Raw genomic sequence first — 72,089 nt, forward strand, 5'->3', positions numbered from 1 at the left:
CTACGAACGAACGACCCGCTGCTGCGGCGCATTCAAACTGCATTAAATGAAATCAATCATACCGCAAAGAAGCGGGCAGGTAATAGTGAACTAAAATTATTTCTTTCAGCTTTCGGAATTGCAGAGCAGAGCAGCAGATTTTATGATGTGTTTTACAGGTTGACGCGGGCTGCTGATAATATATTATTAAAGTGCAAAAAGGTAATTTACCGTCATAACATAAAAGAAATCTTGCTGTGCGAAGTTCTGGTCTGGCAAACCTTATAGTAAAAACATCTTTTTCTCTGATAATAGTCCCATGTTCTCGTGTTATTGGTGTTTTACTGTTAACAAAAATCCACTGCAAAATTTTGATGTTGAACAATCATTGCATACGGTAACATCAGTATTGATAACGAAGTAATTTTCATTAACCTTTTCAATAACTATAAAGTAAGGAAGATAAGTTGAACTTTATGGCGAGTTACAGTAACAAAAAAATGTTCCTTTAATAGAAAGCCAGATATAGAACAATAAGAACATAATCTATTTTGTTTTGTTGAAAATTAATGATCCAAAGAAAGTCACAGCACAGCATCACTAAAAGGTATTTCGGGGCTCTTTTCGTAGCAACATATTTTATCTCATATTTCAGTTGTTACGCGAGTAATAGTAAAACAAAGCAAATAGTAAAAAGCCAGCGAAACTGTCGCCCTAAAGCGTGGGGCCCGAATTTGCAGTGGCCACGAAAATATATATATATGAGAAAACGTACCACTGCAAGCGAGTCAGATGAAAAGACCCTGGTACTACTGAGAAACTGTAACAGCTACATAGTCCGGGGGCGGCCGAACCCCGAAATCAGATAAACTAAAGGTAAGACTACAGTGTAGTTGTCCTGTTCGTAGAAGCTTAACTCCAGTGAAATGATCTCGTATCGCTAGTGGTGTGCATAGTTTGACGTTAGTATGAGAGGGCCAAGTTGAGTGTAGATAGTAATTTTTAGTGTGCAGTGCATTGTAGATAAATTACCATATTTTATGTGCATGTGGCAAAACTTTAAGATCCTGTGTTCGAGTAGGTAATTTATGAATATGGTTAAATTGCGTAGTCAACGTCCCAGCAATATGAATACTGAGGGACAGCCATTAGTTAGTGCAGGAAATGTAGAAACGGGTGAATTAAGCAGTACAAGTACTCTGAGGATATACCATGTGAAAATGTGGGGGCAGGGGCACAGGAAGTGGTGCCACCGCCCACCAGTGCTCAAGGAGATGTAGATAAAGAAATTGCACCACCCCCAGTGGTAATCTGCCTGGTGGGGATTCACTTCAGGGGACATTAGAGCGTGTGCTGGATTACCAGTCAAAATTTGCGCAACAACAAGCTGAAAAGGACGAAAAAATTGAGAGCTTTCTCGCACAGCAAGCTGAGCGAGATCGCCAGCTAACAGAAAATTTCCTTGCCCAGCAAGTTGAGCGAGATCGCCAGCTAGAGGAAAAGTTTCTAGTCCAGCAGGCCGAGCGGGATCGCCAGCAAGCAGAACGGGATCAGCAACTTGTGCAATCGTTAGAAATTATGAAAAAAGTGATTGCCTGTATGAAACAGAATTATAGTCGATACCTAAGGCCCTGCAGGAGTTGACTGTACAGGTCAACAACCTGCAAGTAGCAAACACTAACACTGCAGACGAGATAGGTGTCTTGGCCAACCGATTAGAAAAGCTAGAAATAGATTCCACACAGCTTGTAGAGCAGAAGTGGAACGAACAAGCGACTAAAATTGAAACCGAATTCAACTCATTGCTAGAAGCGAAGGTACAAGCAGCCATGGCAGATAGAGATTCCGAATCGTTCAGTACCGCAGTAAATAGTCAAGTACAGAACGACGTGCAAACCATAAAACAAATACTCAGTGAGGATATTCCGCAGTGGCAAGTGAATATTACCAAACGGATATCCGAACTGGAAAAGGGTTTAGCATAGAGCAGCAAACATCTTGAACATGAAACTATGTCGCCAACAGCCAATGTTTTTGGCAACGCACAAGCTTATACGCGACGCAACAATGGTGAATCTTTAGGCGATAATGCGAAGAGCTGTAGCTTCGGTTCGGAGCACACAGCCCATGTCCCAGGAGCCAACCAGTATAGTCCAAAAATATTGGTTGAAGAAAGTTAGATTAAAAATAGGCAGTTTCAAACGTTTACTACTGAATGGAAGTCAGTACGTCCAGTAGTATTCATAAAAAGTTTTTAAAATATCTTGCCTAGTGTGTGGAACGAAGCACAGAAAATTCAATACGTAATGTCATACATTCAGGGTGATGCGGCGTTGTGGGCTACGGAAGTAGCTGCATGACGTATGAACTGTTCGAAAGGGCGTTTTTGTCGAAATACTGGTCGCCTTGTATACAAGAGCGGCTAAGAAAAGAAGTATACAATCCCGAACCGTACTCACCCCGTCCTGGGAATCTGAGACGGTATTTCGAGTAGTATATAAACAAGACACGCTACTGGGATGAGCCTATCTCACCAAGAGACATAATAAGACTCCTAAAATCACATTTACCCATTCATATTAAAGAGAAAGTAGTACACGTACCAGAGAACTACATGGAACATTTCCTGTCTGTTCTAGATTCAATGGACTTAATCCAGGAAGACGCAAAAGCAGCGTGTGATCACTCACGGAACAATGGATAAGGGTGTAAACATGACAGAAATAATAGTGCACAAAACCACAACCATGGAAATGGTGGGGGCGGTAACAAGCGGCAAGAGCACTCGCAAAATGGTAATAATGGTAGAAGTCAGAACGGCTATGGGCAGCGGTCCCATAGTAAAAAGCGTCGATTTGACGACCGGTACAATTCCGGACCGCCCGGGACCAACCGCTGGAAAAATGCGCGAGGTCAGTGGCATAGCAATTACAGCGACAGTAATAGCAATTGGAATCAGAATCAGCGACCAAGCCCAGAACGGCAAGGTAATGACCGGTACGATAACAACAGACCACCACTGCAAAACGCGCATATTGCGCAGTCGTGGCGGCCTACAAATGAAAACGTACACATAGTAGAGGACGCGGGCAATAGCCGTCCGAGTACCTCGCAAGCAAGCCATCTAACAAACTAGAATCGGCCACGATATGCTCTCCGTTGCTGGCCGAGGGGTGGAGTGAGAGCAACACGAATGACAATAATATGCCTGGAATACATATGCTGCGATACAACGACGGTATCAGTATGAATAAAGATCTACTGACCGAACCCCATGAATGTAATAAAGATAGCAACGAAAATGTGCAAGCCATAATAGAAGCGAAAATCAATGATGTTGCAGTGAATTTAATCATCGACACAGATGCCTCAGTGAGTGTAATGAGTACAGAATTGTTTAAAGCGCTGGGGAAGGGACGTAGCATACCGACTTTCCCGGTTAATAATTGCAAGGTGTCTGGAGCTATAAGTGCACAGAGCCAATTAGTTAAGCACCAGGTGCAGATGGAGATTTGTAAGGAGGGCGAAGCCATAGTGAGCTTGTTCCTCATTGTTAAAGGGTTAAAGGTGGCCTGCATTCTGGGAGCAGATTTTCTCCGTGAGAGGGACACAGTGATCGACCTCTCCTCGGGAAAACTAAGAAAAGTTAATAAAGGTAGGAGGATTGAGTTGTCTATGATGAAATCGAAGGAGGTACTTGTGCCATGTTGCAACCGAATTAATATCAAACGTAGGAACCCCTGAGTACTACACCTCGATGATTATTCACGTGTGACAGATCTCTATTTTCCTAGTATGGAAGATAGAAATTTTGAAACAAATGTTGGTGCATTTCAAACCAAAGTACAGGAATCTGAAAGTTTAAGCAACATACAAAAGCAACAGTTAATGCAACTGCTATCGTAATATACCATGGTATTTACCGACCGACCAGGAATAATCAAGGGGTACCAGTATCACATAGAGGTGATGCCCCACAAAACGTACTGTCGCGCATCTTACTCCATCCGTTGGTCGAGGAGGGAAGTAGTGGCTAAAGAGATTCGAAAGATTTTAGAGTGGGATAGTAAAATTATTTATTCAATGACCTGTCAGATGTAAACAGTAGCAGAAGATTTCAATTGTGTTTTAGAGTATAAGTATGTTAGCTTTAAGAAAGAATTTGTGTGTATTTAAAATTTTGAGAAAGCAAAACATTTAATAGATAAGCATAGCATGAAAGTAGAATCAATAGACTGAGCAATAGCAGGCAAACTGAAGATTTTGTTAACAGACAATTAGTGCCATTAAAATACTATATGCTCATCAAGCAATGAACAATCTTTTTGTTGACAAAGTAATGAATAATTTCTTGAATCATTTTTCATTTGTAGTAAGTAAGTACAATTAATGATGAGATTTCATATAGTAATGTAACAGGTGTAATTGTGTTAGAATTAAGGAACCCTGAGAGAGAATCACTACTGGACAAAAAATAACTATATAGTATAAAACAATTATGTGATATAACGTTACTGCTAATAGTGATCTGAGAACGACACTGGAGCAGAATTCAATCAAAGACAAACCCGTTCCGTGTAATCTACACTTTGAATGTATCGATGCTTCAATTGAAGCCCGTCTACTTGGTACACGTCCTTGAATATTAATTACGCGGTACGCGAATCGAGTCAATCTACGCGGAAACTACACTGTACTCCTGTAGGAAAGATCATTAAAAAAAATACTAATACTGAATTAAGTATTTATTGAGCAATATGCCCAAGTCCAGCTGTCATGCACATGGTAAAATCTGTTTGCTAGACGGGTGATAACCTGGCAAGCTACACCGAAAAAAGAAAAGAAAACTATGTACCAAAAATCACACACCTATAAATAATTACAAAAAAAGCCATATATGCCTAGAAACAATACTAAAAGTGTGTAATGACATGTTAAACACAATGGACTCAATAGAGATGAGAGTGATTATGCTAAGAACAGTTGATATGCATTAAAAATAAACTGTGTGCATAAACAATCTAGGAAAGGACGGAATATTGTGTGTAGCAGGGACAGAAAATGACTGTTGTATCTGTACCAATATATACGTCGGAATAAGTCAAGTGACTAACTGTCATAGTGCAGTGCTCAACGAACAATAAATTTACTGTGTGTAAAAACTGTAGTTAGTGATCCGTTCGGAGTCGATTCAAACATCGCTCGACGGAAACATCTAGTGCGCGTGATCCGAAACATTTTCGCGTGTTGAGAGACGCTCTGGCAGCGTATCGACCGTGAGAACAAATGAAAGTGTGTAGTACAACGTGCGTGTGACGATCCCTAAGTACCAGTGTCACAATACGATTCAGTTGTGAAGCCACAAGAAACCCGTTATCACGCCAAAACATCCTGTGCAGACCAGCGAAACGATGGCTTACTGAACAATAAACGCTTTTAACCAAGTTGCATTTTCTTCCACAGCTAATAATCTGTAACCTTAAGGACAGTACACCGTTGTGGAATATGTGTTTCATGCGTTGCGACGGGGAGCCATGCGGAGAAGCAGAGACGGGTGCCGTGCCGCCAGCCAGCCGGTCGCGGAAAACAACTGCAACACGCCGACCATGGAGGTAAGAATAAGGGGAGATGGCGCTATGTATCCCAGCCGTACTACGTTTTGAAGCCATGGGGGCGTGGCTCGCTGCTATGACACTCTGACCAAAACATTGCCAGTGTGCTATAGCGCTGCGTGTATTACAGTCGCTAATTGCACCATATACGCATGTAACGTCATCAGATTGGTTGTTTCAAAGTTTTTGTTTAAAATAAAATCTCGTAAAGGCGAAATTCCGCGTTTCTCCTGATTAAAAATAGTTCTTAATGTAATATTACGAACAGCTAGCCTTCAATGTAAACGATACAGTTAATTCAGTAATAAACGTGTATCACAAACTAAATAATAGAAACTGAAAACTAAGTTAGCTGTACCCTCCCTCCAAAGCCCCATAAATACATCTTGTTTGTAATACGTACTGGGACATTTCAGTTACGTTACACTACTGGGAAACACTGTTCATTACCACCAATATTTACTGAAATACGGTACATAGAATGGCAAATCTACACAGTGTCCTGTTTAGGCCTATACTTTACGCCAGTTAATGTAGTGTTAGCTTTTAATTTGGTACATGATGAAGACAAAGTGAGTTACTCAACACTTCGATTATCGACGATACGTACGTTATTATACCGAAACGTGAACTTTAAAACTAAGAATTTAATTCTTTGCATTAACATACCTTTTGCAAATGTTTTGGGTGTGTAGGGAAAACTGATGGTACAGCATTTTCTCGGAGCCTTACTGTTGAAAGGGAAGTTCGGTCTATGTCCTCTTCTCGGAAATTCTGAGAACATATAGTGCTCCATTTAGACGCACGCCAATTCTTCCTCCTCACGGCATTCTCCCACAGAGCTTTCCGACTTTCATTTTTAGGAAATCTAAAATCATACAGGAGAAAAACACGCTATAGTACAAGTACCGATGTAGCACACGTTCATTCACAGTGAAGTTGTAAAATCACACTTAACGAGACAACGTACACATGAAATGTTATTCCCTTCGATTTCGCATCACAATCAGAACGATTCGTACATCCGAACACCACACAAGTCACCATAATAGCGCAAAATCCTTCCAAAAGCGAGCGACAAGCCTATGCACACAAGCTTACAGCAGCAATGTTTTGGTCGGATTGAGATGGCTACCCTCGGCTTCACATAGCTTCACAGCTGTGACGTCACGGCGTCTCCCTCTATTCTTACCTCCATGACGCCGACATTGGTGAATGGTTCGGCGCAGTTCGCGACTGCGCGCGCGCCATCCCAACACTCCGTCGCTGTTACGAGTTGGTCGTCGACCCCAGCGGTCGTTGGCGGGCCGCGTTCCAGACGACGCTACGCAACAATTGCTTCGCGCCGCCCGCTCCGCACGAAATTGTCGACATTCAACCGAACATTACTAACTACGCTATTAATGTACTAATATGAAAATGAGTTATTGGACACGAAATTACGTGACAAACATTTTTTTTCTTTAGTTTACTGTGTATAAACTCAAAATATTCATTTCTTCACTGATATATGTTATATGTTTTCGTCATATTAGTGAAGCAAACTGACATGAATGCCATACCGTGGTAGAACATTTGTCGTGAATAAGTGTAGAGACAATCCATTACACTACTGTAAAATTATTTAATGATTGACTTTCATTATGACACAGAACACAAATATCATGGCGGGGTCAGGGATTTTCTCTGCCTCGTGATGACTGGGTGTTGTGTGATGTCCTTAGGTTAGTTAGGTTTAAGTAGTTCTAAGTTCTAGGGGACTGATGACCATAGATGTTAAGTCCCATAGTGCTCAGATCCACTAAGAGCCACAAATATTACCACGAATGTGAAAGAGTACAGAAGGTACATTTTCAACAAGGGGACTAAAAGTTTAACATTTTATCACAAATAACCTTCGTTATCGTTAACATTTGATAAATGCCAACCTTTTTTGATGAACAATCAGACTGCGTATTACGACAAACCAGGCGAGATGACTATGGCTCCGGCGCAGTTTTACCAGGTTTTCTGACCGCACGTAGCCTGAATGGGGGAGTCAGAAAACTGTAATGACCCTGTGACTAGGTTTACGGTCACCTCGCAAAGTGTGAGAAAACCATAAAGAGTGTAATTAAAACTATAGTGCAAAAGAGCAAACAAGTAAATAGTGAATATTCCAAATAAGGTGACAAACAATGACAAAACGGACGTTAGTGGCAGCATATTGCCGAACATTCTTGACGTTAGTCAACTGCTGCCAGGGGGCATTGTAACATCTCTTAGCAAAAGACATATTATGTAATAAAGAGAAAGCATTATGTGTCATGTTTTGTTCTTGTATAGAATTATGTACTGGCTTTTTTTATTTAGATAATATCTGTGTCGGCGAGTACTGAAACCGCCACAGACGATACTTATTAAATATCAAACAAAGATGAGAATATGTGACTAATATAAATAGTACAGAACGAACATTAATTTCTCTGTTGTCTTCTTGTAGTTACGTGAGTAGGAAGGGCCTGTGACGTTATATTGTACGCTTGCGTAACATTCTTTTGTCAAGATTGTGAGAAGGACGCCATTAGACATAGCTTTGGAAAGGTGTGTAATAACTTGATTTGTTTAAATGTTTTGAATAGAGTTACTTAGTGAAAGCTTACATTATGATTTTTAATAAGCTTGCCTGGTATTTTATCCCATCCCTTTAAGACATTTTCAGTTATTTAAATATTATTCGTGGCGCAGAGCTGCGCTACGAATGAACGAGCCGCTGCTGCGGCGCATTCAAACTGCATTAAATGAAATCAATCATACCGCAAAGAAGCGGGCAGGTAATAGTGAACTAAAATTATTTCTTTCAGTTTTCGGAATTGCAGAGCAGAGCAGCAGATTTTATGATGTGTTTTACAGGTTGACGCGGGCTGCTGATAATATATTATTAACAGTGCAAAAAGATAATTTACCTTCATAACATAAAAGAAATCTTGCTGTGCGTAGTTCTGGTCTGGCAAACCTTACAGTAAAAACATCTTTTTCTCTGATAATAGTCTCATGCTCTCGTGTTAGTCGTGGTACTTATTGGTGTTTTACTGTTAACAAAAATCCATGGCAAAATTTTGATGTTGAACAATCATTGCATATGGTAACATCAGTATTGATAACGAAGTAATTTTCATTAACCTTTTCAATAACTATAAAGTAAGGAATATATGTTGAACTTTATGGCGAGTTACAGAACAAAAAAATGTTCCTTTAATAGAAAGCCGGATATAGAACAATAAGAACATAATCTATTTTGTTTTGTTGAAAATTAATGACCCAAAGAAAGTCACAGCACAGCATCACTAAAAGGTATTTCGGGGCTCTTTTCGTAGCAACATATTTTATCTCATATTTTAGTTGTTACGCGAGTAAAACAAAGCAAATAACAGTAGAGCCAGCGAAAGTGGTGGGTAAACTGCCGCTGGTGGGGGAGGCAAAGCACTTCAGCGGTTGGAATTGTCAACCGTAGGGGTTCGTATTTTTGTTACAATTCTAATTTTTTGTGCGGATACATGCTCTCCGTAGTAATACACTGTAGAACACGATGGGAAAATATGACTTGCAGATGTGCGTTGATACTTCACGTTTCCGGAAATGTTCGCGAGCGCCTGCACGAGATATTTTATAGAGCAGCCAAAGAGTTTGCCGACCTCTGATTTAACCAATGCATGAACGCCGCAACAGCAACGGATATGGTAGACACTCATCTTACGCAAACCAAAATCTATCTTTATAGTTCCTAAAAGGGTGCTAAACTTAGACGAAAGTCGGAAAATACTCTTCACACCCCGTTTCCGCAGGATGTGACCAACCCTGTTGGAAATGATTATGGCGCAAGGCAAAAATGCTGTGCGTTCCACCTCGTCATTTTCATCACTCACATGATTTATGTTTGGTCGATACTGCAACAACGCTCGCCTGATTTGTATTTCAGTATAATCATTCTGGCGAAAAGTGACACCGAGGTGGGCTAATAGCTCTGAGCACTGTGCGACTTAACTTCTGAGGTCATCAGTCGCCTAGAACTACTTAAACCTAACTAACCTAAGGACATCACACACACCTACGCCCGAGGCAGATTCGAACCTGCGACCGTAGGGGTCGCTCGGTTCCAGACTGTAGCTCCTAGAACCGCACGGCCACTCCGGCAGGCGAGGTGGGCTAACTCAGCCGACAAACTATCGGGGTCTGACAAGATGGGGCCCTATTGCATCAATGCACGAAGTACCCCTTCATGCTGAGATGGATGGTGGCAACTACCAGTCTGAAGATACAAATCAGTGTGAGTTGCCTTCCTATAAATTGTGTGTCTCAACGCAACACATACCTTCTTCCTGATCAACACAACAAGTAAGGGAAGGCAGCCATATACTCTACCTTCATCGTGAAGCGAATATTCGGGTGGATTAAATTCAGATTCTAAAAAACTTTGCGTCCTCAGTTCCATGAGGCCGTAACGGCAAGGGCTTATACAGAAGCGCAGGGTGCGGGTTCCAGTCAGCCGACTCAGCATTTCGTCATGACGTTATTCTGAATGTCTTGTCCGAAAATTATTTATAATATGTAGTTAGAGAACGAATTAATGAGGTAACGTCTTTGCCCTCCTAGCAACGAACAGACAGGGTCTTTTCGAATCAGTTAACGTAGAGGAGGATCTCAGTGTCCGTAAGGCAGTGATAGCATCTGTGTTTTAGACGTTTCTCCCACGAGAATCGTACTGGCTCGTGATCTTCAGCTTTGGAGTACGTTTCCAGTTGCCTCGTCATTTCACTCCCACACTGAGCTGCACCTGTTATCCATACTGTTGCAGAACTGTGTCTGCAGGGAAGCCAGAACATGCAGTCTCTCCAACAATGCGCCATTCTTGTTGAGCAATGATCGTAGCATGGGACGACATTTATGCATACTCTTTGAAGTCCTCTTGTACATGTTCACCGTCTATGTTTGGTTTACTTCTTTTAGCAGTCTCTTGGCCAACTACACAACTTACAATATTACATTGCTTTTGTAGAACTAAAATCTCTTTCATAAAAATCGACATGGATTCCGCAAACAGAGATCTTGCGTAACTCATCTCCTCTGTTCCTCTATGAAGTACGTAGTGTAGGAGACATCAGCGTTTAGACTGAAGTCGTGTCCCTAGACTTCAGGAAGCCATTTGACATGGTCTTCCACTGCCGTTTAGTGAAAAGAAGACGAGCTTACCGAGTATCGGACCAGATTTGGCCTGGATTCAAGCCTTCCTTGCAGAGAGAACACACTACGTCGTTCTTAACGGAAGAAGATCGACAAGTGTTAAGGTAACTTCGGAAGTGCTCTAAGGTAGCGTGATAGGACCGTTATTATTTGCAATATAGGGGTATATGTAAGTGTAAAGGTAATCTCAGGAGTGTTCAAAGGAAGTGCGACAGGACCGTTACTTTTTGCAACAAAAAAAAAACACACACACACACACACACACACACACACACACATTGCAAATAATGGCGTTCGTATTACACTTCCTTAGAGCACTTCCGAAATTACCTTTACACTTGTCGATCTTGTTCCGTTAAGAACGACGTAGTGAGTTCTCTCTGCAAGGAAGTCATGAATCCAGGCCCAAATCTGGTCCGATGCTCGGTAAGCTCGTCTTCTTTTCACTAAACGGCAGTGGAAGACCATGTCAAACGGCTTCCTGAAGTCTAGGGACACGGCATCAGTCTAAACGCTGACGTCTCCTACACTACGTACTTCATAGAGGAACAGAGGAGATGAGTTCCGCAAGATCTCTGTTTGCGGAATCCATATTGATTTGTATGAAAGAGATTTTAGTTCTACAAAAACAATGTGATATTGTGAGTTGTGTAGTTGGCCAAGAGACTGCTAAGAGAGGTAAACCCAACACAGACGGTGAACATGTACAAGAGGACTTCAGATAGTAAGAACACATGTCGTCCCATGCTACGACCATTGCGCAACATGAATGGCGCATTGTTGGAGAGGCTGCATGTTCTGGCTTTCCTGCAGACACAGTTCTGCTGCGGTATGGATAACAGGTGCAGCTCAGTGTTGGAGTGAAATGGCGAGGCAACTGGAAACGTACTCCAAAGCTGAAGATCACGAGCCATTACGATTCTCGTGGGCAAAATGTCTGAAACACAGATTCAGCGTGAAATTATGGAATTATATGGACCAAATGTAATCTCCATCTTAGTCATCAGCACAGAATATTTGATATTCGTATACATAGAAAAAAATTCACTGTCGTACAACTACACCATCAACAAAAAACGACTAGAAACATTATTTATCATAAAATATCTAGGGGTAAGCATACGGAGCGACTATAAGTGGAATAATCACATAAAAAAACATTAGGAAAATCAAATGGTGGAATAAGATTCTTAGGAATAATCTTAAGGAAATGTAGCCCACCCATAAAAAAAGTGGCACGGAAAACTCTTGTCCGACCGATTCTTGAGTATTCCTGGTCAGTGTAGGATCCATTCCGTGTAGGACTGACATAAGAGATAGAGAACATCCAACGAAGGGAAGCGCATTTCGTCACAGCGTCATTTAGTGGACGCGAGAGCGTTACAGAGATGCTCAACAAACACCAATGGCAGACGCTACAAGAGAGGCGTTGTGCACCACCGTTTGGTTTATTCTTAAAATTTCGCGAGAGTACGTTCCGGAAAGAGTCGGATACCATATTACTTCCTCCCACATATGTTTCCCGAACGAGAAAATTCAAGCTAATACAGAAGTTTAGCGACATCATTCTTCCCACGCACCATTCATGCATGGAACAGGGAAGGGATGATCATATCACACCATCAGGTGGCTTGCAGAGTACGCATGCAGATGCAGACAGAGAGCTTCCTCAATAGCAACCTTCACTAGGCGCCGACCAGCCGCTAGCAAGTTCGATAGCGCTGAAGTATGCGACAGCACTTGTCTTCCACACTAAGACGTCTACTTTGACTGTACAGATACTCTCGAGCAAGCTGAGTAGGTTATCGGCACGGGTGGCCTATGCGTCGACGTCTGTCATTTTTCAATCTCTGCTGTGAGATCGTCCACATTCTTTTGCCGCAGCTGTGCGAACCAATGACTGCTGCCTAACGGCCTGACCATTATGTCACCTTCACTCTGCCACCATCCACGAGACCATCAGCTGGGGACCCTGCCATTGCCTTCTGATCTGAGATACGAACTGAGGTCCCCCAGCTCGGCGGCACTGGAATAAGATGCCGCTAGATCCATCACCATAGTCATCGGTCCAGGGTTCGTCATCTGGACGTCATCACCGTCTCCCGCTTGGCTGGCCACTTTCCTGCTTCGCTGTGACAACGCGAGCCGGGAGACTGTCGCACCATATTCACTCAGCAACACTTGGGCGCTTAGAATGCCACCATATTCACTCAGCATCACTTGGCCGCTTAGAATGGACCGGTAGCCAAGACCACTCGGCAGTAGGCTACCTCTTCAAGAAGAGCTTACAGCAATGCATCTTGTCAGACTCGGTGTAGTGTTCTACGGCCGTCACACGTGGTCCGCTTTTTGCAGGCATGCTGCAGTACGTCTTTTATGGTTAACAATAAAAACTTTTGACCATATTTGGCTGCCTTTATCGTCTAACGTCCCATCCGCCCCATCCACGCCCATCCACCAACCAATCGCCCACTCCATTCTCCGCGACACCACTATACTTGGTGTCAGAAGAAGATATGCTAGAATGTTAAAGAGGATGACCAAGGGAGGGCTGCAGTAGTGGTTCAATGTGTGTGACAGCAGCCAACGTAAGTAGCAGCAAGTGGATGTCATACACATTTCGTAGAAGCCTTGTATCCTTGGGTTTAACCCCTTCCTGCCTTCCTGTTCCAATTACGTCACTGACAGACTCTTTTATTGTACCTGGGATAGAGCTGAAAAATGAATCATGACATAGGTTGTGTGTACCTCATGTAATTTAGCTGGGCATATAGCCCTATATACCAAATCGCACAATATAATATACTGGGTATGCCAAAGGCAGTGTAGAGAAAACACAAAGAAGGCGAAGAGTACCGAGAAAATTTAGGCCAATGTAGGATACGTTAGGATACGTTTATAGCATTTGGGGATTGAGGGAAAGCTATTCACGATGATAATTAGAATACACTGTTTGAAATGCTGAAGCTAACAGGAATAAAACACAGGGACCGTTGTATTAACTACATCTTGTGGAAAACCCAGACTGAAAGGCAAACAATAGTTGGGAAGCGAATTAGACAGTGTTATAGTCAATACCAGATATTATTCAATGTGTGTTTAGAGGGAGAAGAATAAGAACTTTGTTTGTCGAAGACACTGTAATTTCGTAAGAGACGGCAAAGACCTTGCAAGAGTAGTTGAACAGAACTGATAGTGATAGAGAAGAGGTTATAAGATGGACGTCGAGGGTGACAGAATGTAGTCGAACTAAATTAGGCATCAAAATAGGTGTTTATGTCCGAACTGGGGAGGATATAACATTCATTCTTTATTTATGTGTTCACGTCAGAGCATTTAAATACGGTACAAACCATTCAACATGTGTAGATCACCTAAAACAAGAACACCTTACACCAAGCAATATTGAAAAGAATATGAACATCATAAGAATCAGTAAAGACGGGCACCTCCTCGCTTTCCAAGTAAATTCCCGCATACACATCCGGAACCGCGCGGCTGCTACGGTCGCAGGTTCGAATCCTGCCTCGGGTATGGATGTGTGTGATGTCCTTAGGTTAGTTAGGTTTAAGTAGTTCTAAGTTCTAGGGGACTGATGACCACAGATGTTAAGTCCCATAGTGCTCAGAGCCATTTGAACCATTTGAACCTGCATACACAAAGCTCACATAAAATAAACAGTTCCTAAATGAACTAATAAATATTGGAAACTAGACTCTACACAAAATAATTGATGAGATTACATGAAAAAGAAAAGAGCCTTTTCCATGGTTCGCTCTCTCCCACTCTCCCACCCAACACCCTTCCCCATTCCCCTCCCAATTTCATTTCACATCTAGCTCCTCATTTTTTCCTCTAACCCACACTACATCACACTACTATACACTCATGTCCACTCATCATGGATTCTCCCTTCCCCACCCAACAAAACTCCATCGGCATTCCTTCCCTACTCTTACACAATACATATATACACAGCAAAATAATTAAATAGATTTACACAAATACAAGAAACTAAAAAAAGATGAGTATAGGTCAAAGACAAACTATTGGCCACGCTACAAAACACAAACCACAATACATACTGGGAAGTACAAAAACAAACAGAAAACAGTGGTGTGTGAAACAGTGTGCTGTGTAAAGAATAATGAAATGCATAGTGCTGTAGAACAACTAAAAATTAGACCACAACTATCAGTATCGAAAGAAGAAAAACATCACCGATGTGCTATCAGTCGGCATTTCCCAATGTAGGAGAAAAATAAAGCGAAAATCACCAAACGTGAAAACCAAGGCCGTCAACAAGAGACGCTTGTGTGTTAACTGAATAAGGATAAATGTAGTGGGAAAAGGAAACTGTGTGTTTTCCTTTCTTGTATGCAGGGAATGTGGAGCGGTGGTGGAGCCGGCGAGAAGGCGACAGTAAAAATGGTATTACATTCACTGGTCGTCCGGGAGTTACGAGTATTTGTGCCATGGTGCAGCAAGTGCCTGAATCCGAGAGCCACGGAGTTAACGACGCACCAACAAGGGCGTAATGTAGAGTCATAGTTGTTTTGCTGTTTTTTTTTCTCTCAGGTCCTACACCATGCATGTACGGACGTTTGAATGTACTCAAGGGATGGTATTACTGTAGCAATTGTTAGTTGTATTGTGAAAAGTTATAATGAAAATGGTCAAAATATACCCCTGTTTGTGAGAAGTGTGGCTATTTATTTAGTAGTGCAACAGAGACAACTTGCGGAAGCATTCCAGGGATCTTCACCGCAGTTGGATCGACAACCTCGGCTTTGGCTGTTCTACAACCAGCACACAGTTCACAGTTCCGCAGAAGGGTGAGCCGTGAACACTTAAAAAGTAGAAACAGTTTTGTGAGTATATGGTTTAATGTTAATATTGTCGATCGGTAATAAATAGTGCACGCCGATTACAAGAAAGATGGCAAGGCAAAACGAGGAGCTAAGATCGATACTAGAAGGTATAATTAAAGAACAAGCAGAGAACGATAAGGAAGGACGGAAAGCGGAACAAGTAGAAGTAATTAAGTCCTTTGAGGAACAAATTACTGAATCAACAGATGACATAACGAAAACGCAAACTCCGTCCACAGGCCCTAGCGCACCCAACGGTACCGAACGGCCGCCGTGTCATCCTCAGCCCACAGGCGTCACTGCCTGCTGATATGGAGGGGCATATGGTCAGCACACCGCTCTCCTGGCCGTATGCCAGTTACCAAGATCGGAGCCGCTGCTTCTCAGTCAAGTAGCTGCTTAGTTTGCCTCACAAGGGCTGAGTGCACCCCATTCGCCAACAGCTCTCGGCAGACCGGATGTGTGACCATCCAGGTGCTAGCCCAGCCCAACAGCGCTTAACTTCGGTGATCTGACGGGAACCGGTGTTACCACTGCGGCAAGGCAGTTGGCCAATAGATGACATACTAAGCCATAAAATACAAGATGTTAAAACTCACTTAGAATCTAACTTTAATGCTCAAATTAATAATCAAAACAATAAAATAATGGAAATAAACTCTAAAGTAAATGGATTACGAGAATCAGTGTCAGTAGAAGTACAACAAGTAGTCAAACAAGTGTCAACAGATGATTTACAAGAAGGTGTCACTGAATAACAACCCGACAATGGACGGGATATGTAGATAATATGAATTCGCGATTCCAAGCGGTACGAGCTAGTATTTCAGACGCAAATAAACGTATCACGGACCTACAGAAAAATGCTGTAATAGAGACACCTGAAGCTATAAAACATTTGGAAAAACGTTTACAGTTATTCGTAGAACAAGAAGTAAGAGACAAAACAGATAAGTAATGACAAAATCACTTCTCGGGAAGGAACATTGCCAGTAAACAAGAACTTGATAGAATATGGGAGGTAATTAGAAAATAGTAAACCTGAAACTACGACAGGAGTGACTAAAGATGTAATAGAAGATTTATATATAGGAAATGGGTTTAATTTAGCAAAGCAATTTCCAAAGTATAAACCAGACGGTGATGTACACTCAATTTATTTTTTACGAATGTTTGCCAGATCTTTACCTAAAAAGTGGGATAACTTAAAGAAAATAGATTTCACATTAGGATACTTGATGGGAGACACTGCGGAATGGGGAAATGCTCATGCAGAAGAATTAGTATCTTGGAAAGATTTTGAGGAAAGCTTTAAGAGGAAGTACTGGTAACCAAGTACCCAGGTAAAATTAATCTTAAGGTTATTAGATCCTATTCCATACAGTAATTAAGAAAGCACATATACAAAGTACATAGAACGGCATTTGACAAAATCGAGGTACATAGATGATACAATAGATGAAATGCACTTAGTAAAAGTACTCATTAGATGTTTACCATACCAGGCTCGACAAGGAATATTATTTAGAGGGTGGAAAACCGTGAACGAGTTATTGACGTTTATTGAAGGTTTAGACAAACCGAATACTGAAAGAAAGGAAAATTATTGAGTGAATGACCGAAATACGGGGACTAGGAATAACAAATCCTTTCCTAATTCCTTACCGCGGACGAAGGAATACAATTATTGTAGTAAGCAGTAATTCAACTGTTCACAGCCGGGATAACGGTCTAAATCACCAGACTGATAACATAAACTCGCAGGTGTTTACACCTCATAATCAGAAAATAAAAATGCAACGAAATAATTATGCAGAAGCAAATCAGCGTATAATTGAAGTAAGTCCCAACCGGTATCCGGTCATAGTGACGGGAAACGAGAACAACCCTGAGACAAGGGCCAGACTCCACGATGTCACAGAACAATGCTCGGCTCATATAGAAGTAAAATGATCGCTTATTCCTATATGACGGAAAGTCATACCAGTTTAAAGATTTACCATTTGGGTTAATCATATCAATATCAGAGTTCATAAGAGCATTAGATCAAGCATTAGGGAGAAAGTTGTTACAAGAGCTATTAATTTATGTAGATGATATACTTATTATTTCAGAATCCCGGGAGGAACATGGTGATTTACTTGCAAGTACACTAGAGAAATTTTATACCAAGGGATTAACTATGAAGCTCGATAAATCACATTTTGGGTGAGAGTAACTAAAATTCTTGGGACATCTCGTAGTAATAAGAGGAATTAAACCAGATCCAGAAGAACGCATTAGGGCTATTAAAGACTGTCCACATCCACGGAATGTGAAACAGTTACGTTCATTTTTAGGATCAGCGGGATTTTATAGACGGTATGTACAAGGGCAAGTCATGAATAATCCACATTCAAAACGAAAGGCGAAATAGGTATGGGACGAAAATGCAGAGTAGCCGAGCGGTTCTAGGCGCTTCAGTCTGGAACCGCGCGACCGCTACGGTTGCAGGTTCGAATCCTGGCTCGGGCATGGATGTGTGTGATATCCTTAAGTTAGTTAGGTTTAAGTAGTTCTAAGTTCTAGGGGACTGATGACCTCAGCTGTTAAGTCCCATAGCACTCAGAGCCATTTGAAAATGCAGAAAATGCATTCCAGGAAGTAAAGGATACCCTAGTAAATGCTCCTATTTTAAACCATCCGAGTCATCATGAACATTTGGCATCGCAACAGATGCACCAGAATATGGCACAGCAGCAGAAGTATTTCAAGGGAAATGGGACCCAGAAGAAGGAGAACATAAAGCCAGTGCTTTCGCTAGTCACAGCCTAGACAAACAAGGGCTGAACTATACAGCAACGGAGAAAGAATTACTTGCTGTGGTATGGAGATAAAAGAAATTTGAAACATTGATTTGGGGTTCAGAAACTGTTATTTATGCAGATCACCAAGCATTGATATTCTTACTGGAAAGTCGTTTATGACGTAGGAGGCTCATGAGATGGGTACTGTTTTTACAACAGTTTCAGACACAAATAGTATACATCAAGGGAACATTAAATTGGGTATCAAATCCATTATCACGATTGCCATTAGGAATGAGTGATTCTCAGAGAACTACTGGACCAGGAATGATTTTTAATATAAAGTTTATGAAAATAAACTATACGAAAGACGAAGTACGTGCATTAGCTAATAAAACCGGGCAAGGAATGAAAGACGAAGAGGAGGTAAATTTTAAAATGTTAAAGTATGAGAAAAATAAGTTACACAGAAGACAAACTTTGGACAAAGATCAAGCAAGTATTGTTTTGGAGAAAGCACACAATTAAGTGTACCTGAGAGTTCACAAAATGATTTAATTTGGTTTATACATGAAGGTTTTGGGCATTTTGGAATAAGGAAGTGTATAAAATATATGGCAAAGTCGTACCATTTTAAACACCTAAGCAAGAAAGTTGTAAGGTTACTACTAACCTGTCAAGTCTGTCAAAAGATGTAGGAAAATTACAAAGGAACATATTACACAACGTATTTTACAGTACCTAGAGCTTTACATGATTTAACAGCTTCGGATTTTTATGGGCCGTTACCAACAAGTCAAGGAGGCGTCAGATATATTTACGTTCTATTAGAGTGTTGGTCTAATATGTTACATTATATCCAACTAAACAAGCTAACACAGACACAGCTATAAACTGCACAAATATTTTGTAGAGGTAAGAAAACCTAAGAGATTATTAACGGATAACGGTTCACAGTTTGTGAGTTAATCATTTAAAGAGTTTCTAATTTGGGAGAATGTAAGACATTCACGATATCAAAATATAACCCAAACCCGAAAATGTGTGAAAGGGTTACGAAGGAGATAAGACGTTTATACAGATCTTACTGTTCACCGAGACATAGAACTTGGGCAAAATTAGTGCTAGAATTTCAGATTGTTTTGAATGAACTACCACATTCGTCTACTGGATTGTCGCCCGTGGAAATACTACGAAGAAAATTTATAGGGGAACCACTATTAAAATTCTTCAAACGGCCAGAGGTACAACAAGAAGAAAGTGCTAACTTAAGACAAAATAGTGGAAAATCAATTGCGTAAAACAGCTGATAAACGATTACGAAATTATAATACGTCAGCAATAAACCCAACATTTGAAATAAACAATCTTGAGTTGGTCAAAGAAGTACATCGTAGTTGTAATCTTAAAAAGGAAACGCAGAATTTTTTTCCGAAATATGCAGGACCATTTAAGATCATGGATAGTCCACACTCGAAAGCATACTATTTAATCGGCCCACATACTGGTCAGGAGAAAAGTTTATATAATACCGACAAACTAAAGAAATTAATCAATCTGTGCAATAAATAAACTTAAAAATTATATATTTTTGACGTGACTTTAATAATAGGATGGACAAATAGAAAGATAGGGTATAGGTATAGAAAATGGATTAATAGAATAGGGCAGTAGAAACAGTAATGTTTTGAATCGGTAATCTAGCTGGAGCTTGTGTTTTAAGAAAAGAGATAACAAAATAAAGAATAGAGTGCAATTAAGAATACTTACACATGTAGTGTCGTCAATAGATGAGTTGAAATATGAAGAAAGTAGTAAGCAAAAGACTTAACAACTGAAATAGAGTACAGACGCGGAAGTCAAAAGGGAACCTCAAAGTAATATGGAAGAAAGTAGAGGGAAAAGTAGTGGAAGATATAAATATATCTGAAATGTGGAGTGTACTCTCTAATTAGGAATGATGAATAAAAGGCAGATAGGCGGACCTAAGAAAGGTTGACCTGTACTGTGCGGGCAGGGGCACCAAGAAAAGGATTGACGGGTACCATAGCAGAATAGAAATAAGTATGGGGCACTACCACACTGAATGAAATAGAAATATTTTACAGTACTGAGACACAGAAGTGGTCTTTGGGGAAGTGAGGATAAGTATTGTTAAAAGGATAATACATTGATTATTCTTAAAATTAGTTAGAAATAACAAGTGGTTTCTCCCAATGGTTTATAGTAAAGTGGTGAAAGGATTTGAGTGCAGTGATGGAGACAATTTACAACTCAACATAATTGCGCTCAAAAGCTTTGGAATACAAGTCAGTAGTCTTGGAAGGTGGGATATTAAGGAAGTTAAGTTCTCTAAAAAGAGAAGAACGAGATGTCAATATGATGGAAAATCAGAAAGTCTATAATCAGTATAATAACGAAAGATGATCTACCTATCTAAAGAAGGTTAATATTGCGTTACCTATTTAAAGAGGAATAATATTATGATGTCTAAGTATATCAGAATAAATGTCTCACAAGTATCCAGTAGATAGGTAGTAAAATTGTCTTAAATCTGAAACAAAAATCGTTAATTGGTTATGAGGTCATGGATGATGAAGTCCTATACTCTGTGACAGAGCGTAGGGGAACGATGCAGGAGACCCGCACCGCCGTACTAGGCAAGGTCCTAATGGAGGTGGTTTGCCATTGCCCTCCTCCGACCGTTATGGGGATGAATGATGGCGATGAAGGCGACACAACACCACCCAGTCATCTCGGGGCAGGTGAAAATCCCTGACCCCGCCTGCAATCGAAACCGGGAAAGCGAGAACGATACCGCGAGACCACGAACAGCGGACTTATGAGGTTAACAAGATAACAAATAAAAGGAACTTAAGAATAACATTAATGACAACTAATATGTTTGTATTACTATGCACGTTCCTCAGATACTTCGGCCGATCTAGAAAAGATGGCCATACTGTTAAAGAAAGTAACAAGATATAAGAAATAATATTACAAGTATGAAGAAAATGGACGAATCCTGCCAAACAGGAACAAAGTAGTTAAGTAATTAAGTGAACATAATCACGAGAGATAATAACGATTATAAAAAGTTATGTGAGAGAGATTATGTAAAGGCAGCTTAAAAGTATAAGAGTAGGATAATAATAACAGAATTGTTAATAAAAGTGTTTATATAACTAGAGACATAAGCACGAGATCTTTTGTGAGAGTGGCGGGATATGTAGGTTTTCGGGATATTTGTAAACATCCCAACACATCTTTGGAAAGCCGTCAACAAGAGATGCTAGTGAGTAAATCGAATAAGGATAAATGTAGTAAAACTGTGTATTTTCCTTTCTTGTATGTAGTGAATGTGGAGCAGTGGTGGAGCCAGCAAGAAGGGGACCAGTAAAAATGGCATTACAATCACTGGTCGTCCAGGAGTCATTTGTGCCAAGGTGCAGCAAGTGCCTGTATCGGAGAGCCACGGAGTTGACGACGCACCAACAAGGGCGTAATGAACAATTGGAGGGTAGTAGTTGTTTTTCTGCTTTTTTTCTCTCAGATCCTACAGTATGCATGTACGGACGTTTGAAAGTACTGAAGGGAGGGTATTACCGTAGCAATTGCCAGTTGTGTTGTGAAAAGTTATAATGAAAATGTTGGGCAAAATATACCCATGTTTGTGAGAAGTGTGGCTACTTATTTAGTAGCACAACAGAGACAACTTGCAGAGGCATTCCAGGGATCTTCAACGCAGTTGGATCGACGGAAGGATTCAGACCACGAGGAGGATAAAGGTAATAATGCTTTCATCTGGTGGTGTGTTGGGATGGGCAAAATATTGCCTTGTTATATCGGCCAGGGAGGCAACTTCCCGTAGTGCTGGTATAAGACCCACCACATATCTTACAAAATAAACAACAGCAGGAAAAGAAGGAAAAATACACTTCAAGCGTCTGGTGAAAAACACGCATTTTTTGCAGTTGCAAGGACAGAACTAAAATACCCTCAAGAAATATAATATGTAGACTATCAATAGCAAGAAAATATTTCTTAAAAAGAGGAATTAATTAACCTCGGATGTAAATTTAACCTTTAGAAAGTTTTTATGTAGATTTTTGTCTGGAGAGTATGTAACCTTGTATGAATGTGAAACGTGAATGATAAACAATGTGATAAATCTAAATATCTTTCGCCAATTACTCGGGTAATGTCAGAGATTAATATGCTCATTCTTGTTGAATTTAAACCTCTGAGCTGTCCTGTAATCATTAAATGGTAACGATCTAGCTACACTAGAGGCAAATGTTGTATACCTTGCCTGTAAACTTATTTTTTCCTCATCATTGTGAAATACATCGTACAAATAATCTACGCAACACGGAATTAACTAACTAGCAATGACTTATTCCAAAGTAGATACAAGTGCGGAAGCTTCTGACATAATGTAGGATTACCTAGTCTGTAGACTTCTTGATCAGTTCTTACTAATAGTCGCTGGACACTGAAACAAGACTAAATACATGGTAATGTTCAACTTTAAGGCAAGATGAACACTTCTGACCTAGAAGCCTCTAATAAATATTTTTAAGCTGTTAGCTGCTTCCATTATTAAACTGTCCTGTTAACACCAGTGCTAATAATATGAGACAAAATGTTAGGGAAAGGATACATGCAGGAAACAGAGATTATTATGCAAACTTAAAGGTATTCAAGAATTCTCTAAGTACAAGATCAACTAAGTTAAGAGTATACTATTCCCCTGCACGAGCAGCGGTTACATATGGATCGGTAATGTGGACGATGATAGAAGCAGATATGAACAACCTAAAGGCATTTGAAACGGAAACCCTGCGAAAAATTTGTGTGCTCGTGAGGGAAGCAGAGTGTTGGAGAGTAAGGTAGAGAGCTTATACAAGCGAAAGACACAGTGATATTTGTTAAATCTCAAAAGAATACTCTCTTTAGGACATATGGAGAGAATGACAGGCGACAGGATGCCAGAAATGCATGATGAATGACAGACGGTATTTCACCAGAAGGAGGGGCCGACCAAGAGCCGGATGGCTGGACCGTGTGTTGGCCGACCTTACCAAGACGAAGATTCAAGGATGGAAGAGTAAAGTGGAGAACAGAGATGTTTAGAGGAAGATTGTTGAGGAGGACAAGGTCCATCAAGCGCTGTAGTGCCAAAGAAGAAGAATGAGTATATGAGACAATATGCTATTTTGTCTACAACGTTGGTAGCTTCCCAAAACCTATTACACGCTTGCTTATCTTCGACGCTCTACCTGCAGCGCAACTGTTAAAGGCAGTTTCTCACTCCATATCTAGCAGATGGGTGGGTAGTCTCATTAGTGTTCATGAAACATGGAAATCAGTTAAAATGCGAGCTGTGCAGTACAGATCGTTATCAAGCGAAATATATAAAGCTTAACTTGAATACCAGGTTACATTTGTTCGAAGGAAGCTATAAAGAAGAAAATAAAAGGTCTTGCGATATCTACGTAGCTGCCCGAGTAGTGGAAAATCAAAGTTTTCACATATTGGCTCGCCATGGAACGACACTGAAAACAAGATATACGGATGACGTAATGCAACGCTAACACAGTGGACATAGAATGAGAATCAACTTCCGGAAGTTCGTTTAACGAACAGATATACACATCACAAAATCAAATATATATATATATATATATATATATATATATATATATATATATATACTTATTTATGAAAATAGCGCTGCCTTTTGAGTACCTGGTGTCCCTCGATTGCCTTGGTTCAAGATTTCGAGTGTTTTTCTCTTCATATCTTCCTCATTTCTCCCATTACAAAGGAACATGGAACCTATGGAAGCTTCCAAAAGTACCTGTTTATTCTGCATATTTGACTTCCTCGTTTTAATCTTCGCGATGACAGAAATTCGAGAACTAGCTCGAAGCTAAGTTTGATGTTAATAAAATTTGGTTTTCGTTGTATTGGTACGTGGTGCCCAATAACGTAAATACGTCATCAATTTGATGTACGTAACAGTTTTGTACTTATGATTTTTAATGTCAACATGGTTTTTAATATTTATATCGATTAGATAAATTGAAATTACTTCGCAACATAAAATTATTTGTTTTGTTTTGTTTGTTTATGATGTTTTAAGTTTGTTTGAAAATTCATCTAAGGTTGGTGGAAGTCCGTAAGAAACTTGCTCCTTAATTTTCAACCGTTAAGAATTTGGTGGCTTAGTTCAGACGCGGTCATATTTTCTTGCAGATAATACACTTGAAACGTCTGTCACGACTGAGAAAGTGCATTAAATGGTATTGCCGACCAGCCGTTAAAGATTTTCGAAGTAGGCATTGTCATATCTCAAGAAAGGACGCATTGTAACACAAATAATTATTTACGAGAAAGTTTCCTGCAAGGTGAATGCCACATTTATTGAATGACAAACAAGAGTTCAAGTGGTTCAAATGGCTCTGAGCACTATGAGACTTAACTTCTGAGGTCATCAGTCCCCTAGAACTTACAACTACTTAAACCTAACTAACCTAAGGACGTCACACACATCCATGCCCGAGGCAAGATTCGAACCTGCGACCGTAGCGGTCGCCCGGTTCCAGACTGTAGCGCCTAGAACCGCTCGGTCACCCCGGCCGGCGAATGACAAACAAGAGTAAAATGTTCGAATGTGTGTGAAATCTTATGGGACTTAACTGCTAAGGTCATCAGTCCCTAAGCTTACACACTACTTAACCTAAATTATCCTACGAACAAACACACACATCCATGCCCGAGGGAGGACTCGAACCTCCGCCGGGACCAGCCGCACAGTCCATGACTGCAGCGCCTAAGACCGCTCGGCTAATCCCGCGCGGCAAACAAGAGTAAACGCGAACCAAATTTTAAATTCCGTTTCAGACAGTTCTAAGAATATCCCAACTGATTTTGTACACCGTCATGTCACTCTGTGTGAGGCGTGAATCCACCACTGAGCACTAAAAAATAAATATCAATCACTGCACAGAGGCGGCGTCGGCGGCTGTCCATCAAATAAAATGGAAAGTGCTTCCATTTTACAGGAAGTGCTTTTGAGAATACCTTCAACAGTAAAACAATAAGTTTCTAACACAACGCATGTCCCCTAAACTAACTGAATGAAAAACTAGTTGGAGAGAATTCTACATAGAAACAGTAAATAATCAAGGCAAGTCACTTGCAAATAACATAGCTATGAGATAACTGACTTACTAAATGTTAGAACTCCCACCTTAATCATCAGATTTGGCATATTTTCACTACTGCCTATCATACATTTTGAGTAATTGCTAGCTGGAAATTTTTGGAGTAAAAGAAAAGATTACAGTGGCCTCCACGAATCGCTCTGTATGGGTATACTCACAGCAAAAGCGGAGGATTGGGTGCATTGACATCAATCGACACTACGTCAAAATATATTTCTCAGCTAAAAAAAAAAAAAAAGGCGAGATAATATACTACAAGACAGTAAAATTATCTCATTTATTCTCTTCGCACAAATGTTAGGAGATGAAGACAATCGACACGATGCGTAACGTACATTTCGCGGTGCTCGCGAAGAGCTGTTTGCTTCTTCTCTTTGGTATATTACACAACCTGCACAGAAAAAACTTTCAAAATGTTTGACACTGAGTCAATGGATATAATGTAGTTTCATATAATGTGGTCTTCTGCTCCTCCAACATGAGAACGCGTACGCATACGTAGCAATGGGAAAAAAATCTACATTTTAAAGGGTAATTTCAAATTGTGGTGAAAGACAGAAGGAAAGGTGAATCGGAGACACTATTTCTGAATTACCAACTCGCATGTGAATAGATGCCAGAAGAAGCGTATTAAAAACTGACATATATCTCGTGTACGCATCGTATGAGCGACCCTAAAGCTATGGAACAAGGTAAGGTAGAGAAAGTGTAGTGGGAGCTTTTCTGAAAATGAAAAAAATGTTACAGTCAGGTAACAATTCGGCTGATAGGCGATGCGGTGGTCCAGTTGACTGAGCCTCTTGTTTAGCGATGTAAGGAGAGAAGATCTGAATTTAATTATCCGTCGACGTCTGCGTCATTGAAGATGGAGGATATTCTCCGGTTGTATAAATACAGTAAACACAGTAAAAGCCAGTCGACACTGATCTTTTTCCTGAAATCATTAGGCATTCACGTCAGGTGATAAAGAGAAACCATGAAAGTCGAACTCAGAGTGGTCGGAAGGATATTTCAGTCCTACACTCCCGAATATGTATCCACTGTCTAAATCAACCCACCTTTTCACTTTTAGCTAGTACAAATTATCTCATCTGCTTCATTGCCTATCACTACAAAACCAACATTTACAGAAATCATCATGCTAAATCGGAAGACCATTTCCGAGGATTGTTTTGAAATTCGTGAAGCAAAAGCGTGTTCTCTTCCACGTCGCCTCGTGTTATATAGCTTTTCTTTCAACAACCAGTGTTGTGCACACAGTTACTACTCTGTTTTAGGTTTAGATCCACAGCAGCATTACATTTCTCTCAAGAAATTCTCTGAATTACTTTAGACGAAAGCCTATACGTTTCCTTCTGCAATGCTCTTCATGTGAGAAGATATCGATCTACATTTATTTCGGCAGTGCTGAGACGATAAACTCTAACTTCGTTTCTTTTTTGCTGTCCTACACATACCTGCCACTACGAACTATACTGTATTTCTAAATATGTTAATACTGCTATAAAGAAGATGGTTTTCCACAAAATTTTCTTATACTTCTATTCCGTCATTATGTTCTTACAGTTAATCTAAATTTTTTATTTTATACTTTTCTCAAAGTAAGTTATGACTTCAAGAACAAAAAGACGGATCCAAGTTTGACGGCTTTGACAATCGGAAAATATGTATTAATTTTTAAAAGGCAACATCGATAATCACTTACATTGCTCTTAGTTATGAAGAGTTCTTTTGTCAGTCGTGTTATATCCGTCATTTTTATTTTTGAGAAACGAATTTTGTGAGTAATTTCTTGCTTACCGCATCATAATCTCGAATTAAGAGTGCGAAGTGAAAGTACTGTAAGTTTCATATGATGATCGGCCGAGAGGAAATCTCCTACAGCGAAGGTGATAACCCATCACCGCCTAACTCAAGGTCTCGCTCAGCTGAGAAACAAGTAAATGACTGCTCTGTTATTATGATGGGCGAGTAAAGAGTTCGTGTAGGTATATAAGCAGGAGCAGGACGGACAGAGGGCATACTTTGTCGTCCACTTCCAGAGGCAGCACAGCTCGTCACCACTCACCACTCACCATGAAGTGCATCGCTGTAAGTGTTCTCACTATTTGTTTTATCAATGTCCATCACCTCTTCACTTGTTAACTGTTAATGTCTCGCTATTATACTGATGCTACAGTAGAGCTATACTGGATTTTGGCCAGCATTTGCCCATTTTAATGAAGGGTCTCTTTTAATTAAAGTCTGAAATGTCAGATCCTCAAAATGAAACACTTAAAATTTCGGATCAATATTTATTGTATGGATATAATAAATTCTTCAACTTTTGATTATAATATTATAAGAAAAAAATTTGATATATGGATTGACATAAACGAAACGTTCCCTTCATCACGTAATGGGAGAATACTTGAATACTTGGGCTAGATGGCATAAGAAGAACCCCAATATTTGAATAGTTTGCCGAAAAACTTATCAGATATATACAGGCTAATGACACATAGTGTTATTATTTCTAAGGTCAGTTGCGAGTCCCTTTTAAAAATCTGATGGTTCCCAGGATAAGAATCACTACTGTATATAACTGTATTTCGCATCACTATTTTATCGTGGCTCCTCTTTGCTATTATCCAACTGCATGCTACAATTGTAAACCTTCAGTGCATGTCAGCAGGAAGTATATCCCTTTATCAGTAGGTCTTCTCTGTGTTATTTTGTGTCAGACTCATTTTCAGTGCGCTTTTTCTCCAAGCAATTTCACACCAAGAGCTTATATTGGGTTTTCGGATTTTGCAAAAGCGAAGAAAAATTCCAAGGAAAATTGTTGATAGAGATGCCCAACTTCTTAGAATATCGAGCAGGTAGGGAGGGTGGAGTTAAGTACTACATCAGTGTCCAGCCAATCTATAATAGCAAACGTCTCACCCGGTTCCAGGTGTACAGCCCCAATTGCATGTTGCGTATGTAAGGGCTTCTAGGAGCAACAAAAATGTAATTTTCAGTATTTCATATAATTACTGACCCAATTTAAAAATTTTAAATGCTGCCATGGTCAACTCATTAAGAGATATACTTTTATGTTGAACAGTTAATACAGCAAGATAGGTGTTGCAATTAAAAACTGTGTACATGTCTTGAAGCAATGCAACTCAAGGCGCACAAACACCCGGACTTTATTCATCCAGTCACTGAGAATGAGTGCACATAGCGACTTCCAACAAACTTTCCACATAATTCACAATCTTTACGAGTATTTTTCTCGGTCACACCCCCACAAAATGTACAAAGAAAAAATTTGTAGCTTACTACATGTTTGCTGTTCAGCATCAGACATGACGTTTTATCATTATCTATATTCGCAACACAGTTTACAAACCGTATCCACGTATAACACTGAATTTATCTGCAAAATTGTGTTACTGTACGATACACAGTTCAGGAGATATGACGTCATAGAGACTGTGATGCGTGAAAAACTAGCTCTCTGCTTAAAACTGAGAGCAAATTAACCAGACTGTACTCCTTCAGCTACTTGCAACAAACTTCCAACACTACTTCAAACCATTCCTAAACTTTTTCTCGCTTACATGCTTAACGTGAGATACTGAACACATTAACTCACTTGTAAAGCAATCAGACGTTGTTTTATACATGGGAGTTTAAAGGATCGGAGGTTTACTCGGAGACATCTAATATGAGAATGTCTACAGGCAGCAGCTCGGTTAGTTTACGGGAGTATTTATACTACTGTGCGTCCAAGTCTGACAAAGAGTTTAATTTTTCTGCATATAGTAAACGAAGACTGACACTTTCAGGCCATTTATAGAAGATTAATGGTAATAGGCTGACAAAAGAAGTCTTCAAGTATCTCTGGAAAAAGAAATTAAGAACAAGCTCGATCCCAGAAAATAAAAAAAGTTTTTGAAATACACAGCATAAAAGCAGAATAAACAAGAGAGAGAGAGATATCATCAGAAGAGATAAATTTACAGGAATTTCAAGACAGATGCAGTTTTAGAATAGGTGTGATGTGGTATGCATAAAGAAAAAAAGAAACGTGGTGAAAACATGAAAGCATGTTGGAGAAAAGAAGAAGAAACTAGAAAAAAGCTGAAAGTGGCGCGAATCCCTATTTGGCTAAAAGGCAAGGAAAAAAAACACAGCGTGTACACCTCAAAAGTGTTCTACCTCGCTTGTTGTATTGCTCAGACATTGAGACTAAATCACCGAAGTTCATTTCATTGCACTTCGGTTACTTCTTACTTTAAATGTCGCACAATACCTTCCATGGCAGTCTACCGATGAACAGTTAGCTCATGAATGAACTGAATTCTTTTTCAGTCTTAATAGGTAATTGAAAAAGGATAAACATAGGTTCTGATATCATCTGTTGTCTTTGACCAATGACGCCATAGCAAGCCCCAAAATGCAACGCAAACATGATTTAAAAATGAGGTCCAATGGCATTCCCGTGGCACCGAAATACGTATAATCCTCAAATACAGAATAGTGCGAATATTTCATAATAAATGCTGAAGATAATGGGAGAACGGCGGGGAATTGGAGGTTTTCCACAAGGGTAAATTAAAATAACAACCGCAAAATCACGGTAATGGAAAAGTACACAAACCAGAAAAACAAGATACAATGGTTGGTTTCAAAGATGCAAAAACCCAAAATTAGCACGAACCAACATTGACGGATATCGAAAACATCAATTGACCTATATAGCTTAATTTAACCGCCGGTTCGGACCTATAGCAGTACAAAAAACCAAATCCGATACCAATAAACGTACTTAAAATCGCTGTAGTCAACGAAACGCAGTATCGAAATAAATCAAAGCATTAATAATAGGTTAACATCACTATAACACACAAACTGTGCCTCGATCTCTCAAAGAAAGTAGTAAGTCAGGCAAGAATTTTATATTCGAAAGGCTAATGTATCCATAAATAGTTTCATGTTCACGTAAATTGTAATCACTGCTTCCGCTCGTTAGTAGAAAACTCAAAGCTAATGTTTAATCTCTGACTAATGAATGACGTCATCCTTCACAACAGTACTACGTGATGGATGAAACCTGACGTGCGGTATAACCAGTGAAAATGGTATTTGGTTTAAGTAATTTTATTTCTTTGGAATCAGTTGTCAATAAGCTATTAAAAAAGTAATGAACGATTTAAAACAGTGACTGTCGGTGTTGTGCAAGACTATCCTGCGACCTGCAGCGCGCCTACCTATTGAGGGAGAGCCCACTGTACTAGCGGCGGCCCTTGTGTTTCAGCTGTGCCTGGTCGTCGCCGTGTCCTACGTGCTGGCCGACACCAAACCCATCGAGGTGATCTCCCGCGAGGAGGTCCACGATGCTGCCGGGCAGTATTCGCTCTCGTGAGTTCTGTCTGTCTGCCCTGTTCTGTAGTGAGATCAGTGAAATCCGGTATGGGATTAAGAATTTTTAAAATTAATCGAGAATGATTTTTGATTCTCGAGTTGCTTTTGCTTCTGTTGATTATATTAACATTTAAATGCAAGGAAACGATTAGTGATTGTGGTAGGATTGCAATCGACTTTATCTTTTAGTGTTAATAGGAAGGAGCTACTCGAACGAAATGTATTGGCGTTTCATACAGAAAACTTATACAAATAGTTTGATAATTGAATAAATTAAATTCTTTTCTGTCATTAATCAGTTTTACGGTTACATCCGTTCATATTTCATTTCATAGAGAACAACTGTCACATTCGAATATGTAGCCTGATTAAATCAACGGATTCGTACATAGCATAATACTAAGATATGGATGAAAGACAAACGTCTTCGCCGTGGCTGGACGTACGAATAATCACACTCTCTCTTTCGTATTACACACATGACTATATACGCAACAGGAGGCACTAGTGCTGGAATGGAGCTTCCGATGTTTTCATAATACACTAAGCTGACATTTCCATTTTCATTTATATAAACGAACAGCAACTCATCTCTCGCTTGCATTAGCGGGTTCAGACGTTCTAATAAAAAAATATACTTCAATTTCTCTACTGTCAAGAGGATTTCTTTAGATACTTACTTCACTCACTCCACTTTTCATTTTCTTTGAAGTTGAATAATGGGTGCCTGTTGTTGTGGTCTTCAGTCCTGAGACTGGTTTGATGCAGCTCTCCATGCTACTCTATCCTGTGCAAGCTTCTTCATGTCCCAGTACTTACTGCAACCTACATCCTTCTGAATCTGCTTAGTGTATTCATCTCTTGGTCTCCCTCTACGATTTTTACCCTCCACACTGCCCTCCAATGCTAAATTTGTGATCCTCTGATGCCTCAGAACATGTCCTACCAACCGGTCCCTTCTTCTTGTCAAGTTGTGCCACAAACTCCTCTTCTCCCTAGGAGACACAAATATGCGTTAGTGGCTCTTGTGAATCAAAATAACAAGTATACGACTCTGATTATTACGCAGTCGGATACCTTACTAAAAGCTTCTTACCGCGACCATAGTCACAAAGTACGATATCCTAGGATATGTGTAGTTGTTCATCCCTCCAATAGTAACAAGTCGATTAATGCAGGCTGTGGGTCCGCAGGTACCAGACGGCCAACGGCATCACGGTGGTGGAGCACGGCGAGCTGAAGCCCACCCCTGACGGCAAGGACCACGTGCTGATCAAGAGCGGCCAGTACCAGTACACCAGCCCCGAGGGCAAGCCTGTCGACATCAAGTACAAGGCCGACGAGTTCGGCTTCGTCGCCACCGGAGACGCCATTCCAGTCGCACCCGTCGCCTAAGCACCGTCACTTCACCCCACCTATAACTGTACAAACTCATTAGCCCAGTCAATAAATTAATTTCGCCTTCAACGTTATGCTTTAAATATTTCAGTTATTTCTTGCAAAGTACCCCTGACTCGCCTCAAAACTCACCAATGTTGCTACAGCTCTGAGAGTCTGAACTACCATTTTCCTTAATAGGCACCATATTTCATCCATTATTTTTCACTTACTCTGAAATACAGCTAACCAAGTCCTTATGAGTAAATCTGGAAGTAGACGAACTGTTGTGAGCTTTTGGATGCATGAAGAATATTACATGTACAGACCAAAACCCACGTACACCTTCTATAGCTAACGAATTGTAGAACCATCTCGAGCGCAGTAAAATGCTATTTCATCAAGCTGCAGTGACCCAAGCAAAGCACAGTCGGCATGTCGTGAACATCAATTTTTTAGTATAGTGTTGATGCAGGAAATATTTCCGTGCTCGATTCAAGAGAAAAGATGGCTGATGTGAATCTAATATATCTTCGGCGACGAAATCTTTGTACGTGGAGCACAAACTCAAACACTAGGATAAAGAAGGAAATCGTCCAAGGAACCGCGCTGCTGCTACGGTCGCAGGTTCGAATCCTGCCTCGGGCATAGATGTTTGTGATGTCCTTAGATTAGTTAGGTTTAAGTAGTTCTAAGTCTAGGGGACTGATGACCTCAGATGTTAAGTCCCATAGTGGTTAGCACCATTTGAACCATTTTTTGATCTCGTCCAAGCTCTTTTCAGTGAATGATTCGAACACTGATCCACATCAGTTTAGAGATATCACATGAAACCTAAATCTTAAAGACGTTAGAATGATTTGAAAGTCATTGCCTCTGAACGTAGTACCGGTGTATTGACCAATGCTCAGACTTGCTTTGTTTTGTTCGATTCATTTAGAAAAAGTTTATAAAATTTTTGAATAAACACGTACTAATCTGCACATTCATGCCATACGTAGAAACCTCAGTTGTGAGACATGGAGTATCTGTTCAGTTTGAGAACGAAGGGCAAGGAGCTATACAGATCTTCAGTCCAATTGAAATAACGTAAAAGCAAAAATTCGTAATAATGGACGAGGATTTGAATCAGGGTAGATACTATTGCGTACTTTGTGCCTTGGTTCATTCGAACTGCTTCCTGGAAAGGGTTGGTTAAACAAGGCAGTTGATGAGCCACATGTCTTCTAATTAGGGTCGATAAACACCGACACCACAAGGCTTTGGGAGACACAGCCTTCAGTGACAACCCTTCACCTGTGACTAAACAGTTTCCCCGCACCAGACTGCGATGGAATGTTATGACATGCATCATGAAATATGGAGGAACGAATAAGTCACACACTTTTGAACTTGATACATCTCACCTCTTTACCACTGATCGTCTTCGTAGTGTGCTGGACTGCGTTGTTGGATGTTGACAAGGACTTCTCGGGTTCGACTTAATACCATCACCTTTTTTGTGCTGTAATATTTACAACGAGATGCAGTAAGCACATGGAGACACTTGATTAGTTGCTTAAACAACTGCCGGAGTGACAGAGAATGAAAAACTTTGTACTTCTCTTAAGGTAACATCCGCAATAAATCCGAGTTCAGAGTCTATAACATAAAAAGACCGCTCTACCTCTACTTGGTGTAAAAAAAAAGAAATAAAATAGTCTAGACAGATCTGTGCGTACGCTATTTGCTATCTGGTTTTTATATTTGGAAGCACCTTTAAATTACGACTGTCGAATAACTGTTTTAGAATCAATTTACAAGTTCCGTTTTTTTAATTTTCTTTGCAGTGTTTGTCTCTCAAAGGACACCCTTGCCTGTAGTCACGTTCTGTTCGCAATGAATTCATCTTTCCACTTCCATTAGGGCTTGATAACCTTGATACTGTGCATGAAACATGCAAACTTGTTGAACTGCGTGTTGTGTTGTGCAGATCATCTACGAATAAAATAGATAAGAAGAATTCGAATACCAGTTAAGCATTTGCTTAGACGAGTGTAGAATATGTCAAAAAAGTATAGTAAATCTAAATTGTTCGTGGAATCGTATTTGCACAATCACGTATTTATTCCCGATGTACTCACAGTACACAGGAGAGGTCACACTGCAAATGATGTGACGCAACCTTAACACAATGGACACGGAGCTACAATCAAATCTTGGACGTCCTCCTATTACTGAATCACACTGGGATGACTTTTTACGTAAGACCACAGACATCAAACACCTTACTTAATTTTGATGTCACTTTGATCACTTTCTTTAATAAACTTCCCATAGTTGGCTTCCTGATGAAGGAAGCTGTGGCTCCTGAAAATTGCCTTTTAAATCCATACATGTCTCTGTTCTTTGCTCCATTCCACCTTTTTTCCAGTACTGCAACTTAACATTTTTTGTAATATGAGCTATAGAACCAAAGGAAGTTCAAGATCGTCGCTAAATCGGTATTAAGGAATCGAAAGAATAAAGACAAGGGATGTTAAAGTTTCATACCACGCAGTCCTTAAAAGACAATTTCAAAATAAGCTGTAATAAAATAACCCATAACGGAATCTGATCCGATTTTTATACAGTACTGGGACCACATAAAATCGGAGGCATTATATACTGCACATTAGAAAAACAACAATTTTTCTTAATTGACTGCTGCTTTACATCAGAAGTCCGCCGCCGGTAGCTGAGTGGTCAGCGCGACGGACTGTTAATCCTAAAGGCCCGCATTCGATTCCCGGCTGGGTCGGAGATTTTCTCCGCTCACGGACTGGGTGTTGTGTTGTCCTAATCATCATCATTTCATCCCCACCGACGCGCAAGTCGCCGAAGTGGCGTCAAATCGAAAGACTTGCACCAGGCGAGCGATCTACCCGACGGGAGACCCTCGTCACACGACATTATTATTATTATTTACATCAGAAGCAACAAGAAGCAACTAAGTTTATAGCTGAGTACGCCACTGAGGATTTTGAGTTTAGGCAGCTGTCCGTACACAATTATAAATGGAATTTCTAAGCTTAATCTAACATCACCAAGTCGTGCAAGTGGTATATAAAACAGAGTAGTATTTGACTCGTTGATTTTATAGACTATTAACAGATACATGGAAATGAAATTTTCTACGTTTTATAGCACAAGAACACATCATCGAAATATCACGAGCATTTATGCAGATGAGTTAAAAAAGCAAACCTAGAAATCATATTTGTAACTTTGGATAAAAACTTCTCATCGATTAAGGCAGCAAACGCTTGCCCGTGAAAACCTGCTTGTTAACAGCTGTATACACTAAACTTTAATGAAATATTCTTCTTCAGTAACGGGAACAGCTTGATGCTTTACGGAAGACCTCAGACTATTGTTCATTAGATCTGGTCATTAACAACGTGACCTTAGCTCTCTGATCGCCACAAGATAACTGACCTGGTTATCGAACCCATATTAATAGTTGGGCTACTCAGAGGAGTGTCAGAACAACTGTACCGGTCGTGGTGATACATGCTGCCTTATTTTCCGTTACAAACAACACCGCTACCGTCACATACATACATGGCAAAACCAGATCCTGATATCCTGTCACACATAAGATCGTGACATTTCTGCATGCAGAGTTACAATAACTCACCATCTTAAGCAGTCATGCATATCATCATAGAAAACGTGTACACTTATAGCTCGACGTAATTGTTCAGGATGTCTTATACAGGCGCATTACATTGGTATATCGCGTAAAGGTGTTTTTATGTGTCACCAAAATCACTTGTATTGGTGAACGAATGTAACGGTGCAGCAAAAATAAGCGTTATGAAATCTAGGAAGATTTTCACAAAATGAGCGTTTGGGATGGCATTAGCAGATGTCCCTACATGTGGAAGTAGTGTAATACAAGCGAAGAAAAAAGAATGAAGCACTTTATGTAAGGCAAAAAAAAGGAATGAAGCCGGCCGGAGTGGCTGACCGGTTCTAGGCGCTACAGTCTGGAACCGCTCGACCGCTACGGTCGCAGGCTCGAATCCTGCCTCGGGCATGGATGTGTGTGACGTCCTTAGGTTAGTTAGGTTTAAGTAGTTCTAAATTCTAGGAGACTGATGACCTAAGAAGTTAGGTCCCATAGTGCTCAGAGCCATTTGAACCATTTAAAGGAATGAAGATTAGGGCCTAACGCCGTGTTGACAAAGAGGTCATTACGTAAGATACTCTGGATTGGAATGGACAGGGATAGGGAAGAAAATCAAGGAAATCCTAAGTAGTTATCTAGTCAGTTACATGATTGATTTGGGAAAACCTAAATCTGGTTCACCAGCCTAGGATCTGAATACTGATTTTACAGTAGAGCCACCTGGCGTGGTGCCTGAGTGAATAGTTACACTGGTTAGACAAAATGGACAAATGAGTTAGGTGTTCACCGAAATTAATATTGGATTGGACTTAATAGCATTTTTAAACCGTGGAGGAAGGTGGCCCTGAACGACAATTCATTTGTATTCAGTAGCTGGCTTAGGGCAGTTAAAACTGTGTAAGTGCAACTTTAGATTACATAAATATTTCTAGATTAGCATATGAATGAATAACTTATCATCATCATCATCATTTAAGACTGCTTATGCCTTTCAGCGTTCAGTCTGGAGCATAGCCCCCCTTATAAAATACCTCCATGATCCCCTATTCAGTGCTAACATTGGTGCCTCTTCTGACGTTAAACCTATTACTTCAAAATCATTCTTAACCGAATCCAGGTACCTTCTCCTTGGTCTGCCCCGACTCCTCCTACCCTCTACTGCTGAACCCATGAGTCTCTTGGGTAACCTTGCTTCTCCCATGCGTGTAACATGACCCCACCATCTAAGCCTGTTCGCCCTGACTGCTACATCTATAGAGTTCATTCCCAGTTTTTCTTTGATTTCCTCATTGTGGACACCCTCCTGCCATTGTTCCCATCTACTAGTACCTGCAATCATCCTAGCTACTTTCATATCCGTAACCTCAACCTTATTGATAAGGTAACCTGAATCCAACCAGCTTTCGCTCCCATACAACAAAGTTGGTCGAAGGATTGAACGGTGCACAGATAACTTAGTCTTGGTGCTGACTTCCTTCTTGCAGAACAGAGTAGATCGTAGCTGAGCGCTCACTGCATTAGCCTTGCTACACCTCGCTTCCAGTTCTTTCACTATGTTGCCATCCTGTGAGAATATGCATCCTAAGTACTTGAAACCATCCACCTGTTCTAACTTTGTTCCTCCTATTTGGCACTCAATCCGTTTATATTTCTTTCCCACTGACATTACTTTCGTTTTGGAGATGCTAATCTTCATACCATAGTCCTTACATTTCTGATCTAGCTCTGAAATATTACTCTGCAAACTTTCAATCGAATCTGCCATCACAACTAAGTCATCCGCATATGCAAGACTGCTTATTTTGTGTTCACATATCTTAATCTCACCCAGCCAGTCTATTGTTTTCAACATATGATCCATAAATAATATGAACAACAGTGGAGACAGGTTGCAGCCTTGTCTTACCCCTGAAACTACTCTGAACCATGAACTCAATTTACCGTCAACTCTAACTGCTGCCTGACTATCCATGTAAAGACCTTTAATTGCTTGCAAAAGTTTGCCTCCTATTCCATAATCTCGTAGAACAGACAATGACTTCCTCCTAGGAACCCGGTCATATGCCTTTTCTAGATCTATAAAGCATAGATACAATTCCCTGTTCCACTCATAACACTTCTCCATTATTTGTCGTAAGCTAAAGATCTGGTCCTGACAACCTCTATGAATAACTTAACATAAAATAATTAATTTACCCATAAATTCACAATTTTTGAATTGTGTTCACCTTATCACTTTTGGTTACCCAGTTAGCAAACGACACACTTTTTCTCTTAGCAGAGATATTCATTTTCTTACTAATAAATCATCATCAGCATAAACATAAATACATGATATCTCACTTAAAGATTAGAATTGTGATTCTAACAAAGTAACAATGTTCACTAAAAAAATGTAAAATTTCTTATGACACTACCCTGTATATCCAGTAATTCAAAAACTAACAACTCACATTCAAAATTCGCTAGTGTTCAGCTCCTGGGCAGTATTTTGGATTCACTGAATGTATTATCGATGCAACTTACAATTTTTTGTCACCCAACAGGAATGTCAAAGGGCGCTCAAGCCACGCCATCTTGCACTTTCTAACGACGGTGACAGCAGATTTCATGTAGCTTTCATTTCATGGCATTCTGACGCAGTCCGTGTGTATTTATTCAGCATTGCCTCTAAAAATATTTCAGGATTACGTAAAAATGATGTACGTATTTGCACGGAAAATGGACAGAAATTTTGTAGTTGCAGTTTTGATTTGTATATCTCTTTTTATAAGCATAAATGCCGTATTTATGAAATTCCAACATACTGACGAAGGATAGGAGCAGCAACTTGGGCTATTAAATATTAATTTTCTTTCAGTAAGCATCACGGTTGCAGTAATAGTCATTTCTTTGTGGTGACTGTTTCCGAACCATTACGTTGATTTTCAAACCATAGACTTAAGTTTAAGTGTAATCACACAGTTCCCATCAGTTTACATGAAAATAACTAAACATACATTATTCCTCACCGGTAACCATAACATACATACAAAATGATAAACTTCATATGAGCATACAATGTGATTTCTTTCCACCTGAACGCAGAAAATTGCTGAGTATTGTGTATGCATCTAGGCTCCTCATCGAGGAGGTACAGAACATAAAAAAAAAAACGGATTTACAGACAAGACTACGTGTGAAGTCGCATGAATGTGTTTCACCGTCAAGCATACGTTGAAACCTGTAGTTCATTTCATCCACTAGACAACAGATTCGTTAACAAAGTAAGTGAAAACAGGGAGAAAACATTATTTTTTCTCAGTGATGCCTTAACAGCTGGACGTAACGTTAGATTATCCGGCATCAGATTCGAAAAATCCCAATGTTATAAGCAGCGGACTTGACAAAACATTCTTCTAACCCGTCCTAACAATTTCCTCTGGAAATTGTTTGATGTAGATATTTCAGAAACTCACTGGTGAGGATTGTAAGCAATTAAATTAAGCAGTTCTATTGAGGGAGAGGGGCAAGCAGAGCGCTGCAGACAAGCTTCTGCTTGGATCAAATTTTATCTGATTTGATATAACGTTATGAGAGAAAGACGTTCTGTTGCTAATGCTATTTGATGTAGCAAGTTTGGTACAGGGTGATGTACACACCAGCAAGACTGGTCAGCGTACTGCGAGACCTGGGAGAGGACAGAACGCAACCGCATAACAGCGGCTAGGAGTGAGCTGAACTTTCGCCGCTGGTGCGTACGCCGTTATTATTCGCTTTGCTCACGTAATGCTGCCATCAATACATTCAAAACGGAGAGCGAGGATACTGGGTTACTCTGTAGTCTTCGTGATAGAACAAATGTGGTTACGTGTGTCACAGAAAATAAATTTATTCTTGCTGGTACTTAATAGCGCAGTACCTCGATGTTTCAACGTAAAATACTACACATGGTCATACTTATCTTTGTGCTATGATATTGCAAGCAAAGAGGTAGCTACGGAACTCTAGTATATGTAGGAACGGGGAAACAAAACGTCAGTACTACCTGGGGGTATATATTAACAAAAGTGCATTGGGTAATACAAAGCAACATACGGAATATATCAAAGCAGGAAAATAATTACTTCTGGTGTGACTAAAAAATTTCTAAGAACGATAAGTGAAGAGTGGGTAGGCTAAAGTTCCGAAGTGTCCAGTACTATGGATCACGCCGGCCGCCGTGGTCTCGCGGTTCTAGGCGCTCAGTCCGGAACCGCGCAACTGCTACGGTCGCAGGTTCGAATCCTGCCTCGGGCATGGATGTGTGTGACGTCCTTAGGTTAGTTAGGTTTAAGTAGTTCTAAGTTCTAGGGGACTGATGACCACGGAAGTTAAGTCCCATAGTGCTCAGAGCCATTTTACTATGGATCACAACAACGGATTTTAAATGCTGGTCTCAAAAGAAGACTAATAATTGTGGAAAAGTGTTATTTACGAAGGAGCGCCAGAGTATCAAGAATCGAGAAAAAACTAATGATGAAGTGAGCTAGAATGAAGATAAATGGATCAGTGATACATGGAACTGCAAGAAAATCGTTCTTGTTGAGGTGCCATATCAGCGGTGGGGATAATTTTTAAATTTACACCATCCAGCAGACGTTAACGCAACAGACCACGATGTTCGTGGAAGGACCACACCAGTGAAATAACGGAGCAATCTGGTGTAAGCAAGGAGGATGACTTGAATGTTATTAGTAAATGTTTGTGTTACTTAATCCTGTAATAATAATAATAATAAAATTCAGTTGATACTATGTATTTTTTATTTCAGTTTCCATCCAGTTTGCACCAATAGTTTATTTAATTCCAGTTACGGTACATAACATGTTTCGGCAAGTAGCCATTGTCAGATACGAACTGACAACTGTGTCCAATACACCGCTGTAAATAAAGTGGGCCTAACCTGCATCAGAAACGAGCGATAACAGGCACGGACTCTATCGTTCTGACATGAGACTGTGTATTGACTATTATCTTTGTTCCTATCTGATGCTAAAACATGCAATAGAACTTAAATTAAACAGGTTAAACGTGCGATCTAGACGAAAATTTGAATAATTAATTTCTTGACATGGTACTACATATCGAAAACAAGTGAGACCAGTCTCTACGTTACAGAAGCTGGTAATTGACAAAAACTGAATCCACGTTCGAACAATATTGCTTAGGAAATATACACGTAGATATTACAGCCCTAAGAACTCTACACTCAGGATAGGAACAAATGGTTATGTATTTTACAAATTAGCACATGCCTGTCTCCGACAGACTGAAACTAAATTTTAAGGGCGTATGTCTTCAAGTATAACATACTGGGTTCTATCAGTCATATATTCCCCGAGCTTGTCACGTATTTACGAAGAAACTCAGTATGATCGTGTCTTGATTTGTAGTCAACGCTGTGCTATAGCGTAGAATGCCTTTCGGAAATCTGGGAAGACGGATTCTACCCATGCACTTGCATTTATTGTTTACAAAATGCAGTGAATGAATAAAACAAGCTGTGTTCCAAGTGAGAGATGTTTTGCTGAATTGTGCTCAGTCTTTCAGAAAAGCTTGTTTTCCTCCAGGAACGTCATAATTTTTGAGCTTGTACTGTGCTTTAGAATTTTCTAACAGACGCACGTCAGCTGTATCGGCCTGTAGGCCTGTGTATCCAATCATTTGGGTTCTGGTCATTTCTGTCATTCAGACCGCTATTACTAAAACATTTAATCCGTATTTCGGAAACATGATACTAGACCATACAGACAGAGCGTTAATCTTATTGATATCTCAGTGATTGCAACCACAAAACAACACAGAGGAAAGTAGTTCAATTTTTTCGTATTGATACACAAGCAGCGAAGGGGAAAATGATGTAATAATGATAAGAATTACGAAGATTATGTCTCAATAAAATTCCCTTGGTTTTGCTGTGTAAATTCAGGACACCCTCTAACGTAAAAGTATTAACTGCAACGAAGGTCTTTACTGCAGACAAGAATATTTACAGCTGAAAATGGGAAATATGTTCAGTTGGAATCTCTGTGAAAAGTGCTTTTCTTGTATGAGCATTCCAGGAGTAAAACGCGAAAATTACATCTGATTTTACTCCGCCGCTTCAGATGGAGCCAGTTTCACGAACTCCTGAGATGCATAACAAAAGTCTTGAGAACGTGACTTAAAGTGTTATAAAATTATGTAATAAAATAAACTGAACAAGTACGGAAAAAATACAAAAGAATCCATGTAACAAAGTTTCTTTCTTTTCATCTCCTTCATTTTCTAACTTTCAACATCTACGTAATCTCCTAGATTAGATACAGTTTTAAGGATATATCTAAATAAACAAAATCTGCTTTTACGAGAACTCACGAAGTTAAAGTGGTTTAGAAGTGGTAGCGCAACTATTTGAAATTTATTCGACTCAAAGAACAGTTTTTGCTAGGATACTTTTACTTACTTTCTTTTCTCATTCTTCCGATAAATCGGGGGGCGTGTTTATATCATTTAATAGGGACAGTCAAGACCATCAATAAAAATTCCTACAAAAGCGTAAAGAACACTCCCTTATTTTCAAACAACATTTTCTTTTATCAATTGAATGACTGGACAAAGAACGTAAAAAAGAAACTAAAGGGATTTGCTTTCATAGATTCAACGGCCTTTAGAACAGTTTCCCAAAGCGTTAATGTGCTTCATGTGATTTTCTTTTCCCTCAAATTTCTTCTATGCGGACTAAACCGAAAATGTGCTTTAAGATTTCATGTCTTGTTTTTGTGTTTAATTAGCTAAATTACTCCAGTAATCATGGTTTCCGAAGCATAACCACAGTGTTGTAGTAGCCTGATTTTACTCATACACTGCCCAGAGCAAAATTAGTGTTGGAACATTCAGATTTTCATCTCGGACTTTTAATATTTTGTCATACTGGTTTCGAGTAATACTATAGCTCTTTTGTAACTCAGATGTTCTGTCTTTATTATTTTCACGTTTAATTGTGGATTTTCAATTGTCTTGCCAAACTGAATTGCTAAACGCTGCCCACCGTGGTTCTGCGGAGATCCTTCATTTTATTTGGTTGTTACGTATGAATTCTGGACATAGGAGTTCGCAAGCAGGAAGGGGGGGGGTCGCAAGAGGGGGCACTTCCTCCTCCCCCACCCTGGAATCTGGAGTACAGGAATATTATTTATATACTGAGCGAACTGTCATCAGTTTTCTGAGTTGCAACAAATTTTTCTGTGTCACCTATAGAAATTAGCTCTTGTGGCGTTACATGTCTCGAAACTGATCTGTTCTTTTATATAAAAAATTACAATTTTAGTATTTTACCCTCTTTCTTGGAAAAATTTCTGTGAACACCAATGATTTTGAGTTCTTTTTTGGCTGTAATTTGATACGATTCTTTAGCTGAGAGAATCGTTAGCTGTTGAGATCTGTAAATCACGTGCATAGGTCAAACAAAGTATATGAACTGTTGTTTTGTTCCACTTGCTTTACATCTACGTCCACACAAATACTTCGCAAGCCACCATACAGCGCATGGCAGAGGGTACATTGTACCACTACTTGTCATTTCACCTCCTGTTCCACTCGTAGGGCGAGGGAAAAACGACTATCTGTACGCCTCCGTATGGGCCCTAATTTCTCGTACCTTATCTTCGTGGTCCTTACGCGCGATGTATCTTGGCGGCAATGGAATCGTTCGGCAGTCAGCTTCAAATGCCGATTCTCTCAATTTCCTCAATAGTGTTTCTCGAAAAGAACGTCGCCTTCCCTCCAGGGTTTCCCATTTGCATCTCCGCAAGACTTACGTGTTGTTTGAACCTACCGGTTACAAATCTAGCAACCCACCTCTGAATTGCTTCGATGTCGTCCTTCAGTCCGAGCTCGTAAGGATCCCAAAAACTCGAGCAGTACTCAAGAATAGGTCCCGCCAGCTTCCTATAAGCGGTCTGCTTTACAGGTGAACTATTCTTTCCTAAAAGTCTCCCGATAAGCCGAAGTCGACCACTTGTCTTCCCTACCACAGTTTTCACATGCTCGCTCCACCTCATATCGCTTTGCAACGCTACACCCAGATATTTAAACAACTTGACTGTGTCAAACAGGACACTAGTAATACTCTATCAGAACATTACTAGTTTGTTCTTCCTACTCATCCGCGTTAACTTACATTTTTCCACATTTAGAGCCAGCTGCCATTCATCACACCAACTGGTAATTTTGTCTAAGTCGTCTTGCATCTTTCTACAGTCACTCAGCTTCGACACATTACCGTACACCACGGCATCATCAGCAAAGAACTGCAGATTGTTGTCCACTCTGTCCGCCAAATCATTTATGTCTATAGATAACAACAGCGGTCCTATCACGCTTCCCTGGAGACCTCCTGGCGATACCCTTGTCTCTGATGAACACGCGCCGTCGGGGACAACATACTGGGTTCTATTACTTAAGAAGTCTTCGATACACTCACATATCTGTGAGCTTATTCCATATGCTCGTACCTTCCTTAGCAGCCTGCAATCGGGCACCATGTCAAATGCTTTCCGGAAATATACAAATATAGAATATGCCTATTACCCGAATATTGTAATATAGAAGTAATAAAAATGATCTTGGAATTTGCTTTACATTTCCAGCTCCTGAAAACATCTGCGGAGAATCACTGTAGCAGACTAATTCTGATTTGACCTCAGAAATTACTATTCCCTTTGTTTATTTAAGTTTCTTGCAACAAAATAATTCACCCGACAGTGGCTGTCAATTTCAAGAATAAATGAAAGAAATTATGAAAATTCATTCTTCAAATCCGACCATAACGTTCCTACCTTGATATTGAGGCCTACACTGACAACTTAAACTACTTCCTAGTGGCACCGCTTGGCGACGGGACATGGGAGATTTTTTTCTAAACAGGAATTTCATTGTGCATATTGATGAAGACTATTCCCTCAATTCAGTGGGGTCACACAGGAGACCTGTGCTGAATTTTTTCTGTCTTCAAGACTTGTTTTCCACTTGCTGCAAATATTACCATGATAAAGTTACTGCAAAGCACGCTTGGCAGTCATTTTGGAAAGTAAATAAGAAATTTAAAAAAATTTACTGTCCTGGCGTAGTTAAAGACGAAGTTGTAGGGAAGGGAATTTGTTGAATAATCGTTCGTAGCAATAGATTGAAATTGTTAGGTGAAATAACCTGACTCATTCTGGAGCGAACGCCTCACCGCTAGACTCTGAACCGCATGTTCCTGCCTTGGTGTATTCCAAACAACTCATCTTATTTCGACGACTGGCAATGTAAATTCTGTAAGTCGTCCAAGTGCACAACATTTACTTCACATCGTGTAAATTTTTAGTAAACTCTCGAATACCTGCTTCGGCTATTTTTATCACTGATTGCGTCGAGGCAATAGTACCATATGAATAGAAAAAAACGATGCCCTCTGTATCAGAATGAGATCAGTGATGGTTGCATTCAAAGTTATCGTCGTGGTAAAATGTGTGAAAAATTTACCTACGCGCAACCGCATTTTTCAGGGATCTTGAATCTTTTGCAGCTACGTAGAGGAATGAAACTGTGCTCACTCGCAGATAATTTTCTACGGATCAAATCATGATCGATATCTCGGGGATGTGGAACAAGTCAACAGACAGAGATACAAGCAATATAAAGTGCTGCGGTGGGTTACATAACAACCAGCTATCTTTCATAAGGAGCGGTTATGCTGTCTATTAAGGGCCTTTTTCCAACCATGATATTATCTAAAGGCTACAAATCACTACATTCCATAATTAGTAATAGAGATAGTTTATCGAAGAAGGAAACAATATCTGCTTTTCTATACACTTTTTCCATCTGCTGTTCATATTTAATAATTACGTGAGGGTGATGGTAGCTTTTGAAGGACAACTTTTAGTATCTTCTGAATAAATATTGACCACAAAAAATATGTCTTTATACGCTAACGTGGATTTGCGAATTCAGAACCGAAGTAATGTTCTGTGGAAGCAAGTTTACGTTTCTTTTTATCTGGTGATGTGTAATGTAACATATGGTAAGTGACGTGTTCAGATAACTGGTATAGTAATAGCCACCAGTGGTAAGGCATTATTAGAGATGGGCGAGATGGCTGTAATGACATCTGCACCTGACGAGCTGCTATCATGATGGAAGTGTGTCTTACCTAACATGTGCGCCCGTCTCATGCTTTTCACCGCCGTTGACGCCCTTGGCTTGACACAGGAGGCTACAAAATGTTTCAAAGTTTCTCACTCAGGACAGTCTCTCGGAAACCCAAGTGAAATTCAGTGTGACATCTACAGCCCTCTTCACGCGAAGTTCACAAAACTAAAATCTTTCTCCGCTGCAGATTGTTTATCATCTTCTCTACATTTCCGTGGCTATTAAGCAAGTCTTCAGCAAAGCAGCCAGATGTTGCTAAGATTTTGTGGAGTTCTCTCTGTTTCTATAGCCTACAAACACCTAAATACCATCAACGGCAGTTCCCTATTCGACAGTCACCTCAGTGGTTTCAGGTGACGCTGTGTGGGGGTACAACCGGCCATAGAAAACTCAGATAATAATTATAATTGTAGTTGTGGGCTTCACTCCAGAGACTGGCTTGATGCAGCTCTCCATGCTACTCTATCCCGTGCAAGCCTCTTCATTTCTGAATAACTACTGCAACCTACATCATTCTGAATCTGTTTACTGTATTCATCTGTACGTCTCCCTCGACGAATTTTACCCTCCATGCTTCACTCCAATAGGAAATTGGTGATCTCTAGATACCTCAGAACGCGTCCTACCAACCAATCCCTTCTTCTAGCCAAGTTGTGCCACAAATTCCTCTTCTCCCCAATTCTGTTCAGTACCTCCTCATTAGTTATGTGATCTACCCAAATGATCTTCAGCATCCTTCTGTAGCACCACATTTCGAAAGCTTCTATTCTCTTCTTGTCTACATTGTTTGTCGTCCATGTTTCACTTCCATACATGGCTACACTCCATACAAACACTTTCAGAAAAGACTTAATGACACTTAAATCTATACTCGATGTTAACAAATTTCTCTTCTTCAGGAACGCATTCCGCGCCATAGCCAGTCTACAATTTATATCCTCTCTACTTCGACCATCATCAGTTACTTTGCTCCCCAAATAGCAAAACTCATTTACTACTTTAACTGTCTCATTTCCTAATCTAATTCCCTCCGCATCACCTGATGTAATTCGACTACATTCCATTATCCTCGTTTTGCTTTTGTTGGTGTTCATCTTATGTCCTCCTTTTAAGACACTGTCCATTCCGTTCAGCTGCTCCAGGTCCTTTTCTGTCTCTGACTGAATCACAATGTCATCGGTAAACCTAAAGGTTTTTATTTCTTCTGCATGGATTTCAATTCCCACTTCAAACTGTTCTTTTGTTTCATTCACTGCTTGCTCAATATACAGACTGAATAACATCGGTGATAGGCTAAAACAATGTCTCGCTCCCTTCTCAACCGCTGCTTCCCTTTCCTGAAACTCCGCTCGTATAACTGCCATCTGGTTTCTGTACAAATTGTAAATAGCTTTTCACTCCCTGTATTTTACACATACTTTCTTCGCAATTTGAAAGAGAGTACTCCAGCCAACATTGTCAAAAGCTTTTTCTAAGTCTACAAATTCTAGAAACGTAAGTTTGCCTTTCCTTAAACTATCTTCAAAAATAAGTCGTAGGGTCAGTATTGCCTCGTGTGTTCCAACATTTCTACGGAATGCAAACTGATCTTCACCGAGGTCGGCTTATACCAGTTCTTCCATTTTTCTGTAAATATTTCATGTTAGTATTTTGTAATCTTGAGTTATTAAACTGATGGTTCAGTATTTTTCACACCTGTCAAGACCTGCTTTCTTTGGGATTGGAATTACTATATTCTTCTTGAATTCTTAGGGTATTTCGCCTGTGTCCTACATCTTGCTCACTAGATGGTAGAGTTTTGTTAGGCCTGGCTCTCCCAAGGCTATCAGTAGTTTTAATGGAATGTTGTCTACTCCCGCGGCCTTGTTTCGACTTAGGTCTTTGAGTGATCTGTCAAACTCATCACGCAGTATCATATCTCCCATTTCATCTTCATTTGCGTCCTCTTCCATTTCCATAACATTGTCCTCAAGTACATCGCCATTGTATAGACTCTCTATATACTCCTTCCACCTTTCTGCTTTCCCTTCTTTGTTTAGAACTGATTTTCCATCTGAGCTCTTGATATTCATACAAGTGGTTCTCTTTTCTCGAAAGGTCTCTTTAATTTTCCTGTAGGCAGTATCTGTAGTAGCCCTAGTGATATATGCTTCTACATCCTTACATTTGCCCTCTAGCCACCCCTGCTTAGCCATTTTGCACTTTTGTTGATCTCCTTTTTTAAGACGTTTGCATTCCTTTTTGCCTCCTTCATTTATTGCGTTTTTATATTTCTGCATCTACATTTACATCTACATACACACTCCGCAATCCACCATACGGTGCGTGGCGGAGGGTACTTCGTACCACAACTAGCATCTTCTCTCCCTGTTCCACTCCCAAACAGAACGAGGGAAAAATGACTGCCTATATGCCTCTATACGAGCCCTAATCTCTCTTATCCTATCTTTGTGGTCTTTTCGCGATATGTAAGTTGGTGGCAGTAAAATTGTACTGCAGTCAGCCTCAAATGCTGGTTCTCTAAATTTACTTAGTAGCGATTCACGAAAAGAACGCCTCCTTTCCTCTAGAGACCCCCACCCGAGTTCCTGAGCATTTCCCTAACTCTCGCGTGATAACCAACCTACCAGTAACAAATCTAGCAGCCCGCCTCTGAATTGCTTCTATGTCCTCCCTCAATCCGACCTGATAGAGATCCCAAACGCTCGAGCAGAACTCAAGAATAGGTCGTATTAGTGTTTTATAAGCAGTCTCCTTTACAGATGAACCACATCTTCCCAAAATTCTACCAATGAACCGAAGACGACTATCCGCCTTCCCCACAACTGCCATTACATGCTTGTCCCACTTCATATCGCTCTGCAATGTTACGCGCAAACATTTAATCGACGTGACTATGTCAAGCGCTACCCTACTAATGCAGTATTCAAACATTACAGGATTCTTTTTCCTATTCATCTGCATTAATTTACATTTATCTATATTTAGAATTAGCCGCCATTCTTTACACCAATCACAAATCCTGTCCAAGTCATCTTGTATCCTCCTACAGTCACTCAACGACGACACCTTAACGTACACCACAGCATCATCAGCAAACAGCCGCCCATTGCTATCCACCCTATCCAAAAGATCTTTTATGTAGATAGAAAACAACAGCGGACCTACCACACTTCCCTGGGGCACTCCAGATGATACCCTCACCTCCGATGAACACTCACCATCGAGGACAACGTACTGGGTTCTATTACTTAAGAAGTCTTCGAGCCACTCACATATTTGGGAACCAATCCCATATGATCGTACCTTAGTTAGGAGTCTGCAGTGGGGCACCGAGTCAAACGATTTCCGGAAGTCAAGGAATATGGTATCCGTCTGATACCCTTCATCCATGGTTCGCAAGATATCATGTGAAAAAAGGATGGGTTGCGTTTCGCAGGAGCGATGCTTTCTAAAGCCGTGCTGATACATGGACAGCAACTTCTCTGTCTCAAGAATATGTTCGAGAATCCCGCAACAAACCGATGTTAAGGATATTGGTCTGCAGTTTTGAGGATCCGTCCTTCTGCCCTTCTTATATACAGGCGTCACTTGCACTTTTTTCCAGTCGCTCGGGACTTTACGTTGGGCAAGAGATTCGCGATAATTGCAAGCTAAGTAAGGAGCCAAGGCAGTAGAGTACGCTCTGTAAAACCGAATTGGTATCCCATCAGGACCTGGTGATTTATTTATTTTCAACCCATTCAGCTGCTTCACAACCCCAGGAATATCTATCACTATGTCCTCCATACGGGAATCTGTACGAGACTCAAACGGCGGTATGTTTCTACGATCCTCCTGCGTGAAAGACTTCTCAAATGCAAAATTTTAAATTTCAGCTTTCGTTTTGCTATCTTCCGTTGTCAGGCCAGACTGATCAGTGAGTGACTGGATGGAAGCCTTTAACCCGCTTACCGATTTTACGTAAGACCAGAATTTCCTTGGGTTTTCAGCAAGGTCTTTTGCTAAGGTATGACGGTGGTAGTGGTTGAATGCTTCGCGCATCGCTCTTTTTACAGCAGCACGAATCTCTACTAACTTTTGCCTGGCCTCTTTCTCCCGATCTTTCTTGTACCGCGAGTGCAGCTGCCTTTGCTTCCTGAGCATTCTCCGAATTGCGCTTTTAAACCACGGTGGGTCTTTTCCTTCCGTAACCTACTTTTTCGGCACATACTTGTCCAATGCGTGATTTAAAATGTGTTTAAAATTTGCCCATAATTCTTCCACGTCCATCGTACCGGAAGTAAATGAAGTCGATTCATTTACTAAGTGGGATGCTAACAACTGCTTATCTGCTCTTTCCAGTAAGGATACTCTCCTAGCCTTCTTGACCGACTTTTTAACTTTCGTAACCATAGTCGTAATGACAACATCATGATCACTAATCCCTGTCTCAACACTGACACCGTCGATGAGGTCTGGTCTGTTCGTGGCTACCAGATCTAAAATATTTCCATTACGCGTTGGCTGTCGATTTAGCTGCTCAAGACAGTTTTTAGATAATGTGTTGAAAAGTAATTTACACGATGGCTTGTCTGTACCACCTGTAATGAATCCATAGACATCCCAGTCGATACTAGGTAGGTTGAAGTCGCCTCCGACTAATATAGCATGATCCGGGTACTTCTGCGATGCAGAATGCAGACTCCCTTTGAATGATCCTAGAACTGTCACGGTGGAACCTGGTGGCCGGTAATAACACCCCACAATTAACTTTATTTCCCCTAGCCCTGTTAAAGGTGTCCAAATAACTCCATAATCACACTCTACTTCGACCTCAGTAGACACAATATTTTTGTCAACTGCAATGAAGACACCACCTCCTACGGTGTCTAATATGTCTTTCCGATACACGTTCCAACCCTCACTAAATATTTTAGAACTTCCTATCCTATTTCCTCCTTCCATCAATTAAATTCAATATCTCTTCCGCTACCCAAGGATTCTTAAGAGCCCTCGTCTTTTTACCTAGTTGATCCTCAACTCCCTTCACTATTTCATCTCTCAGAGCTTGAAACGTCCCCTTTCAACAATTATACATGACTGTGCTTAACCTGACACACAATATTTTTAGCGCAACGCAATCTGACTTTCAAAATTCCCTACAAAAGAATGGCCCTGACTAACATTAAACTATACCTTTCACAAATCACTTACCTCACAAAAATAGGAAAGAACAATAAGAAGGAACTAGTAACAGTAACACATAATTTTCTTTTCAAGTACATGGTAATATTTCTTTTACAATCAGTTGTTGTGGTGCACCACTTTAATTACTTAGACATTAAGATATGATTATACGTTTCCCTTATCTGCATTGTTATCTTTAGTGTACTATTTTTTCTGCTTGAGCTATGTCATGTTTAGATATAAGCTGCTGTTTGCCAGGCATAGTGCTACTGAACTTTAATTTGTGTTACTCTGCTAAGCCAGATTTATTTTCTTGTTGCTGCACATTGGCTCATATTAGTTGTGATATTGCAATTGCTTTGCCTATTTAAATTTTTTATCATTGCTGTTTGTGTTAATTGTTTTGTGCTGCTGCATTGCCACGTCCCTTAGTTTAGCATCTGAGCTCAGTAGATTTAAGTTAGCTTAAGAGGGGGTAGCCTATAAAAGAATGAGTTGCGATGAATTGGAAGAAATGCATTGAGAAGATATAAGAAAATGGTTTGGGCAAAAAAAAGGTAGTGTACAGTGGAGAAAAACTATTTTGAAAGAGGATGTGAACAGAATACAGAAAGCAGGCTTAGATAGTACTTTTGGGAATAATGATGAACAAAGGGAGATCTCCACACAAAACACTGCAGTAAAACAAACCCTGTCCTTTCCTTGTATTATTCCGCTATATGTTTGTGTACCCTTGGGTATTTATGTTTTTCCTGTATGTATATGTTTATCTGATAAGACTTATATTGTAGAATTTTTCTAATACTAAGCTACATTCACTATGATGAGGAATACTGTTATCCTCGAATATAATTGGCATTAATAATATGTTACTTACTTTGTAAAGATGTTAGACATTATTTATTCTGTTTTGTGTTAATGCTCATGTGTGAAGTTGATGTTTCGAAAGTTATTCCGATCTTTTATGTATGTACTCATGTCATAATTCCGGTAACATTGATGTATATGTTTATTTCTATTCTTTTGTAAAGCCCCTATTATCTACAAATGTTATCTGTATTATTATGTTTCAATGATGTTTTCTGTATCTTTGTAATTGTATTCTCATGTTATAAAATTGTAATTGACACCAGTTCATCTTATTATTAACTTGTAAGTTACATTTCACTGCACACGTTTCTGTTGGTCATAGTATATGGACAATATGTGAGAAGTAGGGACTGTTAGTGTTTGCACGTGTGTTAATAATTCAGCAAGGGACTGGATAACAGCATTGCTGGTTCTAAGGACAATTTCAAAAACTTTGTGAGTGCACAAGTGGTGGTTTATGGACTTGCTATATTATCCGCAAGACTCTTCAATGGTGATTGTGCACCTGCACAGTCACAACAGATGGCTGCTGGCTATCTCTACAAGGACTACAGTGGGTCTGCATCTTTGATGACCCACCAGTACCATTATCTCTACAAGGACTACAGTGGGTCTACATCTTTGATGACCCACCAATACCATTATCTCTACAAGGACTGCAGTGGGTCTGCACCTCTGGTGGCCCACCAGTACCGTAATTTCTACCAGGACTACAGTGGGTCTGCTCTGTGATGATCTAACTACCAATATTCTTCAAAACGTCGACTGACTCTGCTGTGGGTTTACTCTGTTGTGGCCCATTACCTGTCTGCATGTCGAGTCAGCACTGTCTTTCCGTTGGAAGGACAACACTACTTCTTCAAGACTGCATGGAAATCCACTACTTCTGTGTGCATTTTCTTTTACTGCTCAGACTTTGAGAAAAACTCTGCATTTTTACTGTGATGAACAATCTGGACTGTCTTTATGGACTGTGAGAAATTTTTAGCTTTTGACCAACATTGTATCAATAAGTGTGTGCATTTGATATCTTTGTTATTGCAATTATGAAAAATTTTTTCAAATCTGTATTGGCCACTGCCCAACCCAATTTGTAAAATTTTTTGTGGGGAGCATGGGGGCTATGTAAGTAGGCTGTTTATGTTTTCTCTATGTAAGTAGGCTGTTTATGTTTTCTTATTGGCAACGTTACGTAGCGCTCAATATGAAAATCACTGGCTGTGCTGTGTGCAGTCTGTGGCTAGTTTGCATTGTTGTAATACTCGCCATTGTAGTGTTAGGCAGCTGGCTGTGAACAGCGCGTAGCGTTGCGCAGTTGGAGGTGAGCCGCCAGCAGTGGTGGATGTGGGGAGAGAGATGGCGGAGTTTTGTAATTTGTCATGAACTGCTATATTTATATATGATGATATTAAGGTAAATACATTGTTTGTTCTCTATTAATATCTTTCATTTGCTAACTATCCCTATCAGTAGTTAGTGCCTTCCGTAGTTAGAATCTTTTATTTAGCTGGCAGTAGTGGCGCTCGCTGTATTGCAGTAGCTTGAGCAGTGAAGATTTTTGTGAGGTAAGTGATTTGTGAAAGGTATAGTTTAATGTTAGTCAGGGCCATTCTTTTGTAGGGAATTTTGAAAGTCAGATTGCGTTCCGCTAACAAAATATTGTGTGTCAGTTTAAGCACAGTCATGTATAATTGTTGAAAGGGGACGTTTCAAGCTATCCATTCTTCTTCTACTGTATTTCTTTCCCGTGTTTTTTTGAACCGTTCGCTAATGCTATCTTTGAAACTCTCTGCAACCTATGGTTTTTTTCTGTTTATCCAAGTCCCATCTCCTCAAATTCATACTTTTTTTGCAGTTTCTTCAGTTTTATTTTACACTTCGTAACCAATGAATTGTGGTGAGAGTCTACATCTGCCCATGGAAATGTCTTACAATTTAAAACCTGGTTCCAAAATTTCTGTCTTACCATTATATAATCTAACTGGAACCTTCCAGTGTCTACAGGCCTGTTCCAAGTATACAGCCTTCTTTCACGATTCTTAAATCAAGTATTAGCTATAATTAAGTTATGCTCTGTGCAAAATTCTACCAGGCGGCTTCCACTTCCATTCCTTACCCCCATTCCATATTCACCTACTACTTTTCCTTCTCTTCCTTTTCCTACAATCATATTCCAGTGCCCCATGATTATTAATTTTTAATCTCCCGTAACTACGAAGGTTGGAAATTTAATAGTGGCAACTCTTTATTTACTGCTCGTACAAACTGTATACGTGTTTTAAAGTTTTACTGACCTTCAATGTAGTCACCAGCACTGCGTATAAACCGTTGCCAGCGATGTGGAAGTCGTAGGATACTCTTAGCAGTGCCAGTTGTGTAGAAAGTTCGAGCGGAGCGGTCTATTGCCCGACGAAATTGTAGCGGTTCTGAAGCGAATGCCATGAAGTGTTTCCTTCAGTTTAGAAATCAAGTCGAACTTACGAGCTTGAGCATTATCCTACAAAATGATGGTCAGGTCCCGCAGAAAGTGTCATCACTTCTGTCTCTATGCTGTTCATTTCTGGAACACGACCTACGACCAGCTTAGAGACAGAAGTGCTGACACTTTCTGCGGACCTGACCCTCATTTTGCAGGACAATGCTCAAGCACGTACAGTGCAAGCTGTTGCCGATTTGTTTGTCTGATGGGGCTGCTAAGTGCTGTACCACCTACTGCACTCGCCTGACTTAGGCCCTCGTGAGTTCAACTCGATTTCTAAACTGAAGGAAACACTTCATGGCATTCGCTTCAGATGTGCTACAAATTCGTCGGGCAATAGACCGCGCCACTTGAACTGTCTACACAACTGGCACTGCTAAGAGTATCCAACGACTTCCACATCGCTGGCAACGGGTTATACACAATGCTGGTGGCTACTATGAAGGTCATTAAAACTTTGAAACACGTATCTATTTTGTACGAGCTGTAAATAACTAGTTGCCACTATTGAAGTTCCAACCCTCATATATGAATAATTTCTTTTATCGCATTATACACTTTTTAAACCTCTTTATCATCTGCGGAGCTAGTTGGCATATAAACTTGTACGATTGTGGTAGGTGTGGGCTTCGTGTCTATCTTGGCTACAATAATGCGTTCACTATGTTGTTCGTAGTAGCTTACCCGTGCTCCTATTCTTTTTATTCATGATTAAAACTACTCCTGCGTTACCCCTATTTGATTTAGTATTTATAACCTTGTTTTCACCTGACCAGAAGTCTTGTTCCTCCTGCCACCGAACGTCACTATTTCCCACTATATCTAACTTTAACCTATCAATTTCCCTTTTTAAATCCCGGTTAAGGTATCTGACATTCCACGCTCCAATCTGTAGAACGCCAGTTTTCTATCTCCTGATAACGACGTCCTCCTGAGCAGTCCCCTCCCGCAGATCCGCATGGGGACTGTTTTAACTGCGGAATATTTTTCTCAAGAGGATGCCATAATCATTAAATCAAACAGTAGAGCTGCATGCCCTCGGAAAAAATTACGGCTGTAGTGTCCCCTTGCTCTCAGCGGTGCGCAGTACCAGCACAGCAAGGCCGTTTTGGTTGATGTTACAAGGCCAGATCAGTGAATCATCCCGACTGTTGCCCCTGCAACTACTGAAAAGGCTGCTGCCTCTCTTCAGGAACCACACGTTTGTTTGGCCTCTCAACAGATACCCCCCCCCCCCCTTGTTACACCTACGGTAAGGCTATCTGAATCGCTGAGGCACGCAAGCCTCCCCACCAATGGGAAGGTCCATGGTTTATGGGGGAAAGAAATTATTATATTACGAAAAACCACCACTACAGCCTCCTGCAGACATTGAAAGTAATTAATGGTGAAGTTTGATTATGGATACCACACCGGAGATTCGAACCCCCATTCTCCGCGTCTCTAGAGCGGCTGTCTTAACTTCCTCGGACAGTCCAGACACACTTCCCCTCCAGCTCAAAATTCTCAACCTGTCACGCACAAATAGCTCTCCCTTCCATTAGCCCCACTGCTCGTAGCGTTCGCTAAGTCTCGGACGGGTTCGGAAGATATGGAGCATCCGCTTTGAAAGTACCTATAGGCGTCCTCGCTCGTTTATAATTACTCGAATACTGTTACGTAATGTCTGTTCTGTCGGACATGTCCGACAGAACGGACACCACACATCAGTAATTATTATTATCACACTGGTACATCAAACTTGATTCTCGAAAATCTAGGACCAGAATACTACTTCGGTCTCATTTCCTTCTATACTGCAGCACTAAAATCGCATGGTGTTGAATAAGCAAGAATTTAGAGATTCCCCCGGAATATTAGACTTTTTTTGATCTTACATATATGCTCTTACATGTTTCAAGATGCTAAAAGTGGACAACATTTCGATTAAAAAGCAATGTATTAGACGCTTCGAAGTTATAACTTTTATTTTCTATTTTCTTAGGTGCCATCCCCAATTTCTTCATATATTACGCTATAGTTTTACATATCTATGTACTTTCTACACCCAAAATCTTTGACACTTTGTTTTTTACACGCTAATCTTTGTCTCCCTCAGAGCTTCTCCTTCATTTCTGCTACTACTTCAAGTGAGATTAACCTTTAATCTATACTGTACAAGATGAATTACAACGTCTACCATCTTCTGGTGAGAAGTTTCCATTAATTCTGCTTTGTTTGTAAACTTAATTTGTAACATCTTATTCCATTACAGTCTCATAGAATATCGAACCTGGTGGTATAACGGGGAAAAAAGCGGTAAAGCGCGTGACTGGAAACCGAGAGGTCGCATGTCGAATACGGCCATATGACAAAAATTTTCAGGCTGCCTTTTATCCAAAGTTCACGCTTCAACGATGTGGTTCAGATATCATGTTAAGCTCAAGGTTCCCGTCTGCCAGTTGGATAATTAGGGTAGATTAGGGACACACAATTCGCCGAAGTGGCGTCCATTTTGAAAGACTTGCAACCGGCTATTGAGCCGCACGCAATTATTATTAATTACTTTGAACGTGACAAGGAAGTGGTCTCATATTTCTTATCTGCGGATCACCGTTTCAGGTATGGACGAAACTGCTAAAAGCCGTTAACGTAAGGTGGAAAACGGTCCCTTTGTATACTTGCATGTGACTTCTAATCCGACAAAGTGAAGTGGCAAACAAATACATTACACGTTTTCCGCTTTGACAAACGTATGCTGTTGATCATAACGCTTTAAAAGCGACTTACTGTCACAGCACTGAGTACTATCGTATGTGTGCCTGCGTACCGAACGCCTGATGTCTAGTTTCATAGTGAGACGACGGGAATTTATACATAAAAAATATAAGCCGTTAATATTGTAGCTACTTTCCAAGAAAGATGCCTCTGTTTCTTTTTACGTCTTTCTCACGTTGTTTCAGCTAAAACAAGTTCTGGGTGGCTAGTTGACCCACACCTCGTAAAACGAGGTTAAGACTTATACGTAGCAGAAAATATGAGGATACTTCGTTGGTATACGTGGCCCGCTGTTTCAATAACTGACCCACAAAAGCGCACCTATGCTTCAAAAGAGCAGAACACGGTTCAGGAACGAAGCAGACATTATCAGAATATAAAAATTTATTTCATTTTCCAGTTCTGAAATCTTTTAATAATGTTCGTCTTAGACGGCTAGGGTACACAATTTCTCGATCGGCTCTGTTGTAGACAGCAAGATGTTTGCGACAGAGGAGCAATGCTGTCCGCTATCCGACCACAACACGTAGCAAACAGCCTGCAGAGGGTTAACGGGGAATTTTCAGAGAGCTCTTGGCAAGGGCGAGACGCATCCGCCGTCCAAAGGTTGCCGCTCAAATGATTCTCATCCCGTTACAGCACATAACAGACGTTTCCAGTGGAATACATTACAGCTTTATGTGTGTACTGCGAAAAACATAGAGCGTCTTTTCTCGCATGGTGGTGTTGGCGTCTCTTTCACTAATTTTCAGTTGTACTCTTTCCACGAGATATTTAAAACTTTCGAGTACTTCTGTTTTTGAAAAAAGAAAAAAAAATACGTCACAAACATTTAAGCCGCCACTCGTATATGGAAGACGGAGCACGCTACGATAGAAAGAGTTGACAGCTTTGAATACCTCAGGCAAAGTGGAACCTAGCAAAATAATTGTTAACATCAACAGACGAGAAGAGATGGCTAACGCTTTTTCGCAGCACATGCGCTTTGTACAAGAGGAAAGCCATTTCAAGGCGAACTAAACTAAGATACTACAACTTTATGATTAAAACAGAAAATCTGTAATCTAGTGAATACTTCCGAACGGCATATATGTCAGGAGTAAGAGAAACGCAAACATTCGAGATAAAGATCGTCTGCAGGATAGTGGATTCAGTGATAGTGGATGGACAGTATAGTTGCCGATAAGGGAAAGACTTGTATCAGAAAAATGAAAAATAAAACGACTCAATTAGAAACATAAAACTAAAATTTTATCGAAATCTATTTACGATTCATGAGAAGAGGCTGACGAAAAACATTTATAATATACTTGACGGCACACCTAAACTCCTACAAATTGTTCTGGGAGGGGGAAGTATCTTGGTTCAAAAGGTTCTGAGCACTATGGGACTTAAGATCTGAGGTTATCAGTCCCCTAGAACTTAGAACTACTTAACCCCAACTAACCTAAGGACGTCACACACATCCATGCTCGAGGCAGGATTCGAACCTGCATTTAAAAAAATATGTGTACTATTTCAACAAAATCTCCTGCCATTAAGTAATATCTTTCAACGGTCAAAACGTTTATAGGTAGCTTCTCAACAATTTTGTGTACGACGCCGTCAATAAACTGTTTGAATTTTATAAATACGAATTTCCTGTGTGGTTATAAGTATAAACAAACAAAGATTTCACTCCTCATATCTTCGGGTTTGTTTCCAGCCGAAGTCTATCACTTTACTGTACGTACCACTATTGCTTGTTAACGGATTGTAGTCATATTCGACTCAGTTTCTCGTATACATGAGTCGAACTGATAGGAGGAATGCTTAACACACTAGACGCTATTCCGGGGGCGAAGGGTTTAAAACCTTTTACAACCATGCTGATTTGGATTTACTCCCATTTTCGTAAATCAGTTGAGCTGAATCCTAGGAATTTCTGGTCTAGCTTTTCGAACTGAACCAGAGCTCTTCGTCTAACAACGGGGACTGACACTAACGATTCTTGTTCCGTTCATGTTCAAGATGCCTGAACGACTTTCGAACTGAAACACAAAACTGGGCCTTCGGTTGAAAATTCAGCAGTTGGCACTTCAGATGATACTGACACTCCTTTACTTATGATCCACAGAACCGATAGTGACGTCCGGCGTGTCCCAAGAAAACGTAATAGGACCTGTAACATTCCCAATATACATACACGATTTAGCATACAGTATCAGTGTAACTATAAGACTGTTCGCTGGTGAAGCTGTCCTTGAAACATCGTAAGGAATTTCAGATGCACTTAGACCAAATTCCAACTTCGTTTAGCCGCGTGGGATTAGCCGAGTGGTCTTAGGCGCTGCAGTCATGGACTGTGCGGCTGGTCCCGGCGGAGGTTCGAGTCCTCCCTCGGGCATGGGTGTGTGTGTTTGTCCTTAGGATAAATTAGGTTAAGTAGTGTGTAAGCTTAGGGACTGATGACCTTAGAAGTTAATTCCCATAAGATTTCACACAACTTCGTTTAATGAATGGCAGCTCTCTTTAAATGTAAGGTGATTACTACACAGCCCAGTCAAATTAATGTGACCGCCTACTTCTGGTAGGTAACGACTGGGATGTGGAGGCACACCGACTCCAGTGCCGTGGCCAGCTGCGCTCGGTTTCTCGATTGAGGATCAGTGACACTAACAAGCCGACCGAAGAGCTCACAGAGATTCTCGATTGCTCTTAAATCTGGAGAGTTTGATGGCTACGGGAGTACGGTAAACTCATTTTGGTGCTCTTCGAACCGTGTGACGTCGCATTGTCCTTCTGGTAGATGCCATCCTGGAGAGGAAAAATAACTACATGTAGCGGTGAAAATGGCCCCCAAGGATAGATGCATACTTGTTTTGATCCACTGTGCCTTCCAGAATGACGAGATCACCCAGGGAATGCTACGAAAATCCTTCCGACGATTGTTGCAGGGTGTATGCTTTCAGACGTTTCACGCCGTACACACCAACGGCATCTGCCTGATGGAGCATAAAACGTGATTCATCTGAAAAGGCCACCTGTCGCCACTCAGTGGACGACCAATTGTGAAACTAGTGAGCGAATTCCAGCCTTCGTCACCTATGAACAAGCAGTCAGCACGGATGCATGAACCAGGTGCCTGCTGCATACGCAGCAAGTAGACACTGTTGGTGGAGACTCTTTTGGTAGCGACTTGGTTCTTCATCTGGCCGGTCAGTTCCTTAACAGTTGCACGTCTGTTCGCCCGTACACAGCTCCGCAATCGTCATTCACCCTTCTCGTCTATGGCCCGTGGTACACTACAGATAGCTCGGCGCCGGTTTGGATAATTCCTGGATTTTCGGAATGCTTTTGACACTGTACTACAAAAGCCGCTCGCAGTAAAATTGGATGCTTATGGAATATCGTCTCAGTTATGTGACTGGATTTGCGATTTCCTGTCAGGGAGGTCACATTTCGTAGTAATTGACGGAAAGTCATCGAGTAAAACAGAAGTGATATCAGGCGTTCCCCAAGGTAGTGTTATAGGCCCTTTGCTGTTCCTTATGTATATAAACGATTTGGGAGACAATCTGAGCAGCCGTCTTTGGTTGTTTGCAGATGACGCTGTCGTTTATCGACTAATAAAGTCATCAGAAGGTCAAAACAAACTGCAAAGCGATTTAGAAAAAATATCTCAATGGTACGAAAAGTGGCAGTTGACCCTAAATAACGAAAAGTGTGAGGTCATCCACATGAGTACTAAAAGGAACTCGTTAAACTTCGGTTACACGATAAATCAGTCTAATCTAAAAGCCGTAAATTCAACTAAATACCTAGGTATTACAATTACGAACAACTTAAATTGGAAAGAACACATAGAAAATGTTGTGGGGAAGGCTAACCAAAAGCTGCGTTTCATTGGCAGGACACTTAGAAAATGTAACATGTAACAGACCTACTAAGGAGATTGCCTACACTACGTTTGTCCGTCCTCTTTTAGACTACTGCTGCGCAGTGTGGGATCATTACCAGTTAGGACTGACGGAGTACATCGAAAAAGTTCAAAGAAAGGCAGCACGTTTTGTATTATCGCAAAATATGGGAGAGAGTGTCGCAGAAATGATACAGGATTTGGGATGGAAATAATTAAAAGAAAGGCGTTTTTCGTTGCGACGGAATCTTCTCACGAAATTCCAATCACCAATTTTCTCCTCCAAATGCGAAAGTATTTTGTTGAGACCGACCTACGTAGGGAGAAACGATCACCACGATAAAATAAGGGAAATCAGAGCTTGTACGGAAAGATGTAGGTGTTCATTCTTTCCGCGAGCTATACGAGATTGGGATAATAGAGAATAGTGAAGGTGGTTCGATGAACCCTCTGCCAGGCACTTCAATGTGATTTACAGAGTATCCATGTAGATGTAGACGTAGATGAATGCTATTTTGTCGTGCACCGTATACTTTACCCACGGCGGTACGTGACAGTTGACAAACTTAGCCGTTTCGGAAATGCTTCCGCCGTTGGCCCGAAAGCCAATGGAGGAGGAGGATATTAGTGTTTAACGTCCCATCGACAACGAGGTCATTAGAGACGGAGCGCAAGCTCGGGTGAGGGAAGGATGGGGAAGGAAATCGGCCGTGCCCTTTCAAAGGAACCATCCCGGCATTTGCCTGAAGCGATTTTAGGGAAATCACGGAAAACCTAAATCAGGATGGCCGGAGACGGGATTGAACCGTCGTCCTCCCGAATGCGAGTCCAGTGTGCTAACCACTGCGCCACCACGCTCGGTCCGAAAGCCAATGATCATACCTGTTTAGACGTCAGATAAATCACTCTGTTTTCGCATTACATCAACGACTGCCCTGTTTTTCGCGTCACCCTTCTCTCGACACGCTTTATACACCCTCCAGTGCTTGTGCTACCGCCTGCTGTTTGTGAGCGGTTTTGCACGCTGACGTAGAACGTAGTTGGTGGTGACTTTAATGTTACTGGACCGTGTGGGACAAAAAGAAACAACCCTGTAGAATCTCAACATAAAATTAGTGGTGAACATCGTATAAGCATTTAGGGCTAATACTAAGGAAAGACATGGAGTGGGCAGTCGCGTAAAATCAGTATTATGGAAGGTGAATGGAAGACTTAAGTTAGATTCGCTGGAAGAGTTCTCGGAAAATGGAGTGCATCTGTAAAGCTACTGGCACACAAAACGCTAGTACGACTAGTTATATTATTCAAGTACCTGGAGCCCTTGTCAAATAGACATCAACCGAATTCAGACATGCCGTCCTAGGACCAGAACAGCCCTGTATAACCCATACGAAAGAGTAACAGAAATTCTCGGAGAACTTAGGAGGGAATCCTTGGAAGAAACAAGAAGTGGTTGCCGCGAAATTGTGTTGGGTACATTTGGAGAGTCAGAATATTTTGCTGCCATTATCGCGTAATGAGAAAAATAGAACAGGGATTGGGGAATGGACATTCAGTACCGAAATGGATAGGAACGAAATCGATGTACCCTCCACCAAACACTGTACAGGACCTTACCGAACATCCGAATATACACTCAAAAAGACACACCACAAAGGTATTATCTGTATCGGAGGGAAGACGTAAATCGGTAGATGTGACGCACGTGAACAGACAAACAAATGATTACAGTTTCATAAAAACTGGATCATTTATTCAAGAGAAAGACCTTCGCAAATTGAGAAAGTCAGTAACACGTCGGTCCACTTGTTATGCAAGCAGTTATTCAGCTTGGGACTGTTTGACAAACTTGTTGAATGTTCTTCTGTGGGATATCATGCCACCCTCTGCCACCAATTACCGCGTCTGATCGTCAAAATCCTAAGATGGTTGGGGATGCTGTCCATCATGCTCCAAAAGTCCTCAACTGCGGAGTGATCAGGCGACCTAGATGTCGAAGGTAGCGTTTGGCAAGCACGAAGACAAGCAGTAGAAACTTTCGCAGTTTGTGGTCGGTCATTATCTTGCTGAACTGTAAGCCTAAAATGGCTTGCCATAAAGGGCAACAAAACGGGACGTATAACATCGCTGAAGTATCACTGTGCTGTAACGGCGCCGTGGATCACAATCAATGAGATCCTGCTATGAAAATAACCCCAGACTATTGTCCCTGTTTGTCGTACGTTACGACAAGCGACAGTCAGGTTGGTATCCCACCGCTGTCTCGGGCATCTCCAAACACACCTTCGGTCTGGAATCTTATTGACTGTAGTAGAAATCTCTTCAGTGATGAGTCCTGATTCGAACTGAACCCCAACGACCAGCGAAGGCGCCTGGAGACAATCCGGAACTCAGTGATATAGCAAACTGACTGTCGCCTGCCATAAAGCCGGACAACCAGAAGTGTAGGTTTGCGGTGTCATTTCTTTTCATAGCAGGACCCCTTTGGTTGTCGTCTGCGGCACCCTTACAGTAAAGCAGTACATCAACGATATTCTTTGCCCCGTTTTGTTGCCCTTCATGGTAAACCACCCTGAGCCTACATTTCAGTAAGATATTGCCCGCCCATTTACGGCGAGAGTTTCTGCTGCCTGTCTTCATTCTTGCCAAACCGTACCTTGCCCAGCAAGGTCGCCAGCCCGGGATTTTCACTAATGCTAGAATTTGACACAACTTGGCACGATATCCCACAGGAGAATATTCCGTAACTTCATCAATCATGCCAACCCTAATAACTGTTTGCGTAGCTGTTTGACATAGTAATAAGCATCCCTGGAGTAGAGAAACAACTGATAGAGTTGAATACAAACAGGTCGCCAGGTCCGGATGGAATCCGAATTCGGTTTTACAAAGAGTACTCTACGTCATTGGGCCCTATCTTAGTTTGCATTTATCGCGAATCTCTCGACCAGCGCAAACTGCCAAGCGACTGGAAAAAATCGCAGGTGATTCCTGTACGCAAGAAGTGTAAAATAGCGGGCCCGGAAATTTACAGGCCAGTATTCTTAACATAAGTTTGCTTCACAATTCTAGAGCATATTCTGAGTTCGATTATAATAAATGTTTTAGAGACCGAAAAATTCATGTCCACGAATGCTTTAGAAAACATCGCTCGTGCAAAACCCAGCTTGCTCTTTTCTCACAGACCGAAAGCTATGGATGAAGGGCAACAGGTAGATTTCATATTTATAGATTTCCGAAAAGCATCCGGCACGGTACTCCACTGCAGACAATTAACGAAGGTACTTGCATAAGGAATAGACTCCCAGATATACGACTCTCTCGAAGTCTTCTTAAGTAGTAGAACCCAGTATGTTGTCCTAGACGGCGAGTGTGCATCGGAGACAGGAGTTATATCAGGAGTGTCCCAGGGAAGTGTAATGGAACCGTTCCCATTTTCTGTACATGTAAATGATCTGGCAGACAGCGTGGGCAGCAGTCTGCTGTTGTTCGCTGATGACGCTGTGCTGCATAGGAAAGTGTCGGAGTTAAGTGACAGTATGTTGATACAAGATGACCTAGACAAAACTTCTAGTTGGTGTGATGAACGGCAGCTGGCTCTTAATGTAGAAAAATGTAAGTTAATGCGAATGAATAGGAAAAACAAACCGATAATGTACTGATGCAGCATTAGCAGTCTCCTGCTTGATACATTCAAGTTGCTTAAATACGCATCTGGACATAACATTGCAACGCGACATGAAATGGAACGAGCGTGTGAGAACTGTGGTAGGGAAGGCGAATGGTCGACTTCGGTTTATTGGAAGAATTTTAGGAAAGTGTGGTTCATCCGTAAAGGAGACCGCGCATAGGACGCTAGTGCGACCTCTTCTTGAGTACTGCTCGAGTACTTGGGATCCCCACCATTTCGTATTGAAAGAAGACGTCGAAGCAATTCTGAGGCGAGCTGCTAGATTTGTTGCTGGTAGGTCCGATCAGCATGCAAGTGTTACGGATATGCTTCGGGAGCTCAAGTGGGAATCTCTGGAAGGAAGACGACATTCAGTTCGAACAACAGTACTGAGAAAGGTTAGACAATCGGTATTTGTAGTTGACTGCAGAACTATTCTACTGTAGCCAACAAACGTTTCGCATGCGACCACGAAGATAAGATACGAGAAATTAGGGCTCATACGGAAGCATATAGATAGTTGTTTTTTCCTCGCTCTGTCTGCGAGTGGAACAGGAAAGGAAACTACTAGTTGTGGTAAAAGTTACCCTCTGTCACGCACCGTACTGTGGCTTGCGGAGTATGAACGTAGATGTACATGTAAGTACCATAGGTGGACTAACGGCTTATTGACTTGCTCAGTTTGTGAAGCTCTTTCTCTTGAATAAATGATCAAATTTTTCTGAAATTGTAATAATTTGTTTGTCTGTACATATACTTCACATGTACCGCTTTCTGTCCCATTCGGATAATTCCTTCGTGGTGCGTCGTTTCCTTTGTCTTAGATTGTATGTGTTGATATAGAGAAAGATGTATGTACCACCTTGTTTGATGACGTCACTTTGTAACGCTATAAGTGTTTAAAAGGAATAGAGAAAGTTCATCCCTAAAAGAATTCAGTGTCGATATGTAACCGTTAAAAAGTAAAATGAACTTTTCTTTGTTGAGAACTTCAAACAACACACAGATATAACTGTAACTCAGCTATGAATTAAACACCTTTATCCGTCCTCCACGAAACTTGTTTCCTGCAACTGAAAATGAGCTACAAGTTGTCAGAATTTGCGTTTAAGTCCTTTCCTGGTAAAAATCTGTTGGTCTGTTCTCCTTCCGCGTAGTTTCGATACGCAGTCTTATGACCAGTTCGGATTTTAGAAGCGGTACGAGGTATATTGACATACTTCCCTATGTGGGTATGCGTGTTGTGGTTAGGGACAAGTGAGGATAAGTAACAGTCTTATAATTCAACCGTTTTTGTAACATTTCGATACAGCGATTGAGAATAGTTGTAATTGTAATCGCCGGCAGGAGTGGCCGAGCGGTTCTAGGCGCTTCAGTCTGGAACCGCGCGCCCGCTACGGTCGCAGGTTCGAATCCTGCCTCCGGCATGGATGTGCGTGATGTCCTTAGGTTAGTTAGGTTTAAGTAGTTCTAAGTTCTAGGGGACTGATGACCTCAGATCTTAAGTCCCATAGTGCTCAGAGCCATTTGAACCATTTTGTAATTGTAATATAGTTTTGTTACTGTCTTCTTGTTAAAAACAGTACAGACATTTGTAATTGAGTTATTAACATTTTGTTATCATTCTTTTATTTGAGGCAGTTTGCCCATATTCTTGTTAAATTTTTAAATACAAGCAGTAAGACTGCTTACTAAAATTTCTTTATTTATGACGTTTTAGCTGCTGCCTTCATCAGATATCAGAAACCGTACAACCTATAAAAGAAGGCTCTGTGTTGGTGTTAGTGTTGACACAGAACCTATTTTTATGCACTGACGTGACGCAAGTTATGGGACACCTCCTAATATCGTGTCAGTCCTTCTCTTGCCAGGCGTAGTGCAGCATCGCGACGTGGGATGGACTCAACAAGTCGTTGGAAGTCCCCTGAAGAAATATTGAGCCATGTTGCCTCCATAGGCATCCATAATTGCGAAAGAGTTGCCGGCGCAGAATTTTTTGCACGAACTGACCTCTCAATTATGACCCATAAATGTTCGATGGGATTGATGTCGGGCTATCTGGGTGGCTAAATGATTCACTCGAATGGTCCAGAACGTTCTTCAATCCAAATGCGAACAGCTATGGCCTGGAGACGTGGGGTATTGGCATCCGTCAAAATTCCAACGTTGTTTTCCAACATGGAGCCCACGAATTGTTGCAGATGATCTCCAGGTACCCAATCGCAACCATTTCCAGTAAATGATCGGTTCAGTTGGACTAGAGGACCTATTCCATTGTACCTAAACGGAACTTATACTATTATGGAGCCACCATCAAGCTGCACAGTGCCTTGTTGACAACTTGGGTCCATGGCTTCGTAGGGCCTGCGCCACACTCCGTCCTACCATCAGCTCTTTCGAACTGAAATAGAGACTCATCCAAACAGGCCACCGTTTTCCAGTTTTCTAGGATGCAACCGACACGATCACGAGCCCAAGAGAGACGCTGCAGGCGATGTCGTGTTGTTAGCAAAGGCATTCGCGTCGGCCGTCTGCTGCCACAGCCCATTAACGCCAAATTTCACCACACTACCCTAAAGGATACGCTCGTGGTACTTCCCACATTGATATATGCGGCTATTTCAAGCTGTGTTGCTTGTCTGTTAGCACTGACAACTCTACACAGACATCACTGCACTTGGTCGTTATGTTAAGGCCGTCGGCCACTGCTTAGTTCAAAGTGAGAGGTAATGCCGAAAATTTGCTATTCTCAGCACACTCTTGACACAGTGAAACTCGGAATATTGAATTCTCTACCGATTTCCGAAACAGAATGTCCCATGCGTTTGGCTCCAAATGGTATTCCCAACGTGAAACCTTTTCACATGAATCATGTGAGTACAAAACACAGCTTCACCAATGCACTGCTCTTTTATGCCTTGTGTATACGATAATATCGCCTTCCGGATATCGATAACCCTTGACTTTCATCACCTCAGTGTAGATTCTCTAAGCTTTCTAATATCTGATGACAGCACTAGCTGAAATGTCGTAATAAATAAAGAAGTTCTAATAAGCTATCTAGACGGTTTTATTCAAAAAATATGCACAATGATCGCGGTCTCATACAAGAAATTCATTTGCTACATTAATAACATGTAGTAGCATCACACTGTTCGTTCTTACGACATATGCTGCAAATTTCGGCGACTTTGCATTTTTCCGCTACAAGAATGTGAGTTCGAATTTAATTGATTCTAATATGCTGTCAAATAACCCACTTATGCAGGTTTACTTGGGTTGGTTGTAATGCTCAAAGACCACTGATGTTATTTTGTAGAGGGAAAGATCCACCGAACAATGACCACTTTGCCTTTAACTTAATTCATAGACCGATCTGCATCAGGATCACAGGTGTCTTCAACAACTGAAATTGCAAATGTAGCCTTAAATTCAGCTACAAGGATAGGAAGAAACAGTAGATACTGTTCAGTAAGAACTGAAATGTTTTGTATTATGATCAGAGTCAGCTCCTTACAGTTATTTGCTCTCTCGCCTCGTTTTTCATTTGCTGTGTTCAGCTGCCGCCACGAGATTGTCGATAATTTAGTTTTTGTGAACGTCTAGTAAAATAATTTGAAGACAATCTCACATGGATGCACACGAAAATTTCGACAAAATAAGACACAAGCAAAGATTCGATTTTGCTATGCTGTGAAATAAACGTAAGAGTGAGAAAATTTTTCTTGTGTTGCAGCGAAACCGTAGTGAAAAGTAGAAGCGCCAAACTCGTAGTAGGTGCTTCACTGAGTTAGCAACTTCAGTTAAAGGCAGAAAACATGCCAGCCATCCAGTCAAGATGAGGTATCAGTCGTGTGGTTAAATGTCAAGTGGCTGTACGGAAAGTATCCTGTCAAACTGCCAAGGGGCGCTACACTCAACGGGACTAGGGATGAGAAAAACCACAGAAGCTTTTTTTATATTTTACGAATAACTTTGATAAAAACGGTGTATCGATTTGCCATAATAGTGAGGCTATTTCTTTTGATTTTTAAATGAATATTTTTTTAAATGAAAAGAGACTAAGTTTTGTTCATCATATTTCCATTGCTTTCAAATATTGGCCGATTGGATGGTACACGTATGCAAGATTTGCACCTCGTGGCCTATACGGCAGTTTCTCGCTGTCGTCGCCGGACTGGTTGTCTTGCAGAATGGCAGCCTCCCTAGTCTGGAAATATTTTACGGAGCCCAGTAGCAATGAAATACAAAGATTGAAATCAGAAGGAGGCACAACACACTTGCAACATCATATAAGGAGAAAACATACACAATGTTGTTTGGAAGATAAAGTAAATTTGATCGATATACCTATAATTTTATTGGCGTACTATAAATTTAAGATAATAACTGAACACTTAATTTTGTGTTTGCTTTAGGGTGAGAAATTGACACCATCCAAAAGGGACGATGCAGCCAAAATCATGAACTTGTCACATTTCCCACGAAGCATAATGTCTTTATGGAGAAGTTAGGGTGGAGCAAGAATGTGAGGATGCAGAATAGGGAAACTAAGTGCTTCTGGTTCAGTCAGCCAAAACAAGGTACCTTATGTTGAAAAGGTATGTAAAACTGTCCCCCTTAATTGCTCAGGTACTACCCATCCCGCCTTAAAGAATGTACCAAGAATGATCTCTGACGCAGACACTGAATTGTTATCAGAAATATTAGATGTGTTAATGTCTTTCGACGAGACCACAAAGAAGATTTATTTGTAAAGGTCCGTCTAGATTACATAAGCAGTGTAGTTGTGAATTGCACAACTTTGTGATCAAGAGGAACCTATACAAATAAAGTGCCATAACATGATCGCCGATTCATTTACTGATTTTATGTCTTCAATTGACAAACGAGATTTCTGGAAGCGAATATCTTGCAGGATGTCTTGCGATTTCCCTAACGACCATTATCGAAACTGAATTAAAAATTTCAATCCTAAACGAACTGCAGCCAAATTCCAATATCAAGAGTTTCTGTACAGCCATAATCGCAGAAGTACAAAAGTATTATCAGCCACACGGTTTAAAAATATGTCCAGGAGGCTCCTCAGTGCCAGCAAACACATTACAAATTTGACACAAGAGGTAAATAATTACTTGGACGAAGTCGGTTAACTTTCACCTTTACTCCAAAGGGAGAAGATCAGAATAGCTGCAAACCCTATTTGGTTATCACTTGATTATGAAGTAGCCAAGACAGGTCTAGTGGAGCCTGGAAGATTGTTTTCGAACGAAATAGAGTTTTAAATCCAGCATCCCTTACTACCTAGCAGGAGTGGTGCTTTCGTCCTTTGGAAGCGTGACAGGCCTGTCGTTTGACCAAAAACATTTATCTTTGGTACCAAGTTCTGTGGCTTGTGAAAGACTGGTATCTTCTTTCAGTGATATTATTTCCAATGAAAGGAGACGACTTACAGATTAACACATTATACGACGAGTGTTTATGACCAAATTATTCGTCCGGATAGCCACGCTTGTTAGCGCGGCGCTTCCATACTGAATACGCCCGACGGATTATTGACGAGACCTAATGTGCCAGTCAGCTAGATGTGGTTTTAGGTGGTTTCCCACATCCCTCTAGGTGAACTCCAGGCTGGTGCCCAAGTCTCGCCTCACTTACACGATTCGAAAATATTTAGAAAATGTTCGCACATTTTTACGTGGATGATAGGAAAGGCGCTTAGTAAGTAACGCAACACTTTTTTTTCTCGGCTAATTTCGGTTTAAAAAATGAGGAATTTGTTTTGGGACATCATAGAATATTTGCTCTTCAGCCCTTATAGTTTCATGAAGTTCCGATGGGTGACGACGCTATACTTAGCCTTGAAAATGGCATATGCAAAGGAGGTGCGTTCAGACTACAGAGCTGTCATTGAGTCCCTTTTGGCGGAAAACCAGAACATCGCAAGATATTCATAGGCCTCTGCAGAGTGTCTAGGGAACAAAAGCATGATTAGTCGTTAGGCGAGGCGTCTTGCAGTAAGGAAGCGCAAACCTAACCGATCTTCCGCGTTCCGGGCGGCAGCACACAGCTGTGGCTCCTGTTATACCGGAACGTGTGGACACTCTCATTCGAGGTGATCGACGTATCACAATCAAACACCTCGCTGCGCGATTTTACTTCTCTGTTGGTAGCCCTGACACATTTGTCCTAAAATTGGGGCTGTCAAAGATGTGTGCTCGCTGGGTTCCTCACTGCCTAAAAGAAGACTAAAGACTATAAAGAGAAACGAAGGATCATTTGTGCTTGCGAGTTACAAGGCTGAGCATGGCAATTTTTTGTCAAAAGTCGTAACAGGCGATAAAACATGGGTTCATCACTTCGAACCGAAAACAAAACGTCAATCCATGTAGTGGCGCCATACCATCTCTCCGCCGAAGAAAAAGTACAAAAGCCGCACCCTCAGGCGGTACAGTCATGGAGAAAGTTTTCTGGGTCTTTGGAGCGGTTATTCTGTTGGTGCTCTCGCTCAAGGTGCAATGGTCAACCCCGAGGTGTATTGCGCTACAGTCCGGAAATTGAAGAAATGACTTCAGTGTGCTCATTGCCGCAAACATGCAAATGAACTGCTCTTTCTCCATGACAACGGAAGGCCTCACACAAGTCTGCGCACCCGAGAGGAGCTCACTAAAGTTCATTCGACTATTTTTCCTTATCCACTCTACAGCCCGGTTGGTTGGTTGATTTGGGGAAGGGACCAAACAGAGAGGTCATCAGTCCCTGCAGCCCAGACGTCACACCTTCCGACTCCCACTTGTATGTGGGTGATGCAGCAAGACGTTGACTCCGACGTCGACTAGAGTGGTAGCATGTGGGTGCACATATCCTCCGAGTAAGCTGGAATAAGGCTGTGGCGTTGAAAGGAGATCATGTTGAAAATAGGGTTT

At 40.8% G+C, this 72,089-nt stretch overlaps 1 protein-coding gene across 1 annotated transcript; it reads left to right on the forward strand.

Moving 5' to 3' along the window:
• Nucleotides 1–2,882: 2,882 nt before the first annotated feature.
• On the forward strand, nucleotides 2,883–32,489 carry LOC124775635 (larval cuticle protein 16/17-like). The gene is made up of 3 exons (XM_047250464.1): nucleotides 2,883–2,966; nucleotides 30,988–31,091; nucleotides 32,288–32,489. The coding sequence occupies exons 1-3, from the start codon at nucleotides 2,883–2,885 to the stop codon at nucleotides 32,487–32,489; spliced, it is 390 nt and encodes a 129-aa protein (XP_047106420.1).
• Nucleotides 32,490–72,089: the final 39,600 nt, after the last annotated feature.

The sequence above is a fragment of the Schistocerca piceifrons genome, chromosome 2 (genome assembly GCF_021461385.2).
Source record: "Schistocerca piceifrons isolate TAMUIC-IGC-003096 chromosome 2, iqSchPice1.1, whole genome shotgun sequence".
NCBI classification, from domain to species: Eukaryota; Metazoa; Arthropoda; class Insecta; order Orthoptera; family Acrididae; genus Schistocerca; species Schistocerca piceifrons.

Bases quoted from the DNA above. Each gene is read 5' to 3' on its own strand.
- LOC124775635 (XM_047250464.1), top strand. From the start codon at position 2,883: ATGCGCGAGGTCAGTGGCATAGCAATTACAGCGACAGTAATAGCAATT. The intron at 2,967-30,987 runs GTAATGACCGGT...CTTGTGTTTCAG, and splicing joins ACCAAGCCCAGAACGGCAAG to CTGTGCCTGGTCGTCGCCGT. The intron at 31,092-32,287 runs GTGAGTTCTGTC...GTGGGTCCGCAG, and splicing joins GCCGGGCAGTATTCGCTCTC to GTACCAGACGGCCAACGGCA.